The following is a 72089-nucleotide window of genomic DNA, read 5'->3' as shown; positions in this document are numbered from 1 at the left end:
TTAACGCGCAGAAGATTATGTTATAACCGAAAAGTTGGGAATTACCATCATTGGATTTACTGTTTTTGACATTGAAGAAAATCGATCGTCATTTTCAATGTTAGATTGCTGACTGTTGCTAACGAGTAACTTATAACTAGTTGTAGATTAACGGTGCTCGTTAGCATGTAAATTTTTTCGATATTGATCCTAAATGTCATATTATCCCTTGACCACAAAATTGCTATCTGTTGTAAAACTAGCTAATTTTGGATATGATAAAAATTTTAAAATTTTGTGAAAACAAATAAAGGTTAGTCGTATTCAATATTTTTGGAAGAGCAAAAAATCAGAAAGATACTAAAAGAGACGATTTAGTCAAATGAGAGAAGAAAAATTAAAAATTTATAGGCAAATAAAATATTCGGGAATGCATTAAGAAAGAAGAATATAAAATTTTAGAACACACACAATGAAATATTAATTTGAGTTTGTTAAACTTTGTTTGTAGTGAGAGTCTTCTGGAAGACTTCGAACTGGATCTAACTTATTCTGTATAGTAGCGGCCATTGTCATGTGTGGAACTTTATATATATTATCACATCAGATGTCGTGTAAAGCAGGCCAAAAGTTTATAAATTTGGTCTTTTATGATTAATATATATATTGATAGTTTATTATTATTATTATTATTTTAATTTTAGACTAATGAATTGAATTCTTAGACTAAAAAAAGAGACATTGATAGTTTAATTTTAATAAATTTATTTGGTTTTTCTTGTGCTTATTCGACCGTTTCTTTTAATTTTTCTTCTTTGCATTTCTTTCTATTCGTTCTGCTATTTATATATCGCTGATATGAGGAGTCGTCTAATATGCAACGAATAAAATATCTGTTACGATTCGAAACCAATCGAAAGTCATCCAATGACATAACGATACTTTCCTAATTATGCTCTCACGCTTATGTGCTGGTCCTTAGTTTTCCTATGTCGGTGAGCTGCGTATAGAATAAAACTGTATTGAAAATGTCGATTTCCTGCGAAAAAAATGCATTTTTGGCAAGTTGAAATTGGTGGACGAATATGATGAGAACAATTATCTACACACGACGATTTCGCGCAAAGATGTACGGCGGACATAGGACAACACATGTTTTTCCTAACGTCAGTGACAGAGAATTTTCTGTTGAACTAATTGGGTCTTGAATAATAATAATGTAATAAAAACATCTTTGAATAGCGTTTGCCTGCCAAGGAATTCAACCGCAAAATCATAAAACCCGATTAAATTGAAATATTGACGATACTTATCGAATTATACACGAAATTAATTAAATATTTAAATGATAAGTCAATTCAACTTTGCGCCTACCAAAATAAAAATATTCATCATTCTAGCCACGCCTCCTAACAACGACGGGTTTAACCTCTGCATTGACAAATAGCGGCTTAAGTTGCGCAATATATCCAAAGAATCGTTAACGATCCAGTGCAAATGTTTTGCGTAGATATTGAACCCAGCGTGGATAACGGAAAAGTTTACGTCGTGAAGTGTGAAGGTTACCCTAAATCATAACGGTATCGAAATTTGGCATACACAAAAGTCCGTTGTACAAAACAAATGAAATTTACCAAATGTAGCTTCGACAATTTAAGGAGACGCTGCACTAAAAGCAGATACTCCCCCAAAATGTGCTAATTTTTTGCAAACTCGGTTGTCTAACCTGAAGTTGGGAATTTTTCTATTGCCAGGGTATGCTTCAACGCCTATTCCGGACGTCTTTACTTTCGACATTTGTATTATTAGTTTCGATAAATATATAGAGGATGTGTTCTCTTTCTCTCATTGATATCTTGGCGAGAATTTGATTGGCCAATCATTTAACTGATCACGTTCGAAGTATATGAGATGGAATGTGTCAGCTGATTTATTTAGAATGTGATATTTCCATCCCACGTCATTTCAATCTCCACTTACAATCTACAGCTATAACAAATACGTAAAACAGTAAATAATAAAGTAATAACTGTAATATGAGGTTTTAGCTTAGCAATCTTGTTTCATTTCTTTTTGTTTAAAAAAAGAATGCAATCATGCATTGATGGAAGAAAAAGTTTAATAGTGGGGAATGTTTTTGACGCTATTTTTGTCGGTTTTTAGTTGGTCGTGAGATTCGGTACGGGAGAGGAGGACCGCGATTGACAAAAAGGGGGTTTGGTGGATATTTGCGACGGATAATAGAAAAAGGAAATTTTGGGTTAAGAATAAAGAAAGAAAAAGTTTTAGTTGAAAGCAAAGAAAATTGAAACTTTCGTGGTTTTGATATCTGTGAGGAAGAGAAAGTAATTAACTTAAAAATAGAAAAGAACCAAAAAAAAAAAGAAGAAAAATACAATAGCGCAGAGCAGCAGATGCAGTGAGTGTTAATTTGCTGACAACTCTCGAAGAAAAGCCTATGAATATACATTAGAGATAATTGAAAGTTACGTTAAATGCAAACAACGCCTAACAAAATTAAAAGATTATTGAAAAATGATAACTAAAGTGAAGAATTTAAACAAATTGTAATAAGGCTACTGAGAATTGAGAAAAGAAACAAAAATGCTGAGTATGTCTACGGTCAATAAACGGTCGTGATTATAAGATTAGCGAATGATTACAGTACCTAAGGGCAATCACCATTTTCTTTGGCGTTGACGTTGTGTTGAACATAAATTTTATAAAATTAAAATCATTTAGAACATAATTGATTTGTGACATAAGCAAACAAACAAGATGAGCAATCGATTGATACTAAAACTCTATTTATTGCTCTCTCATAAAAAATTCGACGTATAATTTTTTTTGTTTTTCGGTATTCAGTGAAGAAAAAGCTATCGAAAGAAAAGCTATTTGAAAGAAAAAGTGACTTGAGATTTGGTCTACACTGAAAAATAAATATAATTTGAAAGCTGCACTTAACGTCTCATATTTCCACCGATTGTGAGTTTTACTTAAGTACGCTTCAGTCATTGTTTATAGTTGCGTGCTAGTTAAATGACTCGAACAATATATTTTTTTTTCTGCGTCATAATGCGATGATGTGATGATAAGAAAGAAGGAAACAAATTTTTGTTAATAATTTATTCGTAAACAAACATGTACGAATTCAATTTATGTAAGGAAATAAAAAAATAAAACATAAATAGGCTAATTGCTGATATTGAGAAAGATGTAAAAAGACAATGCTAATCATAAAAACTCCGCAGCTATTTCATGCCGCATTATAGTCAGCTGATATTCGTATTCCTGTTTGAGCAAAATTTTTGTATTTCTGACTCCTCTTCGGTAGAACAAACCCTTTAATCCGCTCATTGCAACAGCTCTTTATACTTACAAAGAAGGTTTACTGCGCGTTATGTGTCCCGTCGCACACTTTCCAATTAACCGAATACTTATTCCTTTTTTGGACGTCGTGGTGTACATAAATAATACTTATAATAGATTAGATGTATATGTAAACGTTAGCTCTGGTTTTAGGATATTCCGTCCCGGACGTTGAAATCAACTATGCTTAGTTGCTTGTAAGTACACTGCAAGAGCGGAATATTTATATAATTAGTTGTCTACCGCTAGTCATGTCTTTAAAGACGAGACTTGCCGTATAAACAAATCTATATGAGCCTAACTCCATTGGACAGACAGCAAACGCAATAATATATATAAAAAATTCTTTTCTCATAAATTATTCTCTGTTTGCCTATTAACTAGTAAAGGATTTTTGTCTTTATACATTTGGGAATCATCAATCACAAAAACATGTTTAAATAATTACAATTTCCGCTGGGTTTATCTTTATTATATTGAAGATTCAATTAAAATGTTTTAATAATTTGTTATGAGATATTTTTAATGAGTAATTATTTATGAGCTTTTATAACTGAACTAATACATATGTGCGTATTTGCATAACCAAGTGCATAAGGGGTGTGAAAAATGGAAAAAATAACAATTCTTTTCAATCTTAATGTCTACAATGAAACAATTAATGTATTAGAGGTAATTACTTACCATCAATGCCTTATAGAAGTTTGAATGCTCTAAATGCTTTTTAATGAAAAGATTGTTTTTGTGTTGTGTACACGATATACCAAATTTTGCATGTACCAAAAAAAACATTTTTATGTATGAAACGTATATATTAATATTATATATATATATATATATATATATATATGCTGTGTATACACGTACATGTATATTTATGTAAATGCACCCACATATACAATTTTGCAAATTGTGTTAATCTGAAATTTTTTAAGTGATTTTTTTTTAGTTATATCGTGCGAGACACAATTGATGCGATAGTAGACGCGTGTAATTACATTATGCTTAACTTAATAGAAATAAAAATATACGCCTAACACATATTCCATGGTGTATGCATGGTGTTACTGCCTCATTTATTTATATAAAAATTACAGCAATACGCGCACACTAAAGAACCAGAATAAAAGCATTTTGCACGGCATGAGAAGAAAAGTATCAGAACTTCTTGCTTAAAGACATTTTTAGGTAGACAGCCATATGATTTCCCAAACACGTGAGCATCGTACACTACTGCTATTACTACTAATAATAAAAATTTGAAAGAAATTAAATTTGGTTTATACCGTATCTTCCGCTAGTTAATGCTTTCTTTGCTTTATTTTATATCTACGATAAGGATAGGGACGTTTAGCATAGGTTTGTACCGCAAAATGTATACGTTCTTGAATAGCGGGAAAAGCGGGGTCAATTTACATCGCCTATTCGCCCGTCTACCAGTGTGTGTGCCAATCATTTAGCCTATTAAGACTCGATTTCGATTAGGGAGGAAACTTGATCTCAAATTTTCTCTTATCAGTGCCCGTAATAAGCTTAGTTAGTTAGCTGCAAGAGAATTTGTTGCTGCGGATGGATCAAATTGTCGCAATGAAATAAGGAAATATATGCCAAATTTGAGGTGGGTCCACGAACGTCAATCTAAAATCTTTCGTTTTACGTAAGCGCAAGGTAGACATTTTCTGGGGATGCATGTTGGATGTACGTTTATGTTTGGTACAAAGGAAGGGAAAAACGATTAACAATTTCAGTTATTATTTGTATATTCTACGGACTTTCATTTTCTTTCACATAACATTATAAATAAATTTCAATTCTTTCTTCATTTCATTATCACATCTTTTTAATAATTTAAGCCAATTCAAGGTTACGGTCGATTACAAGCAGTTATGTTCGCTGGTTTATCGCCGAAAATGTAGATCGGTGAGGATTTTATTCTCTTGATTTCATAGCGCCATGCTTTCTCTGCTATCTGATGATTTGGGCAAAAACCGGTCATAATTTTTTTCACTTGTATTGGCCCGAAGATTGAATTTGTCGTCTTGTCGCGATCTCATCCAAAGTTAGCTGAGTTCGATTTCGAATGAGATACAAACCCCCTCCCCCCCTGTCTTGGTCACTCTCTACGCTACAAAAGACTGTAATGTAGAATGGTACACGCAAACTAGATGATATAACAATTTCGTTAGAATTTCGGTAGAAAATTTCTACCGAAATTGTTATATATAAGTGCGGGACCAAAACGAGAGACGATTTCGATTTACAGTTTTCTAATTTACAGGCAAATGTTTTAGAGGATGTGGTCCCATAAATAAATGAATTTAACTGCAAACTTTTATCCCGGAATTTTTCAGCTCATTTGCTGAGCACACATCAATCAATATAGGAACAACGTTTAATTTATTGTAATTTGTCCATGTTCTATTCAATGAAATCGATTAGTTTTCGATTTGCGTGATTGAAAAGTATAAATGGGAATGCACCCGCAAGCCTACAATGATGTATATGCATGCAAATACGTTCGAATCTGTGTAGATATGTAAATAATTTATGGCTACAGACCAAACCATTGAAGAGTAATATATTCGCATTAATACAACACACATTAGATGTGCAATTTCTTCCACAATTAAAATTTCAAACATTTATTTATCGATTAAATGTCTAAATGGAATCTTCTGAATTCACATATATTATCATATACGAATACTATATATTTGACCACACACACGCACAAACGTACGTATACACATCATATAGTTTATCGCTAAGTTACGGTAAGTGTGCTTCAACAATTAATAAATAAACGATCGGATAATACACTGATGTGTTCCCAATTATGTATGAAGCAAAAGACAATTCAACCTGAAGGATAAACTAAGGAAATACAACAAATTTTATCGGTATCAGAGTTATTGCTCATCCACCTGCTATGACAAGTATTTACGTACTAGCTTGCTGATTAAAATATTTTATTGTTATCGTATAGAAGTGCCGGTGAGTATATGCTGCAAGATTGCTGGGAAGATATTTAATTTTTGTATGCAATTTATTATTGCTTGCATGTGTTGACAACAGAAAGTCCATAAATTGTATTTTAAGACACTATAGTTTATAAGATGCAATTGTGCGTTATATAAAGGGTATGTGCAAAAGAAAACCAATCACCTATATCGATAAGAGGACAGAAAAAGAAACTAGAAATATCTGTATTGAGTTCAGTCGCTGTTTTCTTACTAAAATTTTTATATGCACGAACGAAGAATGAGTTATAGACTCCACTTTAAACTCTTAGATATACGTGACAAACACCTTATAAAGACGTTAAATATTTAAACAAGTGTATGTGTCTGAATCGTTATCTATCTGTTCGACTGCTGTTTATTCTTGAAATTATCCCCTTGATAATAATGGGGTATTGTATTGAGCACTGAAAATTAGCATGTATATTTTAGTTAATGTCCACAGATTGATTTGGAAAATAGACACGATACGTTCGCAATTCGCACGTAACTATATATTTTGTAATCTCCAGGAGATCTTCATTTATGGTCATCTTTTTATCTATCTAATAGTTTTTATATTATTCAGCAATGAGTACAAATTGTGGTTGCTATTAAACTGCTTGTAGTTGCTCCCATACCCCATGTTATTATTAATTTTATTATCGCTGTAGACTTTTAATTTGTGTTTGCCGACAAAACATCGTTTTCACCATCCCTCAGATCTTAGCCTCCCGGGTGTTTTGCTTGTTGCTTCCTTTTACTTTAGCTGTTTTAATCTTAAAAACACAATTGCCCATGCCACCAGACTAACAATAATTTAATAACTAATAGTAAAATAATATTTACAATATTTTAGTAAATAATACTTCGGGCGACGCAAAAACAATAACTTTCGCATGATTCCCTATTGGAAAGTGTTGATTGTCCCGCAAAGCGCTAATATCGCCATTAAGTTCGTTGTTAGAAAGATCAACTGCATACTGTACTACAATATTATATCCTGCAATATCATAATCACTACAAATACTTTTATTTGAATGTCTACTTACATTACCTTCTCCAATACAATCTTTTCGCCCAACACAGTACAAAACTTTGGTCACCTATTGTGTACCTTAAATCATCACTTCAGGAAAACAGCCGATCATCGCTGGCTTAGTAAGTATAAACTAAAAGACAAGTATGCATGTGTTGCACCATCAGTAGTAAAAATTTACACTGCTTTGTTAACCTCATATATGCTTTTGTCGATTTATGCTTATATCACACAGAATTTTGTTCGAAAATGGATATTTCTAGGAAAATATCTATTAATTTTCAAAAACAGTTGAAGTTGCTCAAGGGAGCAATCAGTCGATGGTTCCAAAAATTGGACTCTCGAAAGGCGGTTTGCAGGTCAGTCACCATCGGATGTCAGGCGTACGAAAAAGGCATTCAAAAGGATTGTGGCTCCAGATATTTGCAATAAAGATACTACCACGATCAAAATTCTATTCTATCAAAACAATTTCAAACAAAGGAAGCTTTTAATAAATTTAGTATTAAAAAAATTCGAGAAAACAAATGTGCCCCCGTACTCATCTTTTGACCTGGGTTATAATTGCTAGCATCCTTTTACTATTGGAAACGTCGTTACTTCTTAATCTTGGTTAGGTAAGTGTCAAAATTTTACTTGCACCATTACGGCTTATAGGGAAATATTAATATCTTATTATCAAATAACATCATTTCCTTCATGGTATTAGTTAAAAACAAAATTGTGTCATCCGACATTTAAAGAAACGCTATTTCCATTTTTAAATCTCGGCGCCCTACTTACAATAAAATATGTGTTTCCTTTTTTCTAGGTGGAATTTTTCTTTAAATAGTTCGCCCTAACAGAAACATCGTCACCACTTATTTTTCGTACTCTTGTGCATTATCGAACACCGATCGCAACGTCACTGCGTTCACTTCAGTATTAAGCCTTAATACTGAATTTTTACTTCTTATCAAACTATACATTATGTATTGTGAGGTAAAATGGGTCTCCTTAAGTGTGATACCTAATACTCTTTAAATTAACGTTGTAGGAATTAGTAACAGCTTTAATTTTAATTTTGATGGCAATCTTGTAAAAAATATTTAGAGAATGAGAAGAGTTGCTAGAGTCTGAGAGAAACGAAATAGAAAGGAATTAATATCTTTAAATAAAAAAATCGCGGCCGGCTTCGGAATGTTTTATTAAGTGAGTGATTATTGCGTCGTTTTTCTCGTCTAACAATAAATAACAACATCACAAGGTCTTACCACAGGATTGCGAATAGCGCACAAGCTTATGTGCAAAAATTAATCGGCTCTATAACTCGGCTCTTCAAATAAATGTCATCGTCTTAACCGGATACGACTTTGTACTCTGGCTATCATCGCGCCTTTATTATTTCTTTTATTCTTTGTATAGATATCGAAAATTATTTTCAAGACTCGTTTCAAATGAAGTAAATATTAATCTTCTGTAAGTGTTGCTGAGGCTTTTGCAGATTTGTTGATTGAATAACTAAATGATATTGATACATATAAGTTTGGTTGAAGCAACATTTGTAAAAGCTTGTCTGCCATCAATTAAAATCCATCTTCTCGTGTATGTATCTATCTCTGTAGCTTTTTTTTTTTGGTAATAACTTTCGCTTTTCCATATTCTCCATATATTTAAATCCCTCATTATTATCATGTATTTTAATATCTTAGCTGAAACATTGGTCTTTTACAAGAACTTTGAGTGCACAAAACTGTTTTAACGTAATATCTTTATTATGATTGAAAAACATAATGTCTTCAATATTCTAATTCACTGGGGTGTTATCTCTTGAATATACATTATTTTTCGCCGCATGGTCATGGTTAAGCTATCTGTGATTTGCCATAAAATTTTAGCATTGCAGAAGACAGTTCCTTTCACAACGCGATATGCACGTCATAACTTAACCAGTGTATTGATATACAATTACGTTACGATTTTTCTCCTCTGTATGTTAATACGTTGTTGTTAGGCAGCGAGTAAGCCAATGTTACTATAGTGATTTTACATAAGTGAAGGGATTTAAATGTATTGTAGGTGACTTAAAGTGTTAGTCGCAGTTTTTATAAAGTGACGAATTTTAATCGAAATTGTACGGCTTTGCATGAAAAAAGTGCCGAGTCAAAGCAAAAAAATTTAAACAAAACTGATTGCTTCAAATATTCTTGTGGACGAAGAATGAAAAAAATTGCGATACAATGCTATTGCCACAGTCGCCGTAGAAAATGACCCGAAAGAAAGAAAAGAAGAAAGAGGAATTAAAGATTATCTCGAAACTTTTAAATGTCATTCGCTTTATACCAATAAAAAAGGCAAAATGTAAACCATATTTCTCGACGGGGAGAATATAATGCACTGCTAAGACAATGATTCCGTTATAAAAATAAAGAAAATCAGAAACGAGCAAGAGAACTTGAGAAACATTTCTAAAAGTTTAAATGTGTATGAAGGAAAATAGTCCCAATATATTTTTAATAATAAATTTGGTACTGTATTATAATATTGGCTTTATTTGAAGGCAAAAAAAGGAAAAAATAGGAATAATTTAGAAATTTTGAATAATTGGAAGCGAGCAATAATGTGTACTGTTGCATACTTCGTCATTAAACTAGAAACAAGTAAGAACATTTTATTCGATCGTGACCGAATATTTTGCATCCATCACCGTGATCGTCTACAATGACGGGTGGCCGCGGTTGATTTTTTCTATTTTTGCACCAAAGGTATACGGTGCATGCATTATACTTCATGAGTGACAAGTAAAAAAGCAGGTAAAACCGAGACATTCACAGCCCTTTTTACGTACACATGTGGGTCTTGTACACGTGTTTTCTAAAAAGTTTAGACCGTTTTCAAATTCTTTTGCAAGATTAAAAGCGATATTTGCTTTTTTTGCGAACTGGGCAATGTTTACTACAGATACTACACAGTTGCGCAGGCGGATAGATGGACAAATGGAGAGACGGACATGCTTACGTGCGTTTCGAATTTGAAACTGATCAAGAATTTATATACTTTATGGGGTTTTTGAATGTTGCTTCTGTGCGTTATATAAGTTTAAAAAAAAACGTGAATTTATGACACTTTATACAATTACGTAGGCGTGATCACCTTTACTATTTTTGTAGAGCTAATACAGCATTGCTCGTAGAATATACGGTCAAAGTTTTACGGATTTATCGGCTCTAATTTATGTGTAATGAGCAAAAAACCATTTTCTTGTTCGTTTTTAAAAGCATAGGTATTCTCAGTTTACGTAGTATTCTAAGCGTGTCCTTCGACCGATGCGGCCCATTTTCAACACCAATCGACATGGAAGAACTTCTAATGTGTCTGCAAAATTTGAAGTAGATAGCTTCATTCTTGCGGCAGGATAATGTTTACAAGAGATATTAAACAGACGGACGGGTAGCCAGCCGGATAAACGAATATACTTAAATCAATTCAGAAATTGATGCTGATGAAGAATGCTTTGTGTGAGGTCTCAGAAGCTTCCTTCTGGGCGTTGGAAACATTTTGACAAAACGAGTATGTATACCCCTCAACCTTCGGTGATGGGTATAAAACCAATGAAGAGAAAACTTAAGTATTGCTTTAAAAATACTTAGAAGGCAAAAGGAATGAATGAGTCATAACATTTCGAAAAATTTGCAGTTCTTCGATTCGATTAGGCGTTATTTTCCACAGTTCTTAAGCGGGACACCACACTACAATTGTCAGAAACTTCTTTATTGGCTTAGTAAACAGTTTGTGTTTTCTACGTTTCTTGAAATTTAAGGTTTTTTTCTCAAGCATACTTTACAGAGTATCTTGGTTGTATAAATCTCAGCAGGTTATTTACACCCTAATATCTTCCGGTTACCTGCGGGTTTCTAACTACTCTAATACAATAATAAATCCCTTTAGAATGCGTTTATAAGTGTGAAGCTGAGAGCGATTTAAAAGATAATCAACAGTTCTGTTAAGAAAATCAAAGTTTAGAATGAAGTTTTAATTATCGATTTCAAATTCAGGCATTGAACTATATATTTATTTGCTATTGTTTCTGTCATTTCGCAATAGCTGAAGTATAAAAGTTATGATAATACTAATTGACTGACGAAGTATTTAATATTGGAACGGCAGTTTTATGATATTGGGATATTGGAAATTAATGGAAAAATATAATAAAAAAACGTATTCAAAACTTTGAATACGTTTTTCTCGAGACACGATTGTTCAAATCGGCCTGTAACCTTATTCCTAGAATTATTGTCCCTTTCAATCCAATCCTTCAATATATATTTATGTTCAAGTTAATTTTAAAGATTCCACTACTAACAAAAGAGTGTATTCTTTTGGGTCGAAAATTGAACTTTTTCATTTACATAATCACGCTAATCACAAACAATCAACATTTCTAAAAAAACCTACCTGTGTGTCTCCATCTATCGACATGTGGGTCAAGTATATTTTTTTTCTTTGGATTCGAATTTACAGCAGACCGCATAGTCCCTTAAATTAAAGGTATTTCACAAAAACGGCGCGGATCTTATGATTTTTTTTAAATTTTTCGAAAATACTTTCTAATACTTAAACTTAAGCTTAACTTCCGCCTTCGAATGTTATTATTCCATAATTTTTCTTCTTATTTCAACAAAATTGTCAAAAGGAAAGGAAAAAACTTTCACGCAGTGAAACTGTTGCTTTCCAGACTGCATGGCACGTGGCGATAAAGTTTTGAAAATAAAAATCGTGCACTTCGATAGAACCAAATTCTAACCGAAATGATCCGTTGTTAGTCACGTAATGTGATTCACTCATTGTAACGGTCAAACTTGCACCCTTAAAATCGTCGATCGTTGTGGTTGGGGAGAACTACAGAAAACAGTCTTTCTTGTTTACGTACTCAGATAAATACTAATATACATTTTTTATGCATTCCCAGCACCCAATTGAACGCGTTCCACGAACGCTGGGCTTTTGCTTATCAAGAACAGATTTTCATGAGTCTTGCAAACATCGCCTTCGTGTTTTTTTTTTTTTTTGTATGCTAGAGATTTTTGCTATTTTTTCTAAATTTTATTACTCAATTTAATATATGTAATAACCGTGAAAACTAGCATAATGCAAAAGCTTATATGTATCATCTCTTACCTTTTCTCCAATCACTTCATTATCTGCAGACATTATAAAATGTATTTTGTCACACGGCTGAACTACTGATGCATTCTTGGAGTCTACAAACGGATTATCCTAATAATATTCTCATTCTCGAAGGTGGGATATTCACCTTTACTGGCTTTTTCATAAAAAGTGGTGTTATCTGAAATAAGTAAGAATCTCATGGCATTACCTTGTAAATTCGAAAAAAACAGGACCACGAATGATTTCTAAACTGCCCTGATTTGCTTTGCAACCGTAAGAGACCAACATGTACTGTGGCATGTCGACAACACCCTGTGACTCCAAAAAACATCCTAACTCCTGAATCGGTTGCCCCTCTCCTTGACTTTACCCCAGCACTGAATTAGGTGGACATCTCGTCTACAAATCTTTCAATGACACCCTGTGCTTCATCCCTGTCTGTAGATAAAAATCACTGAAAACTAAGAACAAAAAGTCTTCTACTCTCGTGCCATACGTGCAACTAAGAGTTATGAAGTTGCAAGTACAAACAGATACAATCCGTTGATTTTTCCCTTATTCAAAATGCTTCCTTTGATTTCTGATAACTATATTGCGAATAATGTAACGTTAACGTTACTCGCTCCTCGTAAACCAATGTTTTTGTGAAGGTTTGTGCCTGATAATCAAGCGACAACATTAAAGGTTACATTTCTGAAAAATTCCATATGTAAACCCAAGTCGAATAAAATTTTCAAGCTCAATCTAAAGCTATCTCATCCTTCGACCGAAATCAAAGAAACTATGTTGAATAAAACTTTGTGGCGAAAAAGGCCCGTAGGCGGGAAAGGTTTCGAAACGCTAATTTTACACCACTTTCATCTCCAAAAAACTGAACGTTTTCTTAGGCCTGGTGATTATCATTTACCGCAATGTTGAGAGTTCTAAATTCTGAAACTAAGTCCATTTACCTAAATTTTATTGTTTGGCGTTTACGAAAACCTGTCTGAGGCCCGATAACTTTACACGTTTTCAGAAATGATCGATCAGATCGTATTGGTGGTGGTGTTTTAATTGCCATATCAGTTGTCTTTCAACCCTATTTCTTTGAAATTGCAAACTTTCCGGAAGTCGAATTTATTGCCGCTCGAATAAAAAATGGTAATTGAAATATATTTTTAAGCCGGTTCCAAAATTCTCCCTAAAGGCGATGTTTCTATTTAATTGAAACATGCCACGCTTATTCACGACGTCATTGAAGCTTCAAAACGTATTGTGTTGGGTGATGTTAGTTTACCGCGCATACGGTGTTTCAGGGATATGGTATATGCTAAATTTCAATGAGAATAAGGTTAAGGGCTTTAAGGAGTAGGACTATTAAGTTGATAACGATTAGCGGTGGACGTAACTCGTCCCTCTTTAGAACGAGATGACGGCCGGAGGGCCCTTGAAAGTTCTGCTGTCGAAAATTTATAGTTACTGTGCTTAATCCAAAATATTGTTGCCGTTGGTTTCCTTACGGAGCCGATAATAGTTGTGGCCATGGCTAGCATGGTCACTGGTCGGAACGATGTGTAAGTTATCTTTTTGCTCTTTCTTGTGCTTATTTGTAGGTCACCAAATAGTCTTGTGTTTCGAAATTAATATTTTTTCAGTTTTGGGAGTGTTATTTCGTTCTTTTTCGAGAACGGTACAATATTACTTCCGCTTTGAAGTGGAATTTTCAAGAACTCATTTGTGCCAGCAAATATAGTATTAATTTATTTACATTTTTCGATTGTTTATTTGCTTTGGCTTAATATTTGTAAAATTTGGTTCAGTGGTGTTAAAAAAGGTGAAAGTTTCATTGAATATGATTGCAATTTGTATATTAAATATTGTATTTGTGTTGTTGTCATATCCTGTTAGTTCGAATAGCTCATAAATGTTCCCTGCGAAAAGTATGCTAATTGGATTGTTTGGTGTGTTTTGTCTTTGTATTAATTTTAATGGATCTAATATTTAGTTTACCTAGTACTAATGCTTCTGCTATGTTATTTAGGTGTTGTGTTAATGTGTCAATATTATAATTTATTTGCTTGAGTCATTGAATTTGTGTAATTGCACTAATAATATAGTTAAGAGAATTTCTGTTTTGTTCCTGCATGTTTTCAATAGATTTTCTAATGATTTCTTGCCCTGTATTAATGTGTTTGTTATGTTTTTGAATCAACTGATCATATTGGTGTTGAAAATGATTTAATAATTCAATACGATATTACTTTTCTTATATTGGTTTATTTCTTGATTAATTTTTTCAGCATATGTGTAGTACATGTTTCCAGAAATAAATTTTATGGTCGAACGTAAGGCGTTGAATAGGCATCTTGTTTCCTGTTTGTGGTTGTCAGAAGATATCGTTTTGCTGTTGATTGTTTGAATTTTGGATTTGTTGAGTCTATGGCATCATTGTATTATTTTTCTATATCATCGAAGTTTTTGGCATATGCTTGTAGATTGATGATTGGCATATGCTTGTAGATAGGTGATGGTTTTAGTCTATGCAATTCCCAACTTTATTGGGATGATTGCTTGCGTTCCTGGTATTTGTATTATGTGAACGTCTTCTTTGGGCAGCGTCAGTCTAAAAAGGCATTATTTAATACTTATGAGTGTATTTTACTGTTGATTTATATTATTTTTTCGCCAGGTCTTCTATTTACTTTTACAACTCTCTTAGAATCCCTGAGTGTTAGTTTGCTTTTTCTACATTCCGTTCTGCAGATACTCTTGCTCATTATTATTAATGTTTTTGGTTCTTTCATATTTCGATTTAGCTTTTCAATGCGCTGTTCAATACACTCGTCTGTGAGATTTTCCTTATTTTTTCGTAAAGTTGGTTTCGCAAGTCATTTAATTTTTCTAAGTATTCATGTTCGGTATTGTAATATAGCTTTTTCCAAATGTGGATGTTATCCCGCAAAATAGTTTGGAAGGGATTAGTTTGAGTGCCTAGAGTAGTTGTATGTTAGTATTACCTCGAAGAGGAGTTCTTCTTGGTTTAAGTTATTATATTTTTCATTGATAGTTCTGAATAGTGAAAAGTAATCTTCCTACTGGGACGTGGAAGCTCTATTGAAATGAGATATATTGGATCCTCATGTTTTTTGCTTTGCAAAAATCTTTTGCATTAAAATCCGGTCTTTGATTGTCTACTAGGAATGCCCTGTAGGCCCACAAAAGTTGATGTTTGATAGACTATTCATAGATTCTAATACGTAAGCTGCTGCAAGTTTTGAAAATTTGTCAATAAGGATAAGAATATTGTGTTTATTAATGCAATATATGTCCATGTGGAAAATGGTTTGAATGGTCTTCTGTCGTACTTTAGAGTTTGACAGATTTAAACAGTCGTTTACGAATCGCGTGATTCATGTTACCGAGTTAAAACTCACGTTTTCGTAGTTCCAATGTAGCTTGTATGCTTCTGTGGTTGTGGTTGCTATTAGTATTTGTGGATAGTTCATTAGGCGTAGGATATTCGCAGGATAAAGCATTTTTTCTTACCACTTGTTGGTGCATTTCGATTTGGTGGAAACCACTGGGTAAGTCCAGTGTGGAGAAATACGTAAATCTGCCAAGTCCGTCCAGTATATCGGTTATATTTGATATAGGGTATTTACCCTTTTCTCGTTTAATTTGCACTAATATTACTAGCCTTGGTCTTTGTCCGTTGCTTGATTTTTTATTTTTTTTTTTTAACTTTTCAAATGGGGGCCCCCGCTCCATTTACAAAGCTTGAGCAGAGATTTTCTTTCTTCCTTATTTAAATGGGGTGTGTAGAGGTCTATACTGAAATTAATGATTTCTAAAAAATCCTTGTTTTATATTGTATTGTTTTGATGAGTTGTTCGCTGCGAACTGTGTTTTTCCCTCGTTCGAACCTTTACTTATTTCTGTGGCACTATACCAACACTTTGCGCTGTAAATACTTCGAGAGATAAATAGATTTGGCTTAATGAACCTTTTATGGAGAGAGAAGTCGCCGTGCTGAGTGTCTTCGGGGAGTACCGTAAAAGCTTTTCAAAGGGCTGGGACTAATACTTTTTCTGAAATTACGGTGCACTAAAGACGAAGTTACGTGAATTGCTGGTTATAGCCACTTTGTAACTTAAATCTATTAAAGCCTTTAATTTATATAGAGTATTGAGTACTATTAGTCTCCGTCAAAGTAATTATGGAATTTGAAAATAAAAAAGCCCTTTTCTCCTTGTGTTTTAAATTCTGAAAGGAAGTTTAGTTTTTTTATTTAATGATTGTTGGTTTAAAATGTGTATATAAAAAAATGATATTTATATATATAAATAACAGTTTTTATATTCGCATTGAATTGTGTAATAAGATGCAGAATATATTTTTTCTTACGTTTAAACTAAGTTGTATTTGAGAAATTGGTTTGGAATTTTATTTTCTTAACTGCGTACGAAAAATAAAGTTAAAATTTTAAAGTTACTATCTTTTCATTCATCCGTGCTATTGTATGAGATAAAGACAAATAAAATATAATATACGCTCTATCGTGCTAAGTATTTTTTCGACACGTGACACCTCACACTAGTACTAAACCTAATATTTACTCTAGTGCTAGGATAATAATTTTCATGTTGTTGCTGCTGGCTTTGTGTTTACGGAAATTCATGCTACTCTTGTTGTTGCTTCACTTTTCTTTTATTATTTTTGTAAGGCGCTTTTCATTGTCTTTATTTCCTTTGGTTTACCGACGTCCAATCCGTAATTATTAAGAAATTTTACGGTTTAATTTTTCTTGTAACGTTCGTAGAATTATTATTAGAAGTGTAGAGAGATAGAATTGATTTCTGTTTTTATTATTATTTATATTTCGTTGTTTTACATTGTATTAGAATGTTATTTCAATTATTTCTTTTAATGTTTACCATAGTTATTTATTTGAAGTTGAAATTCGCTTGTTAGAGTGCTGAAGGAAGAGTTCCTTTTAGTCGGGATATTTAATTGCGTTGGTTTATTTTTGTTAAATTCTTTATTTAGAGGAATGTTGCTTATTTAAAAAAATTTGTTGTTTTACTTATTCGCGTTAACGGTTGAAACTTAAGGAAAATCCGTTAGCTTTATTTTTACTTTTCACTTTTTGGATCTGTTTGATACCAGGTTGATAAATCGTCACCCTTCTCCGATTTTTCTATTTACAAAGTTAGTATCGCGCTAAGTTGGTAAGCCCTCAATCCTACCGATTGCGTCAGTTAAGTTAATTATTCACCTCTTTTTTTAAAAAGAAGAGACAAGAACTTTTTTGCTTGTCAAAATTATTTTATTAAATCTTTAGTTTCTTTTTATAATCATTTTCATAACTCCTAAAGTATATGTTTAGCAAGCTAAGTTGCCAAAAATATTGAGAAATGTAATAATAAATTGACCAGAAATGCTGATCTAAGATCTGCCAAATTTGAAGGAGTATAAGGTTACCGACTGCTGAGAGTTTGGTTTGATAACAATTAGCAGTGGAGCTAATTCACGGTGTTGCTGCCATAATTCATTCAGTAGAACATTTGATCTAAGCCTTTTTCAATATAAGTTTATTCCCAATTGTAATAAAAGATAAGACTTAGTTTGGCAAACCTTCCAAAAAAGTTTTTAAATTACTGTCCGCAACTTTCAGTCCGGTGCTCCGACTATCTTCCCATTACGAGCGCGTTTTCCAGGGTGCTTCCCTAGCATGCTAAGTAGGACTTGGCCAAATCTGCAATATGCTTTTAATAAAATCATCGCTCTATTCTATTGTCAAGAGAAATGGATGTGCGTATGACTACTTGAAATACTCTACGGCGAGGGGTTAGTTTAGTTGACGCCACCATCAAAATTCTTGTAGATACCTACAAAAAGTTAAATCCTCGCTACTTATTAATCCAAAACAACTTTGTGAATTAGTTAACTCTAAACGAAAAAGAGAAGTTAACTCTAAACATTCTGCGCATCAATGTTCAAGTGTTTTAGTGGCTCTGACTTCTGTGAAGATTGGACGTCTTGGATCTATTTCCACTGAATTTTTTGCACGCTAGTTTCGGTTGTGCAGGTAATTACCCGTATCAGATAATTAACTCTGTGTCAATTCCCAGATCGATCATTTTGGATGGTCACGTATTACAGAGCTCAAACTCATCAAGACATAAATGCACGCTTGGGTCTGATGGCATTCCTCCAAGTGTTCTTAAATCATGCGCCAAAGAAATTTTGCGAGGTTGTATTTCGTTGTATTTTTAATCTCTTTTTAAAAACAGTGGTTTTCACGTCGTATTGGAAGAGTAGCTTTTTTATCCCAATGCATAAAGGTGAAAGTAGATATCTCGTGGAGAACTATAGTGACGTTGCCAAGTTTTGAGGATTGGGAAGACTGTTGACGGAATAGATAATCACCGAATTATGTTTGCCATTAATGCTTTTATACGATTAATGAAATTATAACGAGCTTTTTGAATTCATTTGTCAAATCTTGAAGGCATTTTATAAAAATTCACAGTCTGACATCATTTTTGCAGACTTTGGCAAAGTTTTGATTCTGTTAATCATAAGTTATTGATTTTTAAAACTTATAAACTTTATTTGCATGATGGATTGGTCAAAGTTATTTTCGAGTGCTCCGCCTCCGTCGAACTTCACGTGGCATCGGGAATCTTCCAGGGTAACTATTTAGGATCATTGTTATTTCTCCTGGACATTAATGATCTCCAATCGGTGATCAATTCTAGCCAGATATTAATGTATGCTGCTTCTTCCTTTTCCGTAGAATTGCATAGTGCTCTTTGAATCTACTGAAGCTAAATATAAATAAATGTAAAAAGCTTTCTTTCTCAAGAAGGAAGTCAGTCGTAACTCAGTATTTCATTTATTCGCGCATGTTGGAGAGAGTCGATTCGTTCACAGATTTAGGCGTCCTATTTGACCACAGGTTACGTTTTAGCTTGCATATTGAGTTCTCATTAAGCAAAGCTAGGTCCGCGCTTGGTTTCATAAAGAGGCGGTCCAACGAGCTTGATGACCCGTACATTACGAAAAGGCTGTACATGTGTTTGGTTAGACCTATACTCAAGAATGTCTCCGTTGTGTGGTCTCCTCCCTATAGGTGCTATGTAGATTCAATTGAATCTGTTCAAGAGCAATTCTAGCTGTTTAGGAGTTTGGGTTGGGACCCGATTGCCTCTCTTCCCTCCCATAAAAATAGCTTGCTTCTATTATCCTCATTTGAGGAACGTAGATTTGTTCAGAGTTGTTTCCAGAAACCTAAATGATGTCTATCATTTATCCTCATTATCGGACTCTGTAAAGTCTATTAAAGCAACTTTGCATTTCATTCTTAATATCTCATTTTTTTTATTTAAAATATTGCGTTGTTAACGTATTGGTTGCCAAGCTTATGCACGTTTGAAATGGTTTAGGGGTTCACTTGCAACCTGGATCGTCTCTTGTTGCGAGTGCTAGCCGTGTGCATGCTTTTTTTTCTCTTTTTATATTTTTATACATGAATTATTATTTTTATCTTTTTAATTTATTTTTAAACTTAGTTTGTTATTATTATTCTTCCCTTTTCTTCTTTTCTATTGTATACTAGTTTTGAAACAATTAGCATAAGATTTTCTATTAAGATGCCCTGAATGCGACTGTAATTTTCTTCAATTGTATTTCATGTTTAAATAGGTACATAAATAAATAATAGTGCTCACATAATTAGATCTAAAAAGATGCAATAAGCTGTCATTCTCAAGCAGAAGCTCATTTAGCAAAGATTGGAAACGTAGATACGTATGTTGATTTAGGGGTTTTGTTTGACCAGAGACTACATTTTAATGCTGCACTTTGAGCTCTCCATTAATAAAGGCATGACAGCGCTCGGTTTTGTTGAGCAGTGGTCAAAACACGCAGACGATCTATACGTAACAAAAAGTTTATAATTGAGCTTGGTGAGATCAATGCTTACGTATGCATGGGTCGTGCAGTACCCTTCCTACAAGTGTTGATTCAGTAGAATCGCTCCAAAAGCAATTCTTGGTTTTCGCCGTTAGGGATTTGGAGTGGGATCCGATAGTCTCCTTGTCACCTTATGAAAGTAGACTCCTCTTTTTAGCCTTTAGCGACAGGAGAAATCTAGGTTTTCCTTGGTTGTTTCATTTTTAGCTAGATTAATAAGTGGTTCTATTAACTCGCTTACCTTACTAGGAGAGATTAACTTTTCTCCGTGTTCCTAGCCGTTCTTCTAGAAATCTTAATTTCATAAAACTTGTTCAGTGTGGATTATCTGCACAAATCTTAATTATGTCTATAATTTTATCTTAATATCGGATTCTTTACATACGATCATATCAACTGTCCCCAACATATGCATCTTGCCTACGATGGATCTAAATTAACTTCTAATCTTTAAAGTTTCATTTGATTCCTACATTAAACTGATTATGTTCACTATTTTCGGTTGCCGAAGTATTGCATGTTTGCATCCAGTAAGTGATTCACTACGAGCTTAGATTTGTACTGGCTATGAGCTTGCCTTTATGGTAGATGTGTACATGCTTTTTGCTTCATTTTTTCATTTTTGATTTATACATGATTTTCATTTTCTTGTTTGCTTATTTTTACTTTAAGCAAGTCCTAACATTTAATTTAGGATTTATTTTCAAGTGTCTAATCTATGTCATTTGTGGTTTGATTGTGTGTATAAATAAATAAATAAAGAAATATCAACAGTCCAACAATGGTGCGAAATTTGAGAAGACACGTTCTGTTGAAAGATGCCCAATATTGAACTCTTCATAGATTTAAAACTTTATTGCTTAAATATATTGCCCTTAACAACCTATCATCTAAATTGCCAAAACTTACCTTCACCATATAAAATTAGGTATAAAGTCGCTTTATTTTTCAACCCATCACAAAAGAATGGACATCGACATTCTGCATGGTAAGTACATCTCTGATCAATGTAAGAACAGGAATCCGTAAGGCTTTGTCTGCACATATATCGTCCGTTGTTCAAACAGTTACGGTTGCAAAAATTGGCAAGAAACTGGGTGTATGTTCGCTTAGTTTATGACACAAACACATCAAAACAAATCAACTTCTGAAATTGGCATAAATCGTGGATAATCTCGCTCAGCGCAGCCATCAGACAAGAAAAGGTAATTTACGGTTAAGGAGATCTGAAAATCTCTTAAAAAAATTTTGCAAAATTGAAGCGTCAATGGTAATGTGGTGCTCCCGGGCACCCAGGCCTAATAGAAAATTTTTATAATCCTGGAGGTATTCATATAAAGTCTGGTAGAATAATGCTCTGAGGAGTCTGGTCGATCAACTATTGGTTCGGCATTTAAGAAAATATTTTGAAACCCTAATGTACTAGATGATTGAGCTTACTGTATTTGCTTTAGCTTGAACTTACGACTGCGATTTACTCTGATGAGGATATAGTATGTTCCCAAAATATGCAGAACCATGTATTGGTGCTATATAATGGAATAACAAAAATCCGAAGGCAACGCAAATTGTTTAGCTACTTTAGCAGGTAGTTCATAGAGTATTTTGCTTGTTATGCACTCTTAGAGACAAATACGCAACCACTCATGCGCTTTTACATTTTTATACAGAGTCCATTTACATAAGCAAAAAATAAATTTTATTACAATTTAATCTTGAAAATATGAAATTTACTTGTAATGCCAGATTGCCAGTCTATTATCGATTCATGAATATCCCTCACAATGTATACATATTTAAGAGGCAAATACGTATGTGCATTTGTGCTTCTAAAAGTGTTTACAAACGAATATATGTATTTTATGTATAAATTTTAAATTTATTCCCTACAGCATTACCTTTAAATACAGTCGTGCAGCAGAAGCAGTATAGAACTGCTATTACCAAAAATACTTGCTTTGCAATTTATGTATATTATGCATACGTAAGATAAGTTTGGTACATCATCATATGCGCATACATGTATACACATGTTTTGACATCTTGACATGATTTCCATTTTATGACTTTAATATACTTACAGATGAATTGCACTTCATTTAAATGATAGACTGACAGTGTGCCTTTTTCTTTTCCACTCCTTGCAACATTTCTCGCTCTTCCTCGCCCGATATAAGACTTCGGCCTTAAGTGTTTTTCATTTCATTTAATTCAGTTTATTTTATATATATTATTTTATTCATTTTATTTCAAGTATATACATATTATTCTATTAGAGCGTTATTGTTGTTTTGGTTTCATTTCTGTTTTTAATCTAAGAACAAGTACAAAAATACTTAAAAATCTAAACAACGAAAAAGAGAAAACCAAAACAAAAAGATCATAAACAATTATTACAAGAATAAAAATATTTTACACAATCACATATGCTTAACGATTCGTCCGTGTGAATGAGTATGCACGCATTAATGGCTATGTAGTGTTTTGAGTCGAGCTACCATATTCTTACAGATTAGTTTGAATTAGGAAATGTTACATGTTCGATTTGAACGCAAAAATCTCCTGCCGCTCATGGGACATTTATTGCTTAACTTATGGTCCTTTGCAGATTTTTCGATAACAATTTGCGTCGTTTGAGTTATAAAACGCGCTAGATGGTGTCGAAGGCAAAAAATAATTCGAAACCAAGTCTAAGGGCAATATTTTCCCAAAGTTGTTAAAGGTTTGATCGACAATAAAGTAAAAGTTAAAGTTGTTATACGTTGTGATAGAGTGACTTTAAAAGTCTAGTCATTTCTCAAATACATTATCCTGCATTACATTAACGAAATGATATTTTTGAAATCGAGGCCAATTTAAATGAAACGTGCATTGGATCAATCGGAGTTTCTTTTTGCAAATCTTCCGTTTTTAGATGGAAAGCGTTTTCTTCAGCCAATTCTCATATATCTCCCGATAGCAGTTCCTTTCGTAAAATTCATGATAATAATAAGGTGGGATAATGTGTATATTTAAGATATATGCGAAATAGCGCACACTAATAGGAATTTCCTTTTTTACGATATAATATGCGAACTTACGATATACATCGAATGAAAATTAGAGATATATAGCTTAATAAATTTACCACATACCATACATAAATGTCCGCTATCAATTTGCAATTCATTTACTGTATAATTTATGATATGTGGTGCAGTATGCAAATTTATAATATACATCCCATACAAATGTCTCCACACGCCGCATGTGCCTCAATTTAATAAATATTCTTCTAATATGTCGCATGCAATTTTGCAGTAGATAATGAGTCAATGTATGATATATATCATTTATAGATTTAGATCTCTTGTAAATTTTGTTCAAATTATTTGCGAAAATTTGCATAAATTTTATCATATATGTATATATGAGTGTTCAAAAAGCGCCGAGTCTTTCGGTCGAACGATAACACTAATTTAGCGAAGTTGGCAAGCAAGATCGTGACAAGGTTAATGAAGAATCTCGTCATCAAACGATGCTAATCCGTTTGGAGAAAGCTGACTGAATACAAAAACTCATAGTTCACAGTTCATAAATTTGTGTATAACCGCTTTGTGAAGAAAGCGTAATTCGCTTACTACTAAAATTTGCAAAAAACTCGAAATAGAATTTACAATTTACAGTAAGGTCAAAATTGGGGCTTAAGCAAAATTCCCCTGTATTTGACGTAAGTAAAGGCGCTTAGTACATCACAAGGCATTGTATTAGTACAATTTGCGACATTCAGCGACTAAAACGTAAAGAATCTCACAAGCGATTTGTTAAAACTAATCCTCCAAATTTTTAAGCAGAAAATCGTGGAAATTTTATAGTGACGACGAAGTACGCTATTACCCACACTCTATTATTATTAGTAGGCCGTGTAAGGCAAATTTTCATGTTGAGAGATTGCCCTTCTTTGCGTTATGGGAAGAGTATTGAAAGAAGATATGTGAACATAAAAGTCACTTTAACTGTAACAAGAGTACAAAGAATAATTTAAACATAAATCTGATATTTCAGGAAAAAAATACAAGATCTAATCGTTACATCAATAGGTGGGCGCGGTTATGGGAATAAGGCCCGACTCTGCTGTTCATGTCACATTGCAATCATTTCAATGATTAAATGAATTCTTTATAGTGATTACAAAAAATATTACTACGTAGATATTTACATACACACACACTCGCACACGCACAAACGCACATAAAACTACGCACTTTTCTGTTACTATCCTTTTTTTAATTACGTTTTAAAACGTTCTCCTTCCTTTTGTGTTTTTTTTTTTTTTTTTTTTGTTTTGTTGGGTTTTGCTTTACATTTCATTAAAACCGAAGTCTATTCGTTTTCTTGTACATTAATATAAAAAAAGCGCATAGCGTGCATTTGTATTTACAAATGTATATATGTATCAGTATGCATGTATGAATGTTTTCCGGTTTACATGCCTACGCTTACAATAATTCAACTACAATAATGGCGAATTACATACGCGCTCTACCAAAGTTAATGAAACGATGAGATAACGATTGCATTTCTAACTGTAATAAATTTCATTGTGTTACTGTTGCTTTTGTTGTTATTGTTGTTACATGATTGTTATTATTGCTATTGTTGTTGCTAATGTTACTGTCAGGCTACGCAGCAACAACGAATAATGTTTTGGTTTGAGGGACTGTATATATGCCATACATGTGTGCAGTCACGCATGACAGATGTGAAAAATAAAGAAATAGACTTAAAGTTTACCGCTGAGCACCAATCGATCGACCACAAAAGAGCAAACGTGTAAATTTCGCTTTCATTTTGACTTTGTATAAATCATGGCTGTAATTTTTTTCAGCCCTGATGAGACAACATTGATGGCATTGACAATGTTGTGTGCATGCGAGTGAGAGTGAATATGGGTTGCGTAAGGATTTGCAAATAATTAACAACCACTAGTGATGCGAGCTTCATTCTATTATTGAACCACAGACCGAATTTCATTTAATGACTCGTTCCAGAAACTAAAACCGAAGGAAACAAAAAAAAAAAAGAACACAAAAAAGACTTTTATTACGATACTTGCAATGCAAATAAAAGTATATGTGACGGTGTGTCCATTTTTGTGTATGCGACTGCTTTACACGATACTTACATAAAACAGTGTTAACACAGTGAGTAGGATACGTGGTACAAGTATACGTGACGCTAATTCATGTTGCATGGCGGCGTGTTTCTCGCTATTGATGATATGTACAAAAACACTGTCGCTATCTGCAAAAAAAAAATAAAAAATGCTTCAGGTGAACTCTTACTTGTACGAACGAATGCATATAAATAAACAAAATACTCGTACTTAGTTAAGGATTAAGTTAATAATAATTTTTTTTGTACAGTTGCACGCGTAGATGCACACGTACGTCAACACTTACTGGAATTGTCAGCCGCACATGTGTAGTTTCCAGAGTCTGCGTGTATTACGCGCGAAATGACTAAATTGCTTGTCTTCATTTGTTGCTCGGATAGCACACGAATACCACCGCGTGTTGAGTCGCTGATTAACTCACTATCTTTGTACCAAAGCATATGGGTGTATGGTCCGGGTGCTTGCGGCGCAATGCATGTCAAATTAATGTCACTGCCACTTTGTATGAAGAGCTCACGATTGGCCAAAATTTGTGCTCTCGACGCTGTTAACGCGGATTGCACAATTTCAGTTTGAATTTAAAAAATCAAGGACTCGCTTTAAAGCAAACCCGAAATGCCCATCACTTCAAGCAAATACGCACCAAGGAATTGAACGCTAACAATTAACGGAGTACACAAAATTCCATTGAGGTTCAGGAAAGACAGATAACAGGCGCAAAAGAAGAACGGACGTATGGACATGGGAACAATCAATCTTTTGACTGGAAACCATACACATGAAAAGCAAAGTATTAACCAAAGGACCGACTGGAGAAACGGCGTAATGAGCGAGGAAAAAGCACACTTTTAAATGGATTGTAAAACAACTCAACGTAGAGTAAAAAAATCACTCGTTCGAACGATCGACGAATGAACGGAAAGGTGGTGAGGTGAACGGAAGGACAGAGACTAACAGATGAACTGATGAACAACTTATGGCGAGCTTATCGGACAACTATGCGGTGCACATATTTACGGTATGATGTCAAATGTAATCGAACAAGTCGTGGTGGTTGCGTGGTTAGGCACAAGTTACGTTTTTCATACTTACTAACTACGGTTAGCTTATAGGCTTGGCTAATTTTTGGTTCTGTCGACACCTGACATTCGTAGATTCCAGCGTCTCTGGTTTGCACAGAGACAATTTTCAGTATCCACTCGTCTGAGTTATCTAGATGACGTGCCAGGAAACGCTGATCATTAGTGTAAGTCATTATACCAATAGTTAGGATATGTAGGTCTCGTTTCCGTATCCACGATACTGCTCGATCGCCTAAATAACGTACACGGCAATGTAGGCGGGCTGTTGTACCAATTGCAGCTATCACATCACGTTCCGTTGTGTTTTCGAATTCTGGGGGTGGACTATCGTAATCCGTCGGTATGCTATTGCTATCGATGTTATGAAGTGTGTCATTACGTGAGCTCTCAAATGCTGCAAAAAGTTTTTTAAGAAAATGAAAGTAAAAGGAAAGTAAGATACAAAAAAAAGGTGATAAGAATGCTATATGAGAAATTTGCGAAAAAACAGTTTAGTTAAACAAATTTTTTAGTTCATTTGATCGGAAAATGATGAAACTTCAAGCAATTAGACGCAAAAACAATTATTTAATTAAAAATAGTGTTTATCTAATTGCAGTATATTCACGTTTGCAATCCTTGCAGTTTAGTTAAGTGATTTTTTTTTTTTCTATATTTTAAAAAGCTCTGATGATGTTAAAAGTTCCGCCGACAATTTTAAGTATTAAAGCGATAAACGTTTGAAATTCCGATAATATAGACATTTTATCAAGTACGTAAATGTATCGTTTGTCAGTAAAAACAACGGAGGCTATTTACCTATTTCTGTCTATATGTTTTGTTATTCGTATTTTTTTTCTTTTTTTTTTTTCCTTAATATCACCATAATCTCCACTCTTCATGTAACACGGAGATGGTTGGAAAGATGAAAACCTGACGTTATAGCTGACATTTTCTGGTTTGGCCGCACTAGAGTCTCGAATTTGGGTGTTTTCCATATCCTTTTTTCAATAACATACCAAATTTCAAACATCGTCAGAAGTAGCTTCCATAAGTAGAATTTGAATTTGTTTAGTTTGTTTGGAAGGTATTTTTACATAGGTTCATGAAATTTCCACAAAAATATTTTCCTTTTTCTAATATGGGAAGAGTAGGCTTTCAAATCCAGCTAAATCTTAATTGTAATTATTTATCAGAGCTTTGTTAAGTCTTCATCAGAATTTTCTTATTAGAAATAGTAGATGTCTTTGCTAGTTGAATTCGAACTTATTGTCACACCCTTTTATAAGTAATAAAAACCAGAAAAAAATACACAGCAGATTCCAGCTAATTATTAAATCCTCTTTACCACTTCGCTTAATATGCTAATTGATATAACAGTTTTCAAAACAACGCGTTATAAGGGAGGTGACCCGATCCGACTAATAGCGTTTGTGCTAGGTTAAAAATGCGTCGTGGGTGTCCGCCTGGGTATTGTATGCATTCACATAAAACTTAATATACCCGTGTATCACAAATGATGTAGGGTATGAAAATTATCTACTTTATCCATAAATTTGTTTTATGTTCATATACAAGACAGAGTAAAAAATAAAAATTGGTTTAAAATATGAAAGTTTAACGTATGGTATACGACGAAAGTTTGCTGCATCTGCTTGTATGTATATATACACTGAAATTAATTTTATGTGTAAAAGTGACAAAGTTCACTTTTCGGCGATTGAAGATGATATTCTTTTATGCGCATACGAGTAAACTAATTAAAAAATTTTTTTCCATATCAATTTATACGTTTTGATAAATATCAAAACTGTAGGGTGCTTGAAAGAGCTTATTGAACGAAAAGCATTGTTCAATTTATTCACTTTATTTTGATTTACCAGAAGGATTAAAAAAACTGAATTTTTTTTATTCATACGTTTGCAACTTTGTTTATTTAGTGTTTTAGTTAGTTTTTTTTAAACTTTTTTAAGTATTCATTTAAAAAAATTGCCGATTACTCTATTAAATTAAATTAATTGTAAAACACCGTATTTTATTGCAGAAAAACTTTTATAAACATATACAAGCGTATTTATTTTACTAAGGTGTATCAAAATGCCAAGGCTTTTCCTATATTTATTGTGCACGCTTCACTTGCTTGCATCCGTTTTACCATACATTGTTAAAGTTATAAACAGAAAATATTTTTATTACAACACAAAAAGCAAGAATGAACATTTCAGGTACAAAGATTCAATTTACGCGAACGCCACACATAAAGTACTATTATATCCGGTCGCGAATTAAATTTTTCATAGCGTTCGCAACAGCTCTAAGTAATAGAAATCAATGAGCCCGTAAAATGGTATAGTCTTCAGAGTTCGACTATGCGTCCATTCATAAAAATAAAACGAGATAGCTATAGTGTTAGCTCATAAAAAATTAAACGAAAAATGTTGCGATTTCTTCCATTCATTTCATCACTCCAGTCATAGCCATTTACGCTGATATTTTTCAATAGCTAACAATCTTTACCTTTTGTTAAATTTATTCAATGCGTTCCTCATATTTTTGAAACTTTCTTCTTCGAGTTACCGTTGCAGTTAAAAAGAGAAAAACATATTTTAAAAATCCAAGTTATTGCATGCTACACTAGTAATTTTCTTTCCCCTGCCAATTTTTCCCGGCATCTGTATCACCGGCCATGAAAAGCAGTTTCTTATCTTCAGCTTTTTGGCCGAGCAAATGACTTAAATGAGTCATTTTCAGCAGTCAAATCTTTTCGTTAACAAATCATCCTTGAAAAAATTAAAAAGTGGACGATTTTTTTGACCCTAACAGAAAATCTGTAACAACACATCAAAACCTGAGATAATTCTGAGACATTGGATCAACATCACATACACTAAATTCTCTCTCCAGATACTTCCTAATCACTAGTATACGTTAAGGTATACCAATTATAGCATGCTGTAAAGTTTCCTATATTTGAGCTTTTCAATATTTTTTGTTGTCAGTCAGAAGAATATACATTTATTTTTCTTTTAATTCAAAAAAAAATTAATGTACAAATATAAACTTTAAAATGTTTGTTCATGAATAATTAATAAATTCCTCGTTTCGAATGAATCAATATCAAATGGCGAAATGCACTCCACAAAGTATACGAAACCTCGAAAAACAGTGGGAATTTAAAGAAAGGGTGTGAAGATAAATTCGAATTTAACTAGTAAAGACACCTACCAGTTTTGTTAACTTACCTCTGTTAACGACTTAACAGAGCTCATGTTAAATAATTACAATTGAGATATAGTTGGTTTGAAAGCCTACTCCGTCCATATTAAAAAAAAGAAAATATTTTTGTGGACATTTCATGAATCCATATAAAACTACCTTTCAAACAAACTAAACAAATTCAAGTTCTGCTTATGGGAACTATTTGTAACGGTTTTGAAATTTGGTATGTTAGGGAAAAATGCATATGAAAACACACCCAAATTTGACACTCTAGTGCGGCCAAACTAGAAAATGTCGGCTATATTCACCTATATCGCGTGAATCTATATAAAAGTACCTATCGGCAGAGTAGTATAAAGTAGTACAAAATACGCAATACTGTAGTACAATGCATTCTAGTACAAAATGCAGTATACTATAGTATTAAAATTCACTCTACAGTAGTACAATAATTTTCGGCACAAAACACGCTATACTGTAATGCTACACTGCAGTATAGGGTATTTAGTACTAGAATAGATTGTACTACAGTATAGTTTTTTTTTGTCCTAGAACATAGTGTATTATGCTAGAGTATACTATACTAGTATATATATATGCTATACTATACCCACAACCATTTTTCGCTAACATATCAAATTTCAAAAGATCGTTCAAAACAGTTCCCGAAAGAAAAGTTTCAAATACCGTTACAAATAGTTCCCATAAGCAGAATTTGATTTTGTTTAGTTTGTTTGAAAGGTAGTTTTATATGGATTCATGAAATTGTCCACAAAAATATTTTCTTTTTTTTAATATGGACGGAGTAGGCTTTCAAACCAACTATATCTCAATTGCAATTATTTAACATGTGCTCTGTTAAGTCGTTAATAGAGGTATGTTAACAGAAATGGTAGGTGTCTGTACTAGTTAAATTTGAATTTATCTTCACACCCTTGTTTAAAGATGCGAAACATGACTTACTCAGTGGTCGTGAATTCCGCGAGCAAAGCTACTAGCTAAAGTATATTTTTTCTACGACCTGCATGTTATGAAATGTGTCTGCAATGCAACGTACCTTGGTAAAAATTTAAAAGTGGGCGTGTTCTAGAACACACTCAAGTCAATCTCTAAAATTTTTGCTAGCCAGATTTCTCTTCCTGTAAGCTAAGAAAAACTCCTAAAGTTTTCGCTATCATCCGTCAGACATGTGATATACATAAAATCTTTTTCAATTCAATATAATTACGAACAGTATCTAGCGGTGTGGTGGAAGATGTTCCCATGAGAGCCTAGGAACGAACGGCTTAATACACTTTCGTAAGAAAAAAAGCTTCACCTTTCTGATCCGTAACAAATAAATCTGGCGTCCACAATAGTTTTTTTCTGCTCGTCACGTAATGCAGGAAAATAATTTCGCGTGGTCGATTAAACAGTTTCAATTTTAGCGTGCTACCTTGTAATAGGTTATAATTATAAAATTTTAAGTTGTTGTCCATTGGCCTGGTCGCTGATCGAACTGCTGCTGGCAACTTTAATCGAAGTCTAAAATTTGGGAAATATAACCCATGTCTGTTTCAAAGGGATTTTCCATTTTCCTCTAAACCACTATGAACTTCCCGATGTGGTTCGAACATTAGAATATATCATTTACATAACAATAGCCTTTCTTGACGCACAGAATTGATTCTCGTTAACAAACAAAAATTGAAGTAGACGTGTTCTACCGCAAGTGATATATAAGTAAGCGATTGCTGAAATAGACAAACGTACAAAAGACTTCATTAAATACTGTTATGAAAATTCCACACTCTATGATTTGATTCTGCGTGAAAGCCATTCAATTTTCTAAGTATCCAATTTTCAAGAAAGTGGAAAACCAAGTAGGCATTTATGACAACTTAGTTGCCTCTTGAAGCTGACGACTAGTAGAAACGTCCCGATATAGTTTGGTACTAATAACTTGTTTTTAAAAGGCTATATACACAGAATATATGCGGAAGGCGAGTCAATAGAGTTGAACTGCAATATTCGAATGGACAAGATCAGAATAGGCATTGAAATACAAGTTCCTGTAAATGGTTTGTAAATGGATCTTCAAAGCATTGTCAATAAAACTTACACTATCCTAAAAGTCACAATTCGGGGGTACGAGCTTAACCACAAAGAGGTTGAATAAATATGCAAAAGTCACAAAATATGTTACAATATGTATAGCTTTTATCAGTGCGAAGACTCTCAATTCTATTCAGCCGTGTCTGATCAACTAATTTGTTTGTTTAGTAATCCGCCCCTCCATATATGCGTCTATGAAGATGTTGCGATTCCACGATTTGTGCGGGTAATTTTATTTTACAATTTAGTAGCTGATCGATCATAAATAGTAGGTAAAGACCTGAATTTTGCGTTGAACATATTAACCATAACTATACCGATAGTTGTAAAGATGAAAGCGATTGCAAATAACTTGCTAATAACTTCAGTTGCAGATTTTTTATTTTTTTTTATTTTTATAGAGGCAGAGGGTGTATAAGTTTAGCTACAAAGTGATTACAAATTTTTTGTTCATTTACATTTACCATGTTGGTGAGTATCACTGCTATCATATTAATTCTCATTATAATGAAAAAGAACTAAAGTGCTTGTTGTCATGAATTCATATAGTTTTTCCGTTTTGTCTCTATTGCGTGACTTCGGGTTTCCGTTAGCAGCAGAATGGCGAAAAATAGCTTATGCTTTGTTATCTCAGTTCATTCGAATTTCCATTGTAGCCTCATTTATTAGTGAACAATTTCTGCTAGTACAGAACACAAATCTGCGAGCAAAAGGCGTAGTCTTGTTAATACAAAAGTTATTTCGATTAGCACAAAATATGACTTAGTTAATAAATTATCTACTTTACTTTGTAAAAGGCATCAATACGAAGCAGACACTGTTCACCAGAACGAGTAATTCGGATGGCATAAAACAAAACTAAACTAATATGAAATGTAAAACTATTACCGCGAAACGTACCTTGATTAAAAGATTTAATTCAAAAGCTAAACGATATACTTAGGTTAGTAACGGGTATTGTAATAAGCAACAAACGATGAAACACAGTTAGCGTAAGAAATATATTGTGCAGCTGAGCTTTGTCATAAAACGTACACGAACAGCAGAAAAGAAAACGAAAAGCGTATTTTAACCGCAGACAAATGCTTGTCTTCTGTATTTGCGCATCTCTTCAGGAGTTACGCATTTCCTACTGCTTGGAAAGGCAAGTCTAGAAATAAGAAGTTAACTTAAGCAAATGTTCAGAAGCGTGAATGAACTTGAATTCAAACTGTAATCCTTATTAAATATATGCAAAGTTTGCCCGGAAGAAGTGATTGAGTGATTATAACCACACACATAATGAACTGACAACGCTTTTTATTACGATTACTAGTCCGCCGTTTTAACGGTCTTTCAAAAAAGCACCTGAATGCAAGTTAAATGGGTAGAGCGTTGAACAATTGCAAAACTTTTTTTGAGTTGATAATATTTTTAATTTTGACATATATTGTTTACGAATTGTTAAGAAGTCAAAAAAATTTAACTTACACTGTGGTATGCAGTGAAATTGAATACAAAAGCCCCCATTATTCTCTTTCATTCTGTTTCTATTTGCTCTTCCGCTAAAAAGTCATAAATTTTAATTAAACAATCAACCATAAAATTAAACAAAAAGAAACTAAAGAGATACATACCCTTACCTAAAATATGAGCCACCGTAACTCGAATAAAAAATGCAACAAAGAAATAAATTTGTTGCATACACCGAACTTTTTTATATCTACCACTTATTTTTTAATTTTTTTATCTTATTGTTTAATTAAATTTAAGATATTTTAATTGCAATTCATTTCCCCTCTCTTAAATAATAGATAGATTTTTTATTTAAAATTTTTTAGCTTCATTATAAGCTAAATCTGGGCTGTTTTGGGAGAGTAACAGATTTCGTAAGCGTTTGCTTTTCTTGTTATTTAATATATGGACGCACGCCTAATGTAACTTAGCCATAAATTCAGAAAGTATAGTTCAAATTTTTGAAACCCTCAAACAGAGCCGGTATGCTTGCGAGTTTAAAGGGCGGATTTTTAATCTTCAGTTTTTTGCGTAGTCGCGGAACGCTGCGGTTAATTTTTTAATCTTAACATAAAACAATTTAAAAAATAAAATTTTTTGTTCTAACGAATTTTAAGATTATGCCCATGTTGGCATCAAACAAAATATAAGCAAACTTATAGGAAGCGTCGCCGACATCCATTGTGCCATTCTGCTTGATCATACTTCTTCGCGTTATATGAGTATGTGATAAATCGAGCATGCCCACTCTTGCGTGCAAATACAAATAACTGTTAACTAAAAATTCTCGTGGTTCATTGAAAATTCAACGGTTGGGAGCTTCATTAGGTTTTTGTTTTTGTATTTTTGTTTATTAACATCATAACAGTTGGCTGGTAATTGGAAAATTTGTAAATATTTAATCAACCCAAACAATAACAACAACAGCAACGATAATAACAATAACAATAACAAACAGTATGTAGCGATGACATTGGCATGAAATAATGAAAATCACTTGAAAAATTTAGTAGACTTTTATTAGCCAATAGTTTGCATTATTTTTAAGATTATTTTTGATGCACTCAACGGGGACGCATATCAAAATGACATTCAAAAAGCTGATGTTTTCTATTGTGTTCTGTAATCAAGATGGACTCAAGCTTATTAAGAACGCAAACCAATGCAACAGCCTTTAAAAATTCAATAAAGAAAAAATAATGTTCGGAAAAATTATTAAGCATTAAGTGACAAAATATGGTTTTTTTTTTTTTAAATATTAAAAATGCCTCGACGGAGCCACACTTGTGAGTGTTCCTTAATGTGAAAGCGCGTACGGCCCATCAAAGCTTGGCTGGTGCAAATTTGAAACTAGGGAAGATCCAAAATATATTTAATGTAGATGAGTATCGCTAAAGAAATTAGGATGTTTTGAAAGACTGAGGTTTGAAAACAGGTAATCTTTTATTAATACATAGTGCACAAATTAAGAGGTAACGTCATTCTTAATAAAAAAAAAACATATTTTTGACAAATTAATAGACTGGTAATATTCAGGGAGCTCATTAAGCCAATATTTTACTATTGAAAAATTTTTTTTTTTTTTGAAAAAAAATTCAAAAATAGTAACTTTGTCCATTTCCTGAAGCACTTTCAATTTAACATGTTCTACGACCCATCTTTTTATTGCAAACGTAAATCTAAAAAAAAAAACAAGGAGGAAAATTAAATTCGATCGGGGCCGAATCTTTTACACCCATCACCGTTTACGGCAAAAAAGGACAAGAGAACTGAAAGAACAAAATTCTCATGCCCTGTAATTACTGAAAAGTTGCGCAAAAAGACAGATGGACGGACGAATAGGCGGACGTGCTTAGATGCATTCGAAATTTGAAACTGGCCAAGAATTTGTACACTTTATAATGTTTATGAAGCTTGTTTCTGCGCGCAAACTACGCTACCCTACTATACACTATATTTGGCAGGCGCGGTCAATTTTTTCCATTTTGTGCTATCAAATGCTATAGCCCATAGAATACGCTTTCAAATTTTTGTGCATTTTTGTAATGAGCAAAAAACCAAATTTTCATTCTCTTTGACAAAACAGAGGTGGTCTCAGTTTACGTGGTGCTGTGGGCGTGTCCTTTGATCGATTTGGCCCATTTTCAATACCAACCTGCATGCAAGAAATTTCAGTGATTCTGCCAAATTTGAGGTCGATAGTTTCATTTTTGCGGCCAGGAGAATGTTTACAGCAGACATTACACAGATGGACAGACGGACATGTTTAAACGATTAAGAATTTGATGCTGATCAGAAAATATATACTTTGAGGGGTCTCTAATGCTTCCTTCTGGGCGTTGTAAACGTTTTGGCAAAATGAATATACCCCTCATCTTTCGGTGATGGATATAAAAAAATTGAAATGTTTGAAATAAAATCTTAATGCCTCTCCTTCTTGCGCAAGCTGCTCATGCAAGTGTGGTCGTCACTTCTGTATTCTCACCCACTGAAAACTCTCTACCTGCAAATCCTATTGTTACTAGTAAGAATGACATTTGCTTGTCGACCGTAACCCCCAGAAAGTTAATATTCGTGTCAAGACTGGCGCCTGACACCTATGAATCCAACATAAAAGTTTATCTTGTTGCAAAACTCCCATCCGCCAATATAAAGCGTGTTAGCATTTTTAAATTGGCCACATCTCCACATAGTGCTACCTCGTCTTTTAAGGTGTTAGTTAATTCCGACTAAAAACATGAAAATTTTGTTAAATAAACCACTGTGGCCAGTCCTTAATTAAGAAATTCATTCCTCGGGATCGACCCCATAGTAGTAATTCGGTAGCTCTTGCATCCTCAAAAACCTAAACCTTTCTTCAGGCCCAGTAACTTGCATTTATCAAAGTGTTATGGGCCTGAACTCAAAAATTCACTTTACCTTCCTAACTTCAGCGACAACGGAGGTTCCCTGTTTGGCGTCCATTGAAACTTGGTTAAAACCCAATTTACGTTCGTCGGGACTTTTCCACATTTCTTTCCAGATTATCAGAAAGGATAGACTGAATCGCACTAGCGGTGCTGTTTTAATTGCCATATCTACCGCGGTCCCGTCCTATTCATTCGAATTTTCTACTTCTCCTAACGTTGAATTTATTGCCATTCGGGCGAAAATTGGCAGTAAACAGTGATATGTAACTTGTTCCTATATTCCGGCAAATGCAGGTACCTCTAATTATAAGAAACATGCTGTCCTCATTTGTGACGTGGCCGAACTTCAATTTGCCAAAAGTCACTTGGTGTTACAGTAATAATTCTGACTGTGTGGTCCCCACTTCAACCTCTGATAGAGCTATTGTGTTTTTCAATACGAATGCACTATTAACTGTAATGACAACCTGCTTGACCTTTGCTTTGTCATCTTTTAGTTTACTTGAGGATTTATATCACTCAGCAGTTTATATTTCCGCTTATTATAGACATGATGGTCCGTTGTACCATTCTGATGTCCTTCAATAAACATTGTGATTTTAACAAGACCAATATGTTACTGCTTGAATCCCATCTTCCCCACATTATGCTTGATTTCTCTGCTGGAAATACTGGATATCGTAATGTCTTCGTTCTATAATGTATTAAACCCAGCTATTTCTGCATCCGCCATGGTACTCGCCTTGGTTTAAGAAGCCAAGAACAGAAAAAACAAAATTTGCAAAAAATTTATGAAAAGTGGTTCTGTTTCAATTTCGCTTATTCTGCATCAAGGCGTAGATTTAATTTGCTCAACCACGAAAATTGTTGCAGATACCTTCAACCGATAAAATCCTCACGGCTTAATTCTAAATATTTACTTAAGTTTATCAACTCCAAAAGAAAACTCTCCATATATCCATCGCATGTTTCTTCCATTGGCTCTAAGCCCTCTGATGAAATTGAAGCCTCGAATCTCTTTGCGGACTACGAAATTTTACAGCTGCTAATTCTGATTCATATGTCAACTATCCGCATCTGATATCTAACTCTTTTTGATTTATAACTAGGCCATTTCAGAAAATGATGTTTTAGGTGGTTAAAGGTCTTTAAAATCTAGTTCTGTGGCTGGATCTGATAAGGTTCCATAATGTATAGTTAAAACATACTCCGCCGTGTTATGTGGTATTATCTCCACATACAACAACTTTTTCATTAGTCTTTAAAATAAGGTGTTTTATCTTCGTGCTTGAAGAGTAGTTTCCGTATTCCAATTCACAAATGTAAAAATAGACATCACGTGGGGAACTATAGAGGCAACGCGAAATTGAGTGTCTTACCCAAATTGTTTAAGTGAACTGTTGCTCATCACCTAGCTTTTGCTGTTAAATCTTAGATCTACTGTCATTAATCTCTTAGGGTCTACTTGCCATGGTTTCAAAGCTTTTTCTCTCTGTGGCTCTCGCACCGATGTCGTATATACTGATTTTAGCAAAGCGTTTCCCTTTAATAACAATAACTTATAGATGTAAACACTGTATGCCTCTGGCTTTCTTTTGTACATAATGAAATGGATAGGATCTTATCTGCGTCACAGATCATTCAGGGTTCTGTTTAACTTCATTACCTCGGATGAATTTCCCGCGACATCTGGTGTCCGTCAAGGTAGCCACTTAGAATCGCTTTTATTTAATTTGTACATTAATGTACACTGACGATGTAAACTAATTTCTTCCTTTTTCTTTGAATTGCAATTATACCATCTTCCAACTGACTCAAATAATTTGGTTACATGGTGCTCGTTAAATTTGATAAAGTTAAATATAAAAAAATGCAAGAAGAAAGTCATTCATTTATTACTGAATATTTCATTGACTCACACAAGTTGGAAACGTTGATTCATTCATTGGTTTAGGGTTCCACTCGACCGAAGACTACGTTTTAATTTGCACATTGAGCTCTGTTTAAGTAAGGCTAGGTCCGCCCGTGGCTTCATTAAGAGATAGTCCAAAAAGCTGAAGGATCTTTACATTACAAAAAAGCTACACATGTGCTTAGTTAGACGAATACTTGAGTCAGTACTCGGTTGTATGATCTCCCTTCTAGAAATGTTATGTAGATTCAATTGAATCAGCTCAAAAGCAATTCTTGCTGTTTGCCCTTAGGAATTTGGGTTGAGACCCGCTTGTCTCTTTGCCTCCTTATTAAAATAGTTTGCTTCCGTTATTTTTGCCGTCACTTAAGAAATGTAGACTCTTAATTAAGTTAATTAATGGTACTATCGGTACGTCTACATTACTTGGTGAGATAAGCTTTAATGTCGCTAAGCGCTTTTCCAAGCACTTCAGGTTCATTAAGCTGAGTCAATGTAAATACAATTATGAGCTGCTTAACCCGTTTAGAGTTGTTTGCAGAAGCTATCACTTAGTCTCAATGTCGGATTCCATAAAATCTATCAAAACAATTTCGCTTAATACGTCGTATTTAAACTAAGTTTTTACCTTAATAACTTATTATGATTCGGAAATTGATTGATGTTGCTTATTATATCGGTTGCCAAGCTTTTGCATGTTTGCAATGGCTTAGGGGTTCATCTGCAATTTCGTTCTGTGCTGGTTGTGGATGTGCTCTGTGCTAGCTGTGTACATGTTTTTCTTCTTATTTTTTATACATGAATTATTATTTAATAAATCTTTTTTTCTCCTTATGTACTTTACACTAGTTTTTAATATTAATTAGTAAAAGATTTACTTCTAACAGTTAATTGAACTCGACTGTTAATTTGTTTTAGTTGAGTTTCGTACGTAAATATATAAAATAATATAATAATAATAAATAGAGAAATAGAAAATAACCGATGAAAACGATCATAAAGGAAAAGATATAAAACGATGCAAAATAAATCTTAAACGCATATATTTGGCAAATTTACCAAATTTATGCATTCTATAAAGTTAATGAAACTACATTTAGAGTAAAATATTTGAAAAGCTTTAATGATTTATTGCTCACTTTGTATCGTCCGAATCCGCACCCTCCAACTTAATTTTAAGCTATCATTCTAGGTGTAAGCGACCAATATACAATTTAAGGAAAAATAGTGGAGTGAAAACATTATGGTGAAGCAGGTATATTATTAAATACCGTATATAACCGTATGACTTCTCAAAACAAGGTGCTACTTGGAGAGTTGTCGCATAGGGGGTCCTGGTCCGAGCTCTTTTAAAAAGGGTTCGTCCCCAACCCATCAGTGTACCAAATTTCATCAAAATATCTTAAAAATGCGGTTTGCAGTTTGAACAAAAAAAAAAAAACAAGACGGACGGATACCACATCCGCACAGACATTCCCTAATCAAATCAGAAAATGATTCTAAATCGGTCGGTACAATAGGCGGTGGGTCTATTTCAAAGTTTTCTACGTGCTGCAAACATCGCAAGCACAAATTTAATACACGCCTGTACCAAAAATAATGTAGCTTATAATAAATATACGCAAGCAACATATGAAAAATAGAATTAAGAAAATTAATCTAAAAATAAATATGCGTTGATGGTTTGATAAATGAAATAAAGCATTGTTGTTGACTTTAGTGGTTGAGCTAAGCAAAACAAAATGTTTGCTTAAACGTAAGGATAAAAAGACAAGACTAGTTAAGCGATTCTTCCATGATCAGAAAATATTTCAATATGGTTGGAAAATTTTGATTTGGTATATAAACTCATTAGAAAGTGCCTATAAACTCAAAGAAGAGATGAAATGAGCCCAAGAAATTAGCTCAGGATTTTAATAACATGAGCAATAAGTGGCGCAAGTGTAATTGTGATTTGTCCCACAAAAACCTGAATTCATCTTTTTGAATTGCAAGCTCGATTTTCAATATTATTAGAAGTACTCGATGCAAATTATACTTGTAGAGTGGCGAATAGCGGATCTTCGAATGAAGTGCCTACGGTGTGGAAACCAGCATTTGGACAACGACTATTTAGCTACGCATTGCGTGGACCGCAACCACACATTCTACCGGGCTGAAACTCAATGCTACTAATTTTTTTGTGTGTATTTCAACCTTTCCGTTAGGTGATCAAGTTCTAACCGGTCGCTTACAAAGCGCCGTAAATAGAATAAAATATTTTATTTCCTTTGATGTTTCTTTAATCCTCAGCCTTTCACTTGACTTTTAATTATTGTCTAATATTTTGGAATTCCAAAAATTATTTTTCTAATCTTTGTAATCTGATTAAATTTGATAACGCCATCGAAAACGATTATCTGCTGTTTGATTAATTGTTTTAAGGTTTCGAAATTACCTTTTTAAAATCATAGAATATGACAATACCGTCTTAAAAACAAGTGCGAGCATTACGGTTGGACAAGGCCGACTAATAAATACCCTACCCGCAATAATACATCAAACAGTACACATTATTTTCAAGCAAAGGCATGCTTTCCATGAAAGCACTCACATTGAAGGATGACCAAAACATCATATGACGTGATCCAACTTAATGAACTTAATTTACGTCTCAAAAATTTTTATAAATTTCGCAGTGTCTGTCACAGAAAACTGGAAATTATACTTTCTCTCCATATAAGGGACTGCCTTTCATCATAATCCTTATGTATGTTAGTGTTTAAAAAATAGACATGTGTAAGCCAAAGACCCTATTGTTCATTTTTTGGTTAGTTTGCTACTATGGATCAAAATAAACGATTAAAAATGGCACCGTTTTCTGAAGGGGTTATTATTGATGAGATATTTTATATAAAGTGCGGTCCAAGAAATATGCCTATTTGACTTAAAATTTGGTCCACTTAATTTTCATGTCAAATTACACATTTGCATCGTGAAACGTTAACAATTAGGTCTTTTTGCTATATAGGGATCTACATTTCCTTGTAAGCGCCGGTATCCAAAAAATAGATCTAAATCGTCTAAATTCAGATTTACTATTATGTACCAATACAACCAAACCACTGTGAAATATTGAAAATCAAACCTTCTTACCATATAAACATTCTGCTTCCGTGAAGACAGTTATATGGAAAGGGGTTCAAAAAATTACTTAAGCCAATCCAAGTTTTTCATACGACGAAATGCTATTATTGCAACGAGTTTTTTCGAGAAATTTTTGAACATTGCAACTTTTTTCCAAATAAAGGAGTTTTTAATATAAGATGTTATAAGGGGAGTGGTTGTAAAAAATGGATCGATCTGAAAGATTTTCAATAGGGTTTCTTCAAAACACGTCCGTGTCTCAAATTTCATTAAAATATTTCAAAAATAGCGAGCTGTAAATTGAACACAAATTTACATTGACAGACAACATACGGGTAGAATCATTTTCTGAATCGATCGGCATTATAAAAGGTGGGTCCGTCGTAAGTTCTTCTGAATATTACATAGGTCCGCACAAACTTTATGTACCCTCCACCACAGGTGGAATAAGGTAAAATAACTTTTCCAAATTAAAGTAAATCGTTTTTGTTGATTGCTTTCAATATTTCGTTAAATATGCATTGAGTAAACGCAAATTTCGAATATATTTATGTTGTTTGTTTATCCACCTACAGACAAAATATCTTCGAGCTATACAACATGTAAAACACAAGTGAGAAAATGAGAGGAACAGTTATGTAATAGATAACATTTCAGGTAGCAAATGATGTCCTAAAGACTTAACTAATTAAACAACAACGAAAATTTTGGGGAAATATGCAGCAAAAGAAAAAAAAATGGCACATTTTTCGGCAGAACAAAATGAATGGAACGATGACGGTAGTAAGCCATCTATAAAAACTGATGAATTCATTATACTATAAAATAAAAAAAAGAAATGACAGGAGGAGTGTAGACAGTATGCTAGCGGCTCACCCTTAGGACAGCGTCTTTAAAGTTATTAATAGAATCCGCTGATGGATTAAACAATAAAGATTCTTATTATACCCTATACAAAGCAGCCGGCAAGAGTTGTGAAGTTGGTGGTTTGTGATTTAGTAAGATAAATAAGTCGATTCATAGTACTTCGTAAATTTATCAGATACATTGATAGGGAGGAGGTGGAAAAGGACAAAATGTTATACCCTTAATTAATTTTATGATAATGATCGCTCATAACGCTTAGCGTCTTTTCTCTAATGTAAAGAATATCTTTTAGTCGACTAGGAAAGTTAGCAAATTTCCAGCGGGAAGTTATATTAAAATTTCAAGAAAAAAGTTTCTTCCAAACAAGGAGTTTTCTACATATTGCAGGATATTGAAAAGCAATGAAGACAAAAATTGATTTTTCGAAAAGTTCGTTATGGTTCCTTCCCCTAACATGCTGTCACCTGGTGAAATATTTACTTTAAGCAAGCAAGTCTGTAGCTAATTTTTACATCGAAAAAATGCAAGAAAGTAAAACGCCGATCGTTGTGCACGCACTTGTCCTTCAATCACTATTTCATTTGTTCTATTGTCCTAAGTTAGATTGCTGTTTCCACTTGTTTTTGTTTACTTTATGCGCTAATTATAATAATAAAGTAGACTGCTGTCAAAAATTTTTTTTTCAATCATAAAGCACGTACTCTCTCTCTCTACATATATTTATAAAATAGTCGTCTATATATATATATATATATATGTATATATTATGAAAATATGTTAAAAATGTTACTTTTGCTATAAATGCTTTATTGCCGTACAAATAAATGCTTTATTAAGCACATGTGGGAAAATAGATAAAAACAAAATTTCGCGCTATTTAATAATTACAGAGGTATATAATGATGATCATGTACGTGAGAAAGCCACCGGACAATTTGTAATTTTGCTGAAGGTAAAAGCCGCAGCGCAGCACAGCTGAAGTGGGGAATGTGCTTAGATATTCCGATGATTTTTTATAGATCGTAATTCGATTGCTATACTATTTTATGAGTTGTGGCCGGACTTCATAGCAGGAATACATATGCGGTAGCAAATATAGAGATATAGGGTATTATAACGGAATTAACTTTACCTGGAAAAATTTGGAAAACCTAAGTAATCTAAGAATAGAAAAAAAAGATGAGCACTTTGCTAGTACAAAGAGGCGTTCAATTTAACTTATCGATACGGTTACTTGGGTTAATCGAAATTGCTTACAGCATTGCAAAGACTTGTTTGAGAAAGATGCTCTATAAAATGGATTCGGCCTTTCTTCTTCGCTATGCAAGCATCACTGTAACGTACACAGCAATACGAGTAAGTTTCTTATTGACAGGATTGAAATAAGGAAAGTTTGTATTTTGGGCGATATTTATGTTGGGTGATTGTTAACATACACGAGAGGAAAATTTAGCACTAAAATTCAATCAAACGAAGCCATCGGTTGAAAGTGGTGATTATGACGCCGAAATAGATTTTGCTTAGCGGAAATGTAACACCATGCTCTTATGCTTTCCTTCCTTATTTCCTTGCTTTCCTTGCAAGGGCTAAAGCAAAAAACAGGCGAGTAAAAATTATTGAGCCTAATGAACCAAATGAATGAAAAAAAAGTAGTGACTTCCGAAAGAGGAAATCACGATAATTCTCCTTGTAAACGTTCCTTTGCCAAAGGAAAACTTAATGGATATTTATGCACAATTTTATGGGATACCAAGCTATCCACACATAAATTACTTTTGAGCTGTCTGACGTCTTCAATGATAATAACCATATGGTAGGATCGATATTTTAGAGATGGCATCATAAATCAGGGACGAAAGAGGTTCACATTTGCTCTTGTAGATTGTCTTGCAAACGTACGTGCATATATATCTCAATACGATACAGAATATATTTATATTGTAGCGAGGCTCGTGTAAAAAAATCGCAGCAAACGGTATATATTTTGAGACCAATAAATTTTCTCTTCGGGCTTACATATTATAGATTATTTCAAACACGTATACATTTCTTTGAACGATGTAAAAAGTATGTCGGCATCCTTGTTTTGGAAAACTGTAGGCCACACAACGCTCCGGTTTGTACTCCATGGACTCCATATAACAAACATGTTACCTAAAATACAGAGTAAAAGACCGAAGCTTCGCGAAATGGACTTGGACGTTAAATAAATGCACAAATGAAAAAATCATTGGTTGCCGGGAAAGCAAAATTATCCGTGTTGCACTTGCTTTGAAATTGTCTTATCACCTACAAAAAGAAAATTAAATGCAAATAAATTTGAAATTTGGCTGTGATTCAAAGCGAAAAAACATTTAAAAGCATGATGTTTAGCGTAAGCAATTGTTAATTGATGGTATCACATTTTAGTTAAGGCACTTAATGGATTCCCTGCTTTACACCACCAACTTTATTCTGGCGTTGTGGCTGATGACCAGTGATACCAAAAAGTTAATGGGTTTGCTTTTCATAGCTTTTGTCACTTTGTATCAAGAAACACTCCCGAAATCAACTCTGTTGTACAAAAATGTTCTTCAGTCGTGAAAACCTCCTAAACAAATGCTAGCAACTGCTTTGTGACTTGCAACGTTTTGTAATAAAAACGCAATATTTCACCAACACACCTAAAGATTCTCATTCTTTGCTAGTCCTCTGCAGCAACTGAGTACTATGTAGCGTGCATTTTAACGGTGAGTTACTTATGTGCTTAAGCTCCTTGCACTTCAAAGGCAAGCTTGTGAAAAATTAGAAATTGAACTAAAAAAAAATGCAGTGTTTCCCACTCAGGCCAAAAATCTTTCTCCTTGTTCTTATATTCTGTAAATTTTGAAAATTACACGTACGCGTGCCTGTATGGTGGATCATTGATCGCAAAGGGTCCTGCTGAATAACATCACCACTATTCACTTTTAGCTCAGGGAGCTCTTCCGTCTAATTCTCTACACCAGGACTAATAAAAGCAATTTTTCATTGAGTTTTCAAAGAAACGGCGTTACTTTGCCTGTGGGCATTTGCTAACCTACATCTTTTGCATATGAAAATATTTCTTTTTATTAATTATTATTACAAAAAAGCTTACGACTTAGGTTTTGGCAGCTTTAAATAGATCAACTTCTGTAAATGTGGGAAGCGTTACTTTTGTGCCTATTTTTATGGACCTAGGCTAGCAGACGTAGAGTAAGGCCACACCTTCGTGCCATGTGCAGGCAAATAACCATTATGATGGCAAGGCGGACGATTAACACCGACAACAAAAACAATTAGTTCTTCCTCGACTGTTTGGGAGATCAAACGTTGTCAACAACAATTAATGAATTTCGACTGTGCAATACGCAATCTTTCGTCATAGCGGCTTTAGGCATCGTATTGCAAAATATGTCTACGAAGCAGTAGCAGCACTGGGCTAGAATGTGTTATCTTTCCGCCTATTCATCATACAGATCTTTTTTAATTCTAGTCAACCTTAATTTCAATTGAATCGATCGATTATTTAACCGAGCAAAGGATACAAAAATTTTATTATATCCATAAAATAGCTCCTTAAAGGATCGCTTGCCCATCCAACGCAGAATTTATCTTTTAAGAGAAAGATGGAAAGGGCGTATATCTGACGATGAGTGATGTCTTGCTTACAAAATATTTTTTATCATCCCTTTTTATAAACGCTTCTTTTTGTTTCATAAAGAAACCAATAAAAGATTACTTCGGAATGTAGTGCACCCTATAAGTTACCTGCTGTATGCAGATCTAAAGTGAGCTGCAAGAAGGACTTTATAGAATGAGAGGAAAAATCTCCTAATTTTCTATTGAAATTTTTATAAAAAGTTATATAAAGTATATGTTATAAAAATTTTTAAAAATAACAAAATGAAAATTTTCTAAAAAAAAAAAAATATTAAAAAGATAGAAAAATCTCTTAGAAGTACAGAATAATAATTTAGGCAAAATGGTTTGCAGTGCACGTAATGAAAAATGGTTTCACCTTTTATATCTCATCGCACTTAAACAATTCTTGTAGAGTGGTGCAAATGTTAGGACAAACTTTTCTATTTACTTCAAAAACTTAAACAACCATATCCTTCTTAGAGTTTTCCATTAGATTCTACAATTAGCTCGAAAACGTCTCCATTGCGTATCAAGATGATGAGAATAAATAACAAATAGTTATATTATCCTTGTAAAGCCTTTACATTGTTAAAAAAAAGGATTTATAAAAGTATATCATTGAAACGGATTAAAAAAAGTTGAAAATTAAGTTTTTGGAAGCTTTACTTGAATTATGAAAAATTTTTTTGGAAGCGCACACAAACTATTTAGTTTTTATGATACAAAAAGAAGTTTTAAATTTTCATCTTTGTTAATAGAGAGAAAACAAAGGATATTTTAAATAAAAAATTATTTTATTATTTAAAGAAAAAACATTTTTTTTGTTTTTAGTTGAGTAACTATTATAAAGTTTAACAAGATTGTTTGTGCACACAAAGTAGCAACCGAAACTGGGTCACTCATACGTCGACGACGATGACGACGACGTGTAGGTTTTAAGGGAAAATATATCAAAGGCATTATTATTATGAATGAGATGCACAAACAAACCCACGCATGTACGCGCATACGTACTATGCATTTGTATATATGTTTATATGTATGCATATGTATATATATATGTATATACACGGATTTTCATAATATTGGGAGTAATTTCCTCGTTTTTGTTTCACTTTTTGTTTCTTTTTTTTCAAAACTATTTTACAGGTAGTTTTTTCAAAAGACTAGTTAGCTTCCATTACCATGAGCCTTGTTGGGCGTTCTTTCCATATGTGTGTTTAATCCAAAAATGAACATCATTATTACGTATTCCAGCAACATTTCATTTGAAGTTGTCACACGTTGAGGCGATACCGTTGTGTTTAACTTGTTTGAATAAACATTTATTTCTTGTTTGCTTAGCGGTTACCGATCACAGTGTAAAAGAAAATATCAATTATTTATTATAAACGATTAAATCTTTGTAGAGATTAGACGCAAGCGTGGGGTCATTTCACCTTAAAATATGTTAAAATAAAAATAAAGTCCATTCAGGTCCACGAAACCTACAATTTTTCACTATACATGTGACGATACTGTAATTGCTGACATATTCTTATTTGAAATATCATTTCATTTATATACAGAGTTTTAACTTTTCTCGGCTTTCGTTTGTTTATTTATTGCTCTGGTTACAGTATTTTTAGTTTAAAACATCGTAGATCTCTTAAATATTTTATAGTCTTAGGTTAGGTTAGGGTTTGAAAACCGTTATCATTTCGCTTTCATGGAGTGCGGGTTCAATGTGTTGTAATCGCATTAAAACAACAACAATAACTGTTTGTTTTATCACTGTACGTTTATTGGAATTTTTTTTTTTACATAACGCTTTGTTCAAGAACGAAGCTACACAGAAATTATACGAGCTCTAATATCACGAAACGAATTGTTTGCGAAAGGGAAATTGAGTAGCAGCGATTATAGGAGCAACAACAACGGCAAAACACGGAAGACATGTTAGCTTTTCCGTAAAATCCACTTTAACGTCCCTACGTAGCAACGTGCAACCAACAACTAAATGACAAAAATCATTTTGAAAGATTTGCAGGTTACGTTTGTGCTTAATGCTTAATGTTCGAAAGCAACGTTTATCACAGAGGAATGGCAGGAAAGTGAAACAAAGAGTAAAAAGAGAATATCGGAGATATTTTGCTTACAAACAGAGTTTGCGCAGTTATTTTCCTTATGTTTAGCAACAATTTTTTCGTCGCGTATGTGTTTTAAGACATATCTTCATTATCTTCTTTTGTTCTTGTGATTTAAATTTTACAAGTTTACACAAGCATCATATAAAAACTTAAAAACAAACATTGTGTATGTGTTCATATTATTATTGTTTTTATAAAAACTTTTTTACTAATGTTATCCTATGATATTTATTCGCATAAGAGTATTTTACAGTTTTTGCTTTTCCTGTTTAGATGTATGGATGTTGGAAGAAAATCATCTCATCATATTGCGCTCACGTGTACGTATCGTGCGTTCCATATTATTCTAACTCTTAAGAAGTCTTCAGTCAGTTGTTTATTATAAATTGATATTGCGGCTGAATGCCTGACTTATACAAAAACTGACGCCCTTTTTAGATACTGCAAGCAAAGATCTTCTAACCGAAATGATCTATTTGTTGCACATTCAGTTAATCTCGGTTTGCTGTTTAAATGTTTTTATGTATGTACTATGTCATGCACCATTTTCGCTCTGCCCTTTTTGACGATTTTGGTAAGAAAAATGGGTGATAAAGACATTTCGGAATATGTCCAATAAAGGAGCTGGTAACTAAGATACCCTGCCTGCTGCATAACAAATTTGAAGTAAGATGGAAAACTGCAGTTTTCCCATTCAGTCGATAATTGCACTAAAATCAGCAAAATGGCGGATAATATTATATATCGACTTTATTACATGTTTTTGTTCGTTTTTGAAACGGTTGTTAGCTCTTTTCCGTTACAGGCGAATCGCATGTTTGCTCTAAAATGTCGGTGTCAACTTGCCTCTGCCTGTCGGGACCTATTCTAGAAGAGCAACAAAGTGTTAAACAGGAACCAGGAACAGAAAGTGTTAAACATGTGATTCGACGAACAGATGCGCGCACCTACAAATGGATGGATGAGAAACTCGACGGATGAACAGATGGGCAGATTGATAGCTGGATATAATATTTGAGTAAAGAAGTGGATAGGCAAGTGAATGCGCGGAAGGAACGGACGGGTAGACACATGAATGAACCGATAAACAAGGCTACAGCTATATGGACGGAAGAGAAGTGTGATAAGAATTTCACGGAAAAAGGCAGGGAAAAGAAGAAATCATCGAACAGAGAGATACCTGTGCAAACAAGAAAAGAAAAATTGAAACATGCGGACAGAGCAGGGAACAGAGATATCAATAAACAAAAACATCGACGAATGGATAGCACACATACATGGACAAGCGGGTGCGCGAACAGGACGCAAGGGATAGACAGGCGCTTTTTTACATTCCACAGTACCTATAAAGTAAATTATAAAATAACATAAAGTGATGAGTAACCAATTTTCGCCAAAAACTTACCTACCATTATTTACTCGCTTCTGTGAGAAATTGATAACAAGAATATGTGCAGATATCTACCTGTGTCATCACGTTGACACAGTCATTTCTTCTCTTTCCATTGATATATCAGTGCAGATGTCACAATTTACTTACGGGGTGTGTAAGTAATAATATAGTAAGTCACTATCGTTCTGTGACCCTTGCCACCATCTTGCAAATATACGTACGTTGCATATGCGAGTATAGAAGCGCTTATTTAATGAGAAACTATTCACGAAATATTTATATGTGTCAGCAAATATTTACACTTTATTTGCGACATTCAATTGAGTTATAAATCAAGGTCATCGTAATCAAGCCGTACTCCGTACGCATCATTTAATTCGTGTTAGCAAAATACAAGCAGCATCGTCGTCGCTGAAAAGTGTTGGTGTGCACTAGCTATATTATATGCATATAATGCACATGCATGTCTGTACCAATGTTTTTATAATATGTACGTTAATGTAATATTAATTATGTTAACTTTAACAAACACGTGCTCTACAGTATAATCCATTAAAATTAATTTGTTTTTGTAACTTTTGTATTACATGTATATCAGTTAGCATCCGCATATACTATATCCATATTTGGACAATTAAGAGCGGAAAATTATACGCTAAACTGAGTAAAGGCAACAACCGTTCAATGCCATACTTTAAAGCATATATATCAATCAAATGTATCTTTGTATGCGTATATGAAAGGGTATTCGCATATGTTACTGTTCCACAAAGTTTTGCATTTTAAATTGTGTCACACATATGAGACGCTTGACGCACTCGCGTACATACTTGCTTCACAGAGTTGAATATTTAAATATATATATGGTTTTTATATGCATGCATCGATTTCAACGGCATATTTCGTGCACTGTTTTAATATTTCTACAGTAAACAAAAAAATATTGAGCTTAATTATTGAGAAAAAGTTAGTGCACGTGGTTATTAAATGTGTGAGTGCATAAAGCTGATCTATTCATCCGTAGATAGTTTAGTTAATCGATTATCCGTTCATTTGTCCACAATGCTGCGCTCCATAGAAGCGAACAAAATTATGCATTTTCTACGCACACACTCTGGCCATTCATCTGCTTGTACATGAGTTCCTCTGAATCTATGAGACAAGTATATATCAATCTTTTTCACTTATTCACTTGCTGTTTTGAAATAAATGTGCCCGTGTGTCCGTCTACTCATTCATCCATTTATATTCCTCTATCCATCTGCATGCCTATTATCATTTCAGTTACCATTTATTCGTCCGCCCATCACTTTGCTCATTAATTTGATCAATTTACCATCTGTTTATTCGTCCGTCCATACATTTGTTCATAACTTGATGGTTTTACCATCTCTTGCTTCGTCCACATATATATTCACCATAGGCTTAATTTTACCATCTAATCGCTTTTCCATACGTCTGCTCACTAATCTAATCATTTTACCATCTGCTCGTCTGTTCATCCGCCAATGCCATCAAAGAGTTAATTTGATCAATCACTTGTCTATCCATTTGTTTTGTTCAACGGATAAAACGGCGATGTGAGCATTTGTGCTCTATATGTCTCTGCGCAGAGGCGTTCATTATTCCTAAACTTATGAAAACGGTCTAACTTAACATTGAAAGCTGAAACTTTACACATGTAGTTTGGATTTAATTCTTCCGACTTATTTCAACCAAGACGTAACTTGTCTGCTAAAGCTAAAAATTGTTGTAGACATTCCGGCAATTTCTGTACCAATCAAATAAAGCAATGACGTATAAATAATTGCAGCCGATGTTTGAAATGGTAAGAGAGAGATTTCCATCTTTTCTTCCACTCTTTTTTTCTCGTCTTTTGATCGTACAGACTATATGAAAAATGCAAAGGGAAATAGTGAGTACTTTGAAATAATGTATATGGAAATTTTCTTCTTACTACATAGTTGTGTAGAAGTTAAGGGTTTGATAGTGATTTACACCTGTACACAGGTGCTAGTAAAAGCCGATTTGTTTATAAAAAAAAAGTGTTTTTTACAAACTTCTGTGTGGAATAGTAGTAGTAAGTGGAGTGCCTGTGCGTACGTGAGTAAGTGGACGAATCGCTTTTCGGTCATTATGAGAAGAGCACATATTTAAATAACAAAATGTCATTTTATGTATGTGTATACAAATTTGTTTTCGCTATAATTATTGTTAACTGCTGATATTAGTATTTCCGATTATTGTAAGTAGGTTAGCAGGAAAAATGAGCAAAATCAGAATAAAGAACAAAAAAGTGAAATAAATGCTACAGAAATGAACCGATAGATCAGAGAGTTCCAATGCTTTCATTCTAATATCTCGATTGTATGCAATCGTCGATGTTATTCGAATAAAAAATAAACAACTTTTTAATTAATTACACGTTTTATGAAAAATTATTAAGACATGGTAAGGAAAAAAAATTATTCATCAGAAATCGTTCGATCCCCCTTAAACTAGAAACCATCGTTTCCAGCACAGTGCACATTCGGTAAAGGCATACGACTAATCGATTGGACACCTTTCGTGCCAGGCGAATTAGGCAGATCTACTTACTGATTTGTCATCTTAAAAAAAAAAAAAAAAAAAAAAAAAAAAAAAATAACAAAATTTCACTCAGTCGTGACGGAATCTTTAATACACATCACCGTTTTCCTAAAAACAACAACAAATGTAAAGGAATCGAATTTTAATGTTCTACGTAAAAGTTTTTGTCGCATAGGTGTGTGAAATCTAGGTCGCTTCGAAATTCTTTTGCATATTTGTAGGTGATGTCTTCATTTTGCGAACGGATGAATGTTTATCGTAGCTACTACACAGTTGGGCAAACGGATTGGTGAATAACAAACAGGCGGACTTGCTTAGGTGCATTCCAAATTTGAAATTGGGATTTTGAATTGAGAATTTTTAAACTTAGGAGATTTTTGAAGCTTGTTTCAATAGAGATACTACAGCATCGTCCGTAGAATATACATTAAAATTTTTGTAAATTTATCGCCTTTAATGTATGAGTAATGAGCAAGAAACCAATTTTTTATTCCTTTTGAAAAACCAGTTTACGTAATATTGTAGGCGTTTCCTTTAACCGATTTGGCCCATTTTCAATACCAGCCTGTGTGCAAAACTGAAAGTCGATAGCTTCTTTTTTCCGGCCAGGAGAACATTTACAACACAGATAACACAGACGGATAATTGGACGGATGGACAGACGAACATGCATCAATTGATTCGGAATTTTCTGATCAAGAATATGTATACTTGGCGGAGCCTCTGACGCCTTCGTCCGGACGTTGCGAACGTTTTGACATCACTTTAAAAAATTAATATAATTAGTACTCTTTAAAATAACTAAGAAACTCTGGCACAGGAAGGAACTTAATACCCTGTTCACTAATGATTACGATTAGCTAACTGATTGTAATTAGGAGCAAATTTTTAAAATAATAAAACATGATTTCCATGACGGCATTTTAAATCATTTCATAAACTAATTAAAATAGCATTATTTGCGTATGTATGTAAAGCACACAGATGGAAAAATCAATAAACTCTTTATTTATTTTTAAAGAGGTAAATAGCATTTAATTTTTTTTTTTTTTTTTTTTGTTTTTCCGGAGCCCGCAAAGCGTCACTGCATTTAATTTCCGCGCCCACATAGAGACGACTTTAGCTTAAGCACCTACAATACATTAATTTCATCATGGTTTTCATCACAACGAAAAATTTGAGCTACGCCTTTGAATAGATTGTGCACGACTTTCGGCATAGCATTTACTTATGTCTGCGGCATACTGAAACCATGCATACACATGGACATACTGAACATAAGTTATTCATGTGTTTGAGTGTTTTCTATGCTTGTTTGACGCTTTGCTCTCTATGACATGAGAATGCATATATTATCAAAAGTTTTCGATTATTTGAATTGTTTGCAATGTCACCAACATTATGCGATTGTCGTTTGGTTGCTTCGTTGTTGTAAATGAATGCGACAAGACCATGACTTTTGTGAGGGTTGCTGGCGACAGCATTGATTCTTGGTTTAAGTATTTAAGTGCGTTATATAAATGGAAACCTACACAAGCTTGCTTTGAAGCGAAAAAGAAATTGTTTATTACCATTGTTGGAAAGCGAAAAGTTTCTTGCATTGAAAAATATTTGCCAAAATTTTATTGAAATTCATTGAAGGAAATTAAAGAAAGTAAAACCTTTGAATTGTAATTTTTTGAAAATCTATTATATTAGAACGTATCTTAGGTAAAAGAAAAATTTTATGGCTTTTTGCCCAATACGTTATCTTACATTCGCGTCATTTTGGTAAAATTAACTCTCTCAAGTCATATATGTCAGCATGTGCCAGATGTGACATAAGTTAATCTAACTTAAGAAAAATAATTAAAAAAAAAAACAAAATTATGATATTTGTTAAGTCTGTTGAAGGCATTTGAGTTTTGAAAATGGGTCAAAACCCACAAACGCAAAATGCGTCCAGGTTGACTACTCTACGGTGAAGGCAAAAAAATCAAGAAAAGGCGGACGTTTTATTTCAAGACACCGCTCTACTAATAATGATAATTTAGGATAAATTGGTCGAACGACATGCCCACAGTACTATGTAAAGTCATGACGCCTCTATTTCTCAAAAGGAGTAAAAAATTGTATTTTCACTCCTTACTCATAATGTAAAGGAAATAAACCTGCAAAGTTTTGGACAAAGCTGCAAGTCCTGCATCAAAATGGCACAAGTTGACGATGGCTACTCACCTATATATTGTGTGCTAATTTCTTCTTTTTTTTTCAAAACGTTTATACCGCACAGAAAAAAGCTTTAAAAGCCCCGTAAAGTATATAAATACTCTCCCAGTTTCCAAGTCGGAAAGCATCTAAGCAAGTCCATCTATGCAGCTGTGTGTAATATCTATGGTTAACAATCTCCCGTTCGCAAATATGAAGATATCGCCTACAAACTTACAAGACAATCAAACTTTTCAAAAGGTACGGGTCACAGCAGTTTGGGTTTTGCTTCTTAAAGCGCAACGTACACACCATATAAATTTCCACTTTTATTCGGAAAATAGGAAAAATCAGTCGCGCCCACCCGATATGACAGAGAATGAAAATTTTATTCTTTTCTTTTTTTTTTTTTTCGGAACACGATGATGATTATAAAATATTTGGTCACGACCGAACCCAATTTTCATATTTGTTTTATCTTCGATACTGTCACTACTGTTTAAATTTTTTATTGCTTTCTTACAAATCTGAACTCCACTCTAGACGTCATTAAGTCCATTAATTCTTTCTTAACTTATAAAACGGTTTTTGTTTGCTGCAGAGAGATCTTTTTAGTAAGCAGCTGAGCTTTTTCAAGTATTATCAGCCTGCAGAGTCAAAAATAAAATTATTATGATAAGTGGCTTACTTAAGATAGCATATTTATGAATTATATGGGATTATGTCGGTAAAATGCTTACGCTTACATTGCATGCAACATTATAACGCTAAGCTACATTACATATTGAAATACAAATGAATAACAGATGGGAAACGCGCGAGCACAATCCCATTCTTATTTTCTAATAAATTTTATTGCACGAGCATAAAAAATGTGGTTAGTTATATAGTAATATAAGTGAATGCATTTAAGACTTTGCCCCCAATTCAAAATATTCACATGCAACAGTTGTTGTGCACGATAATCATATCACATGCATTGCAATTTGCTTGAATATCTTTATCTCTTATTTATTGCCCAAATTTTCGCAGATCGTAGTAATGATTATATGAGCACCACCATCATCTTTAACGTTTTCTTAAGTTTTCTGACATGTATACTAGAAATTTTAATTTGAGGAAACTTGATTTAATGGTCACTATTCACTAATTGGATAAACGAAACTATTGACCGAAAACATAAAAACAAAATCATAACATTCCACACTTGACGAGCTCATAAATTTTTCTTAATTTTAGTATTTTTACAGTCAGAAAAGTGATGTCAAGATTATAGTCTTTACAATAACATTGCTTTCAAATATGTCACAGCAAAAAGTTAGACATCATGTACATCGTTAGGTATATGGATGTACATGTCTATTCACGAATACTTATATGACTATGAACAGAAACGACGAAGTCATTCAGTGACTTGTACGATTTTAAGCTATTTCAAATTTTGTATACTTCAAATTCAATATATCAAAAGCACAATTGACGAAAATTAATTATGTCAGTTTTACAATAGGACGTTTTCTATGAAATTGGCTTCACTTACCCCAAGACCGTGGCTATTATCCTTGGCTTCAAATTCTAGGCAACGGAATTTGATCTAATTTAATAATAAGAAAAAGTTTCGATTTACCTTCCGATTCATGTTGAGTAATACCTGCTACTGCTTATCAACTGGCTTGCACCCTTATTACGACATCTTAAAGTCTTCTTGATGCTCAACGATGCTTTCTTGCTTTGCCGTACATGTATACAGTATCCAGAGACTCATTAAATTGCCTTTGATGGCATGTAATTCGTTGATTCATTGTTTTCTTGTTTTTATGAAGAAAAAACCATTTCAATTTTAACAGCAGGGCCTACGGAACAAAATCGCTGCAAACCCGATTTTTTTTGGGGACCAGGACAGATATTGCATGGCTTATCCATGTTTATTGGTATGATACAACTATTAATAGGAACGATACCAATGCAGGGAAAGCGCTTGAAAGCCACTGGAAACTTAAATGACTATCTGACCGGAGTTGATTTATGTCTTAGCCTATTTTTCGAAGAACAGTATTGCGCTCGTCCTAGTAACTCGCTTATCTCTTAAACGTAGTGTAGGAAGAAATCATTCTTTTTCATTTCCATGCTTCACTTACGCAAATAATCTTCGCGAAGGTCCTCTCCTAACTCTTTATTTCTCTCTATCTCTATATATATGTGTCTTTTATATACTTCTATATCCCTTTATGCGTATATATCTATATACCCCTTACTTAAAGGCAATTTTAAGCAAAAACTCGAGACGACCGTCTAGTGGAAATGAGGGCAAATGCATTTGAAAGAAGCCGGCGCTTCTGCGAAGACGCTGAAAGGGTGTGATGAAGGCTTTGATGTTAAGTTTTTATTCGGCTGTAGGAAATTATATTTGCAAAATCTCTTGCCATTTCCGCTAGAATTTCGCAATGCGTAAGACTCAGTTCAGTTGCAGGCGCAAGAGAAAGTTTTCCAGAAACGAGAATCAAGAGGAATATATAAAGGTGATTAGGTATTCTCATTTTCCTGGGATCGGAGTTACAAAATAAATTTTTATTACTATAAAAGAACATGTGAAATATGGTTTTGCAAGATGACCCATTCAATTTTCATTCTGTTTTCTCAATAGCATTTTCTACAATATATTAAGAATACTATTCTGAAGTACAGGGGTCTTTTTAATAATCGAACAATAAAAATGTTTATTAACAAGTGATTAGGCGATTTTTCTTGTTGCCCCCTTAATAGTTCAAGAAAATAAGTAATTCATTTCACACAGATATATAATCTGGAAGACTAACCGTCGTGCACGTTATTTTAAGAAAGCGTAGACTTTAAAAGCTTTCATATTAGTAAATTCTAGATTAAACCAAAATAACATATCCCTTTCCACGGAGAAATCGCCTCTGCAAACAGCAAAACTCCATGGTGTACTGTGCGGATTAGCCAACGGGATAAAAACGCATATACAATCTCTTTCATCGCAATGCACATAGAGGGTTAAAAGCCTGGTACAAAGGTAAGCAGCAAGTATGTTGTCATAAGCTCAATGATGTTTTTCATAAACATATCTGTTTTCATCCTCTTGTTATGATTTCCATTTCAAGTTCATCAGAATTTCAACTCGCTACATCGTCATCGCACCACGATTGATTAAAAGCGATAAAGTGAAACAAATATGCACAACTCGTAGCAGCATTTTATGAAATTGTTATTGTGTATCTTGAGCATCATGCAGTTTTTACGATTTATTCCTTTTTAATCTTACTAAACATGCTAATCCTAATGCGTCAAATCTTTTAGACAAACTCTCTTCCACTTTATCAAACTTAGCTTTGCAAAGGATACATTTGCTTTTATTTTTCTATATTATCATCGCCACCATTCAATGAATTGTTTGATGAGGCATTAGCATTTGTGCTCTTAAGTATATAAAGTAAATCATGACGTGTGATACATTTTCAAACGAACAGTAAAGCTTAATTTAGAAATGGTAAAATGTTATCTTGTTCGAGAATTTTTTGAGATAAAATTGATGCAAAGTTTTTACGTAGAACGCGTTAACCTCAAAGAAATAAATAATGAATTAAACACGAAACGTAAGGCATTTGTGTGTCGAAGTAAATTCACTGCTCTCATAAGCAAATATTTTCATCGTCTGTGCGTTGTGTTAAGGTCTTCCCATTTTCCGCTTTGCTTTTCTAAGCCAATTCAAACATGTTAAACCTTTTTGCTTGTTTGTCTTTTTAAACATTTCAATTCACAGAAGACAACAGCAGCACTTTTTCTCAATATTTTTCTTCATTTTTTCAATTTTATCTTTCCTATGCAATGAAAAAGTAGTGCGTGAAGACATGCTGTCTGTTTAGTGATGGCATTCAATTTCAGCGGCAAAAGGCTAATGATCATATGTACAGAGAGAATGTCAAGTATTCTGGCGCCACGTTTCCTCTTGTTGAACTTGACAAAACATTTGGTATTACAATACATTGTCGACAAGCTTATATATATTTTGTATCACTTTCCTTGACCAAGTGTTTGTTCTTTTATACGAAATGTTAAATTTTTTTTTAAATGAATTGAACTTATAGTAATTGATCAAATTTCTAATTCAACGATGAACTAAATCTTTTAAAGGAAGATTCCGATTTAAAAATTTTGCATTCTCACATAGATGGTTTTCCCAATAACCTTTGCTATTGAACTAATATTTAATATAAGATTTATATTTGTTTTCTACATATTGCTCTTGACACGTTATGAGTCTACTACAGTCTCGTTATGCGTATAAAGCGCAAGTATTGTCTTAGAAAGTATGAACTTCATTTTTATGTACTGTCCTTTACTTTAAGCTGAGCACAAAAGTTCATGGTGCCCAAGTACATGGCTTAAGAGTCTGGCAATACCATTAGCACCATTAGGATTTGCTACAATACTCTGGAAATGGTGACAGATCGTAACCAATTGCTAAACAAAACATTGTGATGTTTGTTAATTTAGTCAAAGAAAATCATTCTTTGAATTTAAATCGTACAAAAAAAAACTAAACCTCTCAAAACAACACTTGATGCTGACACAACATTTTAAAACAAACGGCAGTTGAAAATTTTTTTTTTTTCCTGTTTGAATTAAGTTGTTTAAAAAAACGCTCTCTTGTTTTAAATTAAAGGAATTTAAAAATAAAATTACATTTCCTTTTTTAAAAATCTCTATTGACTACAGTTTTAAGTGAAAAATTGCACAATAGATTTAATTAACAATCTCGTGAATTCCAATTAAAAAAAAACAATTTTTCTGTGTTTACCTCTGGATTGTCGGTAACTGTTCCTTGTGATAGCATCCACAACAGACAAAACAAAATTAGATAAGATGAAAATGACTGCGAAAATAATTTTTTGAATAATACTGAAAGCAATATGAGATCAAGGATGGCTGGGAATGGCGCAAGATTAGCTCCCTCACCCGTTGACCTAATATTGCTCAATAAAAATTTTGGTTTTAATAGAAAATCCATTCCAAAATCCATCAAGTTCAACTTTTGTGGTTTTCCCTCTTTAAAAAAATTTTTGAGAGTGAAAGGTTTGGACAGGTTTTGTGCCTTAATTGCGGCAAAACGTCTAAATACCTCGAACAGTTTGTGGAACTCAAATGTATCGCTTATGGTTCGAACGATCTAAATAAGGCGTGCTCGAATAGACAGTGTGCATTAGCTCTTAATAAGATAATGGAAATAAAAAATATCCTTCGCAAAGAGTTGGGGGAAAAATATTCACTCTGTTATTTTGATTACCTCGAAAATGTATCGGACGGTGAAAATTTCCTTTCGTTGGTGACTTCATGTACGGTTTCCTCAAAAAATGACACCAAATATGCGAATCAGCTTCGAACCAAAAAAAAAAAAAATACAAACCGTTGTCAAAACCTAATCCGTTTACTTTAAACCTTCTCCTAGACCGTCTATAACAATATCTTAAGGGTTAGCGACTTTCACAAAAGACACGCCTTCATCTGAAAAAAAAGCAATCAGCATTAAAAAATTTATGCGTCCGATAATCCCTCAGGATTAAAGAGCTTGAAGAAAAAATTACATATTTTGCCAATTCTCGCTACGATAAAATACCTGATAGTTCCCAAAAACCTTGTGAAAATCCATTATTAATTTGGCTGGAGCAGGAAACTAGCAACTAAAGTCTTAAAGCACCAGCAACTAATCCAACAGACTTTATTATCGGCGTTTATTTAATATATATATAATTTCCTCTTTTATATATATATATATAATGTGCAGAGTGTTCGGTCTGACTCATCATTTTCGGCTTTTTACTTGAACTCAAATAATATTGATTTCTGCATCTTAAGTGAAGATTATCTGAACAACACCAATAATTTATTCCAAGTTAAAATCGTCAATTATATATCAGCCGATAAATGTCGTGACAATTGCTATGGCGGTATCAGTATACTGATTAAAAATGAAATTAATTTCAAAGACGTATTCCTTACAATTCGGCTGTTGTTGTTGTTATCAACGACACCACGAATTTTAAGCCAAACATTTTTATTGTACCATTCTACTTTCCATGTTGACGTTTTGGTGATGAAACTCAAAGATTGTGTGACTTTCTTGACGGTAAATAAAATGTAATTTTAGTCGGAGATTTCAATGCTAGACATTGCTAATACGGTGATCATCTTTTGACCAATAAACCAAGATCCTTGTAAAGCAGTACAAGCAGTCCTAAGGTTTTACACAATGGAAAACTTACGCTTCACTCTAGTAGGAATGGTCGTACGGCGTGTAGTGTCTTGGATGTGGCTTTCTCTAATCCAACTTTTTTGTCATTTGATTGGAATGCTACTAATATTTTGATTGACAAAATCCAACGCTCTTCCATTTCATTTCAAAGCTGCAGCAATTCGGTACAAAAAATAGAAAATTTCATGTCACTCGAATTCGCAGAGGACCCTCTGTCTAAAGTCAATTCTAAGGACTTTACAAACCCAGATCAAGTCCGTTAGGCCTAACTCCTCTTATATTCTGTCTTTCTCACCTAAACCATCTCATTCCTTTCAAATATCAAGCTGCAAAGAAATAAATTAGTGAATATGCTATTACTACCAATACTACCAACGTCATTCAGTATATAAGAACACTGAAGATGTGGAGGTCAGCAGTTAGAGAGGCCCACAGGAAATGAAACGCTATCACAGTTAAAAGGATCTGTATCAGCGGCAATTCGCATTTTTCTGTGATTATATCAATAACCATCGACAAATATGCCGAAAATTAAATGGTTATATTACAATAGAAGGTATCTATATACGCTGAAGTGTTGTGTACCAAGTTGCAATCAGATTATTGTACCTTTAATTCCTTCCTCAATAACGCACTCTTGTCCTTATGTGAGCTAGCGTATACCTTACAATCTAAGAAGAGGGCTTCTGCTGCAGGATGTGACGGAGTCAAGTAGGACATAGTCATGGCCCTCTCCAGGGGAAGCTTGGCTGTCTTTTAGTGGCTGTAAATTCATCTCTTTAATTGAAGTGCTCGTGACGAGAGTTAATCCTATAGCGTAGCGGTCAATTGGAAACACGTCTTTCAGCAACTAAAAGGTAAAAAAAGGTAAGAAAAATCTGAGCACCAAAGCCTTTTCTATAAAATAAATGCCATTTTTAACTTTAAATCCCTATCAAAACTTTGCTTACTTTGTGAGGGCTTTACCTTACCGGCGCTTAGAGAGGGTTAAACAACTAATTTATAGTAACGCTATAATCTGCAGACGATACACGAGTTCAGAGTAGAGACAATTTTACGAGACACTGCATTTTGATTGCAGCAAAAGGATAAAATAAAATCAAAGCATCACTCATCAGTGTATGTTAAGTTTGTGCGGATTAAATGTGTGAGCGGGCTTATCAAATTATCGCTTTCACCTTCAAAGAGACTCATAGTTGGTATGAAAACATCTCTAAAAAAAACCTTGTTGTTCAGCGGGCTGCAACACAATGTAATATAAGCTGATTATTTTGGGTAACACTGGAGATCACTCATAGAAAATGTGAGAGAATTTGAAGCTAAAATATAACGTTTGTGGTGTCGTTCCTGTCGTATAAGATGATATTTAACTGATAAAAAGTAATTTGGAAAACAGACTTCACACTGGAGTAGAGGGAACGCCTGTTTGACAGCTGAAAGCAAGTGCTTTAAGTAGTTTACAGAAGACACAAACAATTGTTTACTGCGTTACAAAAGATTCATTATGAGAGAATTTATTAATTTAGACAACTATGAGCAATCGAAACAATACAATTTCCAAGGACGGTAAGTAAAAGATTTTAGAGCAGGCATGAGTGCTATATGTAGCTATTATTTGTTCTCTGTAATGTTTCACTTAAATTGTTGCTTGTTCTTACTGCGAAATGGCAATAAGCTAATCTGAAACATTTTTAAGGTCTCTCCCCTTCAAGACGACAACAAACAGTACTTTCCAATAGTGCTAACAGAATAACCACAAAAAAAAAAAAATGGCAAACATCATCATTAATCACGAATTTATCATTTTTAGTGGCTTCTGTAATATGGTTATGGGTATGCTTAAAGTGAAGTACATTTATAATATATTCAGCATAGCGCATCATGGTCTTTGACAGTCAAATTATTTATATACCACAACAGTCCAATTTTCGCCCGTTCATTATATAAACAACTGCATATATATATATATATATATATACAGTGGATGTGTATGTATGCATTTATGTATGTGTGTATAATATATATGAGTTATACATATGCATGTTTTCGCTTACGACTTGTTTTGTTTCGGTTGACGGTTTATGACATTGTTGGCCTGTTGGCATATATCGTACATTGTACGTAACAGCAACAACAGAACGACTACATTGTGCATGTCATAAATTTGTGCGATTGTTACAAAATCTACAAAACTGGTAGTTGATTTAAAGGGAATATATATTGCATATGTGGCGTGTATTAAACAAAATGAAAAATATTTCTTTCTGTAAAATTCCATCTGATATTGATACACTATAAGAATTAACATTGAGAGCAAATCATAGAAAAAGAACCACTACAGTAAAGGAAAAGTGCGTACGCGAACAAAGCCCTTTCGTTTGTTACTCACATGCGATGCTCGCAGAAAATATAAGCAACTATTTCTTGCATTTTCTTGCAAATTTTATTTTTTCTTTGTGGATCGACTAAAGATAAATAGGATTTTAAAACAAAGACAATCATTATATTGACTACATTCTACCAGAGAAAGTTGTAAAGTCAAAGAAAATTGGTAGTGAAATGTTGATTACGTCAGCTCAGTTTCGATTTCGTTATCTAAGCCTAAACCCATTCTGAACGTTCACTTAACTTAACTAGTTGCACTAACTAGAGTCAAATAGATTGATCTCAGAACTCATCCCGAAAAGAGTGATAAGAAAAAAATTGACACCACGTTCACTTTGCTAGGCAAAGTTCTGCGAAGCAATTGCGTTACGCGACAGACCAACGCGAATTTTGCCGTTCATGATGACAACGAACGTGTACAAATTAACAGTCGTTATGTAAAGATACGCTTTGGTAATCTTACGCGCATACTCTTTCCAAATGTTAATTTTGTCTATCGACTAATAAGAAAAGCTTAAGGGGCAATACTTTTGAGGAACTACAATTAAAATATTAGCTTGGGGAAAAAGAAATCCATTATTTTTTCGATAGATGGCTGCACTGATAGATTTCTCGTAAAGTATCGATCAAACAATTTCCGATACTGTACATTTACAAACTGTACATTTCGAAGTAAAAAAAATTGTTTTGCTGTTTTTTGTTTGGTGCATTCAGTTGTGAGTTACAGCGTGTTAAAAATGGAAGTGAACAAAGAGAAAATTCGGTACATTTTACAGTTTTTCTTTGACAAAGGCGAAAATGCAAGCCAGGCGGCTAAAATTGTGAATGGTGTTTATGGTTCCGATACTGTAACAGCCAATTATGTGCAATTTTGGTTTCGTAGATTCCGTTCAGGAATTTTTGATGTTAAAGATGCACCTCGCACAGGTAGGCCGGTCGTCGAAAATGTCGATAAAATCGTAGAAATGATCGAAGTTGACCGGCATGTTAGCAGTCGTAACATCGCCCAGGAGCTAAAAATCGACCATAAAACAGTTTTAAACCATTTACACAAAGCTGGATTCAAAAAGAAGCTCGATGTTTGGGTGCCACACCAATTAACAGAAAAAAACATGATGGATCGAGTTTCCATCTGCGAAGCCTTGGCCAAACGGAATGAGATAGACCCATTTCTTAAACGGATGGTGACTGCAGATGAGAAATGGATCACATACGATAACCCTGTGCGAAAACGATCGTGGTCAAAGAGCGGTGAAGCACCTCAAACGGCCAGGAAGGTTTTGCTATGCATTTGGCGGGACTGGAAGGGGATTATTTATTATGAGTTGCTTCCATATGGCCAAACGCTAAATTCTGATCTCTACTGTTCACAACTGGACCGTTTGAAGATAGCGATTGACCAGAAACGGCCAGAATTGGCCAACAGAAGAGGTGTCGTGTTCCACCAGGACAACGCTAGCCCACACACATCTACAGTGACTCGCCAGAAACTTCGGGAGCTTGGTTGGGAAGTTTTAATGCATCCGCCATACAGTCCGGACTTGGCACCAAGCGATTATCATCTTTTTTTTTCTTGCACTGCAAAATTTCTTTAATGAAAAAAAATTGGAATCTAGGGAGGATTGTGAAAATCGACTACTAGAGTGTTTTGCAAATAGAGACCAGGACTTCTATGAGAGAGGCATTTTGAAGTTACCTTTAAAATGGCAACAAATCGTACAACAAAACGGTGCATATTTGAAGCATGTTAAATAAAGTTCTGAAGTTCATATAAAAATAATGGATTTCTTCTTCCCCAAACTAATAAATGAGCTTCCCGATTGTTTGCGAAAATTGAACCAACCTCCAAACTTTGCAAAAATAAAACTTGTGGTAATTAGTAGGAACCAAAGGCGCCTACGACGATGGAATTTCTCATAAATACCAATTACGTGTCAACTACAGTGAGAAAAACCTTTGAAAGGTAAATCCTCGTCTACTTTCAAAAATATACGCTATCTTTTCGAATGAAAAGGAAATCGCAGTGATTATTTCATTAGAGAACACGCACAAAAAAAAATTCTGTAATAGACATAGAAACAGGTAGCAATTTTTGCCGCTACGCTGAAGTTTTCAATAATTGTAAAATTCACCAAATCCGTGAAATATTCGTGTGCAACTCTCTCTATCTTTTATTACATACTTCTCGAAAACATCATTGCTATTGCAGTGTCCATCTAGGTCGTAATAACATAGAAAAAGTTTCTGTCCTTAAAATTCTGGGCATCATTTTCGTTTTAAGATGCCGTTAATTGGCTCATATTAATCACCTAATCGCGTCCCAACGCAATTGTCTAAATGCCACTAAAAACTTTTCTAGATCCAAATTTAGTTCGAAGATATTACCACTAATTACTAATTGTCTCCTAAATTCCATTATAGTCAATAAAATTCAATATCTCACTTTCCTATAGAAAGTTTGCAGAAAACTTTTATTAGTTAAACATACTTTACTTTTAAACAAGATCAACATATTTAAGAATTCAGACTTCCGTTTTTCCCTTGTGGTATTCTATGGTACTCCAATAAATAATTTACTTTACGAGGTGAATATTATGTCTATTGAAATGATTGATTAAATGAAAAGAAATTTGCAAACTTTTTAAAAATATTTCTTCTAATTTTTATTCACCATGGTATAACATTGTCGGAAAACTACTTAAAAAATCATATAATCTGAAAGTCTTGTCCATCATTCGTGAGATTATTAGAAATTGTCTCTTAGTAAATATCCCTATTGAACCGGAAAAAAGCAAAAACTTCGCTTGATCCCTAAATTTTTCTTCTCATTATATCGGTAACCCTTTATGCATTGGGCGGGCTCAAAGCTGTCCCTATTATCTTTCGTCCACGTGGAGTGTTCTGGGTTGAGTTAGTTTTAGTTAAACTGATTGCTAGCAAGTAAATCATAAGCTCACATACCGAACAACGGGTTTGTGGCAACTGATGTAGACATCTTTTGAATACGAAGTTGTTGACATAGACAACCTTGCAGGAATTGCAAACCAGCATGGCGCGATCCGAATAGACGGGCGGACCGTCCTTCGGTTTAATTCCTTTTTCTCGAATGTGCAACTATCACACTCCGACGTCTGCGCTTAGTTTTGACATTACATTTAAAATCTATATTTATCCTATTTATCTGTGAATTATCACTAACGCTAGTGCAGCCGTTAAATCTCTGAAATGTTAATAACTATTTCCGCTCAAACTGTTTTCTCCAATGAATTTACTCGATTCAATTTAATAAAATAATTTAAGTATTAACCAGAATCTAAACGATAAGCTCTTGTTTCCGGTGCTTGAAAACTTTAATGTAAATAGAAGCTCCTTTTATCCAACGTTCCTAGAAGTAAAAATGTCTTGGGAGAACACCTGAGACAAACGACTAGCTTAACCTCCGACTAAAAAACAAGATGATGAAATTAACCTGACAGCATCCCTAGTCAAACCTCAAGCCCTTTGGTACCCTTTCAATCGAAGTTTAACGAAAACCAACACAAGTGTACAAATTATAGGTGTATTTAAAGTGATAATTTTAAAAAAGATTCTGTGAATGGCTACACTGTAGTCACCGTCGAGCATTCTATGGTTTTCTAGCCATCGTAATACGGAACACAGCAAAGTAAGCCTTTGAGGCTCATTTGTACTCCCAACTCAAGTTTTTTTGTTATTTCATATTACAATTACAAAAGGTTTCTTCTTACCATACCGGAGTCATGCTATTAAAAGTAATAATTTTCATAAAATGTGTTCTATTTTATAGCGTCGAAGTATCTTTTTCCATTCTAAATATTAAGGACTACGCTGATTAATATAATCAGTTATCAGTTTTTGTTCCCTATTATCAGTGAGCAGTACTGGTCAAATAAATTTATTACATATATTTAAGCATTATAAACAGCGCTGGTGTAATTGATCGGATATTTGGCTTCTATACTTATAGCAAGCCTTTTGTTTACAGAATCCTCTCATTGAGTTGATTTTAAACATTTATGAAAATATATTATTTATGTATTGTAATGTCATGGCTTGATATTCGTTGTAATATTGCTTGGGAATGCCATTATTGTTGGTTTTGGCTTTCGAGTGACGGTGATCAGAACCTCAATGTTTGTGTATACGCGTGTGCGGTTGGTATTAATACATTTACTAAAGTCAACATTATAAGGCTAGCAATGGCTGCCATAACTATCTGTATATGTCCACTATTTACATGTGTTTGAACATTACCTTAAAGTTCATTCGTTTTCGTCTCCGCATTGAGCAGAAATTGAAGATTCGTGTATATATATCTATAGTTATAGCTATATATATACATATATGTATATATATATATAGATATGTGTATTCAGACTTGCATTCATTATAATGTAAATGACTGCTATTGTTTTTTAGCCTCTCGCTTTTGCTAGGCCGGAAATTAATTGCTTGGAATCACGACAGATTTGCTGCGGTTGGGTAATTACACGTTCTGCTTCATATTACTTTTAATTCTAGTGCGATGGTTGTGTATTCTCTTGGAGATACCGTTAACACTGCTTCTGCATATAGGTGGAATTGCACTAAATGAATTCAAGTAGAAAACTTAAATTTAATTTAAATGACTGGATGATGTAAAAACAAAAGCATCTTTCAAGTGTACAAGCAATGGGAAGAGCGAATATTGCGATTGCTTTCTCGCGAATTTTCTACATAGGAATTTCTACAGCGGAAAGCATTTATATCAGTGACCCTGTACATGTGATGGGCAGCTAATTTCAAAGCGATTCAATGATTGTATTATCTGTCAATACGTCCTTACCGAAACATCTTTGTATTCAGGTACGCATGTGCCTATCGCTCAGCCCGCTCACTGTTCCAATAATCAATCTTTTATTTCCTTCTCAAATCTTTCCAGTGGTTTGAGTATTTGTCGCTGTCTCACTGTCGATTCAAGAGAAGCAATTTTAGTTATCTTCTCCATAAGTTCTTAAGTTCATGAGTGTGTATATATCTAGGTATATGATCATTCCGTTGTTTATTCAGCTGCTATGATCCCTTAATGTTGTCAGATGATAGGCCCGACCAACCTCGCTCCTGTTTTCTTCTCAATTTATTTCAGTTTATTTACTTAAATTTACTTATAAGTCCCCTTGCAGGGACATTTATTTTCGATACTATCTTTTCGCACATCCTTTTGTGCACAGTTTCATACACCCACCTACCCGGTACTTGTTAAAATTCTCAAATATTCAAAATTAAAATAGGAAATCGGAAAATGGTGCGTACATAGAAAGATCCGCCTACTGTTATCACACCCTCTTTTCAGTTGTTTAAAAGCCCTCTGATTTTATTTACACAGAATACAGGTAGTGCGCTTGGAACTCAAGTTTAAAAATTAATGAAAGTGCATATTAAATTTCAGCTTCTTATTTGTCGTAGGTTGTAATAAAGGGTAATGGTTGTAATAGGTATATATCAGAATACTTTTTATACATTACACAACTTGTGGTACAAGGACGTATAAAGTTTGTGCAGATGTTTATAACGCCCAACATTACTTGAGATATACGCAACCTTTATTATACCGTCATAAAAAACGACAAATTAGACTTTCTCGCCATTGAAAGGCTTGCCCTTCATGAGAGGCCCTATGTTTATTTGGGATTTGAGAAGTAGACCTATATGATTGAAAATCTCTACGGTTAATATACTACGGACCAACTCTCATTACAAACTATTACAAATTATACACTTTTGCCCTGGGGTCACAAATATTTGGTGCAAAGTCGGTAAGGTTAATATTTAGTGTCAAACTGCTATTACGAACCAATTTTTGAGAGGAAATGTTGGAAACTCGTCCATTTTATCACATAAAGAAACACTTTTGACAGGAACGGGTGTATAGCAAATTCTTCACATTAATTTAGAACGAAACACTACCAATCCGCGATTTTTTCGCGATGCGCTGGAAATTGCAATTAAGAAGAAGTGGCCCAAACCACTCGCAATTTGTGTTCGTACTTGGGCTAGAGCACGTTAGTGTACCGAATTTCATCATGTGTGCAGATAAATATTAAAAACTTTATGTCCGTCAAATCTGTACGTGGAGTAAAAAGAATATATTGTTACGGAAATCCCAAATCCAATTCATTCCAGCTAATTAATTTTCGCACAAAATAAATTCCCTAGACGAAGAAAAACCAAGTGCGCATTCGCGGCGCGGCGTGCAGCTGCCCGTGGACGAAAAAGATTAGCGAAAAAGCAAGTTAACGAATTCAAAATGAAACCATGAATTTAGATGATAGTAATATGGTTGTAAAAGCTTATATAAATAAAATATTTGCAGAAGACAGAATTATTCGAAAAGGAATATATAAGTTGAGAATACGAATGTATTGCCAAAAAATAAATTGTGAATAATCAACGTTGCTTGCAAGGCCGCTTTGAGGCAGATTTGATATAAAAGCCCTACACGTATTAAATCGAACAAAATTGTGCAACAAAAACACATATACAACACATTTGATATGCAAGATAATAGCAACTATTTCCTTATAATCTATACATCTCAGCCTTCTGAGGAAAGTAATTTACATTCTTATCGAATTTCATTATATATTTTATCATTAGCTTCGTGCAAGCGGTTTGATGTCTGTTATTTATTTTTTAACTTTATCGTGGCATTACAGTTTTATTTACCAAGAGCAGTGACGTCAATCACTTCAAGTACTTTAAGTATTTTACATTTAAAACATTTTATATACCGTTTAAGTTAAAAGTTTTACTGCGGTAAGTAACTGTTCCGTTACGAAACTTATCCTACTAAGGTTCCGTTTAGTTTTTCTTCTGCTTGAAAAAGCACTAGAACGTACATGCATTAAGCTGAATTAAAAGTTACAAAAGTTGAAATCAAATCTTTGAAAAAGTATAAATCGTTACATTAATTGAACTTTTTTTTTTTTTATTTATTTCACTAAGCAAACTTTTTTGCCGTAGATGTACAGGAGCGTACAGCAAAGTTGATAAAGCAAAGCAAAGTTGCAAGTTGAAGAACTTAAACTTTAAATGGATTTAATTTTCTACTGTAAACAATTCAATCGAAACTGACCGGAAGAGCAAAATTTCTTGAAGGCTGATTTTGAATGAAAATTAAGAAAACAAAAACAATAATATTCGGCTTGGAATATTAGATTAGACTGTAGGTTGGCGTCGTACACATCTTCTTTCAAACATATTACATACAGCTCTTTTGTGGGATATGATAGCACGTTGTATACTCAGCTTTAAGCAGTTATTGCCTTAATATGTTTAGTAACTACGAGGGAACGCTACTTGACATAGGAATTTTGTTAAGGGAAAAGTTAAAAAAGCCAATTTACCTCTCTATTCTAAAATCTTAGAAAATTTTAGTAATTGTGAGCGATTCCGTGAAAGAATTTCCCCTTATCTTGAATCTTAAATAGTGGGGGGTGAGAACAAAGAAATTTGAAATCGAATATATTTTTCTAAGGAAAATTTTCGTATCGGAATAGTCATGCAAAAAAGAGACGTAGCGGCAGGTATACCTAAAGATATAATTACATTAATTCCGTTATTCAAGCAGACCAGTAATATAAATGTAATCTATGAATTGTTTGATCCATATTTATGTGCGTTCAAAGTATTTGAAAAATCTAATAAGCTCCCTACTATGGATGCAAATAAGTACGATATGGTAAGGTTTTTTACCCACTACCGAAGAATTGTAACATAATCAATTTGTCAAAGCGCTTGCAACGGTATGAAGAGGGCTTCAGAGACCTTATATGGCAGCGGATGGTCAAATGAATGCAATATATTCTTTAAAATTCAAACTTTCAATTTTTTTCAGCCTTCCATCTATATTGGCAATCGTGTCTACTATTGTTTGGCACGTCACAATGGATAGATAGGCAGTCGCGCATCTGTATATAAATTGTGAAAATTTACTGTAAAAGTAGTGAACTTTTTCACGCATTTTTTGCGTTACGTGAAGACAGCACAATAAATGATGGTATAAATGGGTTCTGCTAAAATTATCGATGCTGTGAAGCAAAGTGTGGTTCTTTACCATCTGGTTGCGTAGTGCATTTGTGGAGACGAAAGAGCGATGGCCACGTAATATCCACAGCTCTCGGTGTGAGCTGGCTACTAAGATCTTGCGATATAATTCCGTTGTACTTTTTTCGATGGGGTTGTGTTCAGTCAGTGGCTTACTCCAATAAACCACAAACGCCCAATAACCTTAAAGCCAACATTATTCGTGTTATAAGTACATATAATAGACGGATTTGCTTCAAGTATACAAAAATGGAAAAAAGCGGCCATGACTACTTTGAAGTTTGTAGTATCCAGAATGAAGGTTCAAAGATCCTATAAAATCTTGATATTATTGATCATTGTAAAAACCAAACCGTGCTAGATATGCCTGTCAGTCCGCGTGCACACTTGTCTCTTAATTGCCGTCGTAACTATATTCGCAGCCGCAAGAATGATCATATCTTCCTCAGGTATGCGAATAAATTTCCACTTTTATTTTAGAAAAATTGAAAAAATCAGTCACGACCACGCAACATCACATATCCTCGTTTTTTTGAATCTTGCTTCGAACGGTGACGGCACAAAAGATACGGTTGCAATCGAAAATGATTTTCTTAGTTGTTTTCAACTTTCTTGCTTTTCCATAAATTTATATAAAAAATGAACTGACAGCCTATGGTGCCAGCGCTCAATGTTTTTTCTTTTTATTCTACGAATTTATTTCGTTAATAAATATTATTCATAATAAAATAGTAATATACCAAAGATTTTATCCATCTATTGTATTCATTTGAACGTATATAACATGTATACGGTTTTACATCAATCGATTTAGAAAACAACTAGATGTATCGAATTTTTGTTGTTTCACTTACTGACGATTGCGCGACTGGTTGCGTTCTTCTCAAGAGAACGGGCCTATTATTAAGGAACTTTATCGACAACAACAGAACAAGACACTATGTGTACTCCTTCAAGGAAAGCTTATGTGCGCTGAAACTGGAAAGTCACATAATCCTTCTATTGTGATCGGAAACTCCCTGTTTCGATTGAAAAAGGAAAGAATGTTGATGGGAATACT

At 33.8% G+C, this 72089-nt stretch overlaps 1 protein-coding gene across 1 annotated transcript; it reads right to left on the bottom strand.

Annotated features, from left to right (window-relative positions):
- Positions 1-22948: 22948 nt before the first annotated feature.
- On the bottom strand, positions 22949-47506 carry LOC119638994 (protein amalgam). Its single transcript, XM_038036168.1, has 5 exons — positions 47157-47506; positions 26738-27121; positions 25932-26189; positions 25655-25773; positions 22949-25523 (listed from the first exon to the last, which is right to left on the bottom strand). Exons 1-5 carry the CDS (start codon positions 47233-47235, stop codon positions 25500-25502), a joined length of 864 nt encoding a protein of 287 aa, XP_037892096.1. The 5' UTR covers positions 47236-47506; the 3' UTR covers positions 22949-25499.
- Between the last annotated feature and the right edge of the window lie 24583 nt (positions 47507-72089).

The sequence above is a fragment of the Glossina fuscipes genome, unplaced genomic scaffold (assembly GCF_014805625.2).
Source record: "Glossina fuscipes isolate IAEA_lab_2018 unplaced genomic scaffold, Yale_Gfus_2 111, whole genome shotgun sequence".
Classification (NCBI taxonomy): Eukaryota; Metazoa; Arthropoda; class Insecta; order Diptera; family Glossinidae; genus Glossina; species Glossina fuscipes.
Note: the sequence above shows the minus strand (reverse complement) of the source record. Positions and strands in the feature narration are given on the sequence as shown.

Bases quoted from the DNA above. Each gene is read 5' to 3' on its own strand.
- LOC119638994 (XM_038036168.1), bottom strand. From the start codon at position 47,235: ATGTTGCTGGAATACGTAATAATGATGTTCATTTTTGGATTAAACACA. The intron at 26,190-26,737 runs GTAAGTATGAAA...CCGCGTTAACAG, and splicing joins CTATAAGCTAACCGTAGTTA to CGTCGAGAGCACAAATTTTG. The intron at 25,524-25,654 runs GTAAGTATCGTG...CTTCGGTTTTAG, and splicing joins CTGTGTTAACACTGTTTTAT to TTTCTGGAACGAGTCATTAA.